Source organism: Hydractinia symbiolongicarpus, chromosome 4 (assembly GCF_029227915.1).
Source record: "Hydractinia symbiolongicarpus strain clone_291-10 chromosome 4, HSymV2.1, whole genome shotgun sequence".
NCBI classification, from domain to species: domain Eukaryota; kingdom Metazoa; phylum Cnidaria; class Hydrozoa; order Anthoathecata; family Hydractiniidae; genus Hydractinia; species Hydractinia symbiolongicarpus.
This window is the reverse complement of record NC_079878.1, coordinates 22,026,629-22,098,717: the sequence shown is the minus strand read 5'-3', so window position 1 is coordinate 22,098,717 and position 72,089 is coordinate 22,026,629. Positions and strand designations below refer to the sequence as shown.

Here is a 72,089-nt window from a genome sequence, read left to right as displayed (position 1 = left end):
ACAACACAAGTCTGATCCCAGTAGTTGATTACCTTTCACTCTTGTTATTTACTATATACTGCTTTCTATTAATGCATTTTACACATCTGCTAAAATTTTTAATACCCTTCCCGCCTAGTATGCATTAAGTTATAGGGGAAAGGTCAGATGCCTATTGCATTTGTAAAAACAATTTGCAACTGCATTGCAGCCAATCGCGATAAATTCATTTGATATGCCAACATTTTTCCAATTAAATTTTGAAGGAAATTCTTAAAGTCCATATTTAACACTGGTTCTGACGTAAGATAAAAGAAAAGAAAATAATTTAAAAAATCGCGTGTGACCACCGCAACGATGAATGCAATGCTCCTTATACCAGACCCGGGGGAGCAGGATTGTCACAGCTGAAGGTTCAGTGACAAAACTTAAACCTTCCTAATAAACTGGGATATTAAGTGAGGTCTTCACACCCAAAGACTAGACAAATATCTACCTCTAGCTATTGTTACCTGTGGATGTAAAATAGGACATAGACCTAAGAATTATCGTAGAAAAGAAAATTTACAAAGAGGTGGCTAGCCACCACAAGGATGAACTCAACCTGTTAGGTCTTTGGGAATAAGCTAGAGGTTGAATGCCTCCAAAAGCACAATTCTCCCTTTTTTCAAGGAATTAATTAAAAAAATGAAAAAATAAAAAGGACACAACAAATTTGAAAAGATGAACAGAACTTTAACCAAGAATAGGTAGATTTCGACCAATATTTCTGAACCTAAGTACCCTGGATGTCTAGCTGGGTCACCTCGAAGAGGTCCGCGGACGGTCATCAGCATAAACTAGACATCCCTATCTTCATAAAGTAAACTTTAACCGCTTTCTGTTCAACTGTGCTATTTTTTGTTATGATTGTTAGATTTCGGGTCGTAAATGTTTTACGAAGTAATGTCCCAGATTTTATACCTGAAGCGGAATGAAAGAAGAAGACTACAGCAAAAAGTTGAGGAGTTTTTAAGGCAGGATGATAGTGAAAGTAGTAATGGTATGTTAGATGATACGTTTCAAATTGAATGTCAAGCACAATTTGATAGTTCCCCTAAAATGTCGATTGAGGAAAGTTCTGCATCTTCTATGGTTTCTTTTAAAGAGGATGTTTTAGAGCCAACTTGATAGGTGTAAAGTTGTGTTGCATGTCTCAATTTGTTTACTTTTACTTTCGATTTATTTATTTTCAACGCATTCGAATTAACGTTTGACAGAAGTGAGAAGTTAGAGTGAGCTCTTAAAAACAACAACAATTTATTCAACTTTTAAATAAAAAAATCAAGGCGTGACGTAGTATCAGAAAATTTTGTTCAATTTTCAACCTTCAAGTTTTTGTCAATTACACGTTTAAGTTTTTACACGCTGTTTATTTTGCTGTGGTAAGCTGGTATGTTTGTATAATTTATTACGTTTGAATCTCAATCTATAAATTTCATTCTAAATTGTAAATATTGTTTAGTTTGAACAACATCATTCGTGTTACAACATTCGCAGCAAATTTGTGTTTAATTGGGTGTAAGGTCCTAGGTACCCGTGAAACCTGACAACAGGAGAATCTTGCTAGCTGGGCTACTAAGTACCAATTAGGTAGAGATTCCCTTAAAGACCTCTCAATTTTACGAAAATCAGGACTTGACATTCCAAAATACAGCCGGACTTTGCTCAAAACCCCTCGATCTGTATAAAATGTAGCTTTTAAAGGTACCAGTAGCTACTGTTATTTAGGAATCAAAATTTCACTAATTTAAGCTGTCACTTTTGCCAGTGATCAAATCAATGCACTTAAAGTACTGGTTAATATTGATGGAATCCCCTTGTGTAAATTCGCTATTCTGGCCAATTCTTGGTTCTTTAAGGGATACCAGTTACGCCTTTTCTATTGCCTTGTTTTATAAGAATACAAAACCTGCAGTTACGCCTTTTCTATTGCCTTGTTTTATAAGAATACAAAACCTGCATCTGTGTACGAATTTCTTTTTGACTTTATCAATGAAGTCAAAAACTTAACACGTGTTGGTGTAAATTTCAACAATGAACATTTTACTTGTGTTCCCAAAGCCATTATCTGTGATGCTCCAGCCAGATCATTTCTGAATGTACAATAGGCCACACTGGTTACTATTCCTGTCAATGATGCTGTGTAAAAGGTGTAAGGCTGGAAAACAGATTGTTTTGAATGGTTTTAATGTAATGAGCTGCGTAGCCACCATGGCTTCTCCAGTTTTAAGTTTAAAGGTACTCTTCAAAAAGACATATCACCCCTATTAGACATTGAGTTTGACTGTGTTAATGATTTTTCCTTAGATTATATGCACTTAGTTTTACTTGGAGTTTTAAAACCTATTCTCACTTTCTTATTGAAAGTCTCTGTCGTATTTTATGTCTACAATCAACTATTATATTAACAGGTTGAGTAGCTACAATGGAAAAATGCATCTAATTTTAATCGCCAACAAGAGCATTTACGGAACTGTGTTATTGGAAAGCTACTGAATATGTCATTAACACAAAGATTTAATAAAATGGACATGTGTCCATTTTATTAAATTTTAATGTTGTTTTAAATTCTTATCTTGTTCCATTTGCCAAACGAATTGTTGTTTTGGTTTGTTTACAATACTGATATTGTTTATGGAAAGTTGTTTAATGTATATAATGACTTAATTCATTTGGCTGATGATGTTGTTCATCATGTGTTCTCTAGAAGTCATTTCTGCTTTTAAATTTGAAAATTACATGCAAGGTTTAGAAAAAATAGTGCGAAATAACAACAACTGAAATGTTCAAGTGGTAAAACGTCTTGCTGAAAAAAAGGTTTCTGAAACATTTAGTCAGTCCAGTTCAGTTTTTAAAGAAAATGATAAAGACATATGTTTTCTTTCAACAGGTGACATTTGTAAGATAAAAGATTCTATTGATTTTGGTAAGTATCAATGTACCACCGTAAAATCTGGCCTGCTTGAACCTTTTTACCAAAATCCTATCGATTCACGAAAGCTTGGAATCTACTACAGTCAAGATTTCAGTCGTGTAAGAAAAGTTTTGAAAAGACTTTGTTGCACACACAAGTTGAAAAGAAACTTTTAATGTTGTCTTTCAAAGATGGCCGTGTATATTTTCCATTACTTCATGACATTCAAGGAAATAAATTTTAAATTTTTGTTTTCCTTCAGAGTTATTAACACTTATTATATATAGTATATCGCATGTAAATGCTGTTTTTATCTAAAAAAACATTTAGGTTGTTTTTAGCATATAACAACTCTGTATAACTCAACAAGTAAATTTGAGATTAATAATATTTTTAACCTTTTCTCATTTATGAATGAATGCAGGTTATCTGATCTTTTTTGGTAGAAATTTCATTTGTGATTAAACATTTAACCATGTAACAAAAGAGGAGAGAAATATGGCGGACGGACGTGTGTGCGTGTTTTTTTTTATTATTGTTAATGGCTGGGGATATTGAAAAATGTCCAGGTCCATGGAAAGAACAGGATTTTACAATTGTGCACCAGAACATTCGAGGTTTGTCAAGTAAATTGGAATTATTAACTTACTTTATTAAAAATCATAACATCAAGATTTTTGGAGTAACAGAAACTTTGTTAAATGATTCTTTACCTACGTCGTTTATTAATATTTCTGGATATACATTTGAACGGAGAGACCGTGTTTCGCCGGGAGGAGGAGTTGGCGCTTACATTAGCAACAGCTTAAATTATGTTAGAAGACTCGATTTGGAAATTTATGATGTCGAATGCATTTGGTTAGAAATATTTTCCGATTACACAAAGTCTTTTATTGTTGGTATACTTTATCGACCACCGTATACCTCAAAAAACACCTAAGTAAAAACTTTAACAATAATTTTCAAAAAACCTTAACAAAAATAAATAACGGAAACAAAGAACTCATAATACTGGGAGACATTAACTGTAATTATCTTATAAAAAATAACAATAAACCGTTGAAAGATTTACTATCATTAAATGGCCTTATACAAACCATCAAGTGACCAACAAGAATTACAGACACCACTGAGTCGCTTATTGATGTTATTTTGAAAACAAAACCCGAGAATCTAATGGAAATTAAAATCGTTTCAACCGCGCTATCATTATGCCATTGGGTGCAAAAGAAAACTTAATAAAATTAAACAACAGTATGAAACAATAAAATGTAGAGATTATTCAAATTACAATTCTGGTGAATTATCTCGCGATTTGAGTAATGAAAACTGGGATTCAGTTTATGCTGAACGAAATCCTAATAACGCCTGGGATACATTGAGAGATACTGTAAGTCGGAATTTCAACTAGCACGCCCCAAATATTACCAAAAAAGTCAAAGGTAAAAAATCACCATGGTTGACACGTGATATAAAATCGGAAATGAATTACCGAGACACATTGAACAGAAAGTTTCGTAAATCAAGAACTTCCACTGACATTGAAAAGTTCAAGAGTCAAAGAAACAAAGTAAATAACCTTGTTAGAAATGCTAGAAACGAACATAGTAGGACATTCCTGCAGGAAACGGCAAACGATCCTAAACGATTTTGGAAAACATTGAAAAGAATTTTTCCCTTAAAAGAAAAAATCTCAACAGTTAAATCTTTTATTATTGACGGCATAAGAAACTCAAATGCAAAATCTATCCCATTACGTTTTTGTTCTTACTTCTCTACCACCGTTTCGAAACTGAAGGCCAAGGCAATGCCACTGAAAAATTTCATCTGGGCAAAACCGAAGGAACGTAATTTGAAAACAAGTACTACCTTTGAGTTCACTGAGGTCACAGTTAATGAAGTTTTCATGCATCTCAAGAAACTAAAACGTAGTAAGGCTTGTGGTTCTGACGATCTTCCACCAGGCATGCTGAAAGACAGCGCAAAACACTTAGCAAAGCCTCTTTGCCATGTCATCAATGCCTCACTAAGATCTGGTATAATACCGTCCGATTTCAAGCTGGGACAAGTGACGCCCATTCACAAATCAGGACGTAAAGATGACATGGACAATTATCGTCCAATTACCGTCTTGCCTGTTTGTTCAAAAATTCTGGAAAAATGTATTCACAACCAGTTATGTAAATTTCTAGAACAGAATAAACTGTTATCTGAAACTCAATTTGGCTTTAGAAAGAAAAGAAACACGGAACTTGCTGCCACACTATTTCTTGACAAAAGAAGGAATATAGACAATGGAGAGTTAACTGGTGCAATCTTCATAGATCTTAGGAAAGCCTTCAATTCGCTAAGTCACGCACAAATCATTGAAAGCCTGAAAAGTCATGGTGTTACAGGACTCGAAAAGGAACTTTTCATTGACTACCTCTTTGGCCGGAATCAAATTGTGAAAATAAATAATGAAAAATCTGAACCTGAGTCAGTAACCTGTGGTGTACCGCAGGGCTCGATTTTAGGTCCCCTTTTATTCTTAATTACCTTTAATGACATTGGCAGCGTCCTTTCAAACTGTAAAATACTGACATACGCTGATGACACTGTCATTTATGTTTCTAGTAAAACAAAAGATAGCATCGAAAAATTGTTGACTGATGATTCAATCGTCTTGCAGACTGGCTTAAAATGAACGATCTTGTTATAAATATGAAAAAAGGGAAAACGGAATGCATGCTGTTTGGCACTACTCAACGTATCAAAAATAAGACCTTGGATACAGATTATCGGCATCAATCACTCTCTTTTACCAACTCCTACAAGTATCTTGGTGTAAAATTGGACCAAACTCTTTCACTATGTGAGCACATCGAGTCGACATACAAGAAAGTTAGAGGGAGATTATACTTGCTTCAGAGAATCAGACCTCAGTTAACCATCGAGATTGCATCAACAATTTACAAGACCATGCTGATACCAGTTTTTACGTATTGTTCAATCATTACATGTTATTCTACCAAGACGTTTCAGCTAAAGTTGGAAAATTTAGAAAAGCGAGCAAATCGCATTATATTCAAGAAGAACGTGCCAAGAAAATCTAAACCAGCATCAATTAAAGATCTGTTAAGGAAACGTCTTTGCCTTCAAGTTTTCAAGTGTGTTCATGGAGACCTGTGTGAAAACTTTGTAAATTATTTCGAAAAAATGACAAACAACACAAGAAATAAAAATCATTTACTACGACTTCCTAAGATTAAGCTGGAATCAAGTAGAAAAAGTTTCTTTTTAATGGTGCAAAAACTTTCAACGAGCTTCGTCTGAAAATACGTGCTTCGACATCAATAGAAGGTTCTGTAAAATTCTTAGTTATTATTTTAAATTTTTATGATTATTTTTTTTTTTTTTGGAGGGGGGCTGCGACACAGGACCCATGGAAGAACAGAAATTTTGTAATTATATATATTTTGTATATTTTACTAATTTTTAAATGGAAAGATCCTGTATAAATATTCGTTATAAATAAATAAATAAATGCTTTAGTTTCTTTATCTTAATTATTGTTATAGTATGCCACTGTTAGTTTCGACTGCAACTAGTTTAATTATAGTTCTTATGATATGATGTTGGGCATTATCCGGTTTATGTTTTCGTATAACTTTGAGCATTGGGTATAAATGTCTGAAAACGTAATTCTTCTTACTGCATGATTTTGAAAAATTTGAATTCTTTCGGGTATTGTTTTGTGACCCTGACTTCAAGTCTGACAACCATATGTTAGGTGCGACGAAAAGAGGGCATGCTAAATATCAATGAAAGAATCTAATGAAGTGTCTTAGTTTAGATAAGGACACAAACAGCTCTACTTAACTTAGTTCTTAATTTGATTATAGCCATGGTTTTTCCAGGTAAGGTGTTTATCTATCTCTAGTCCAAAATATTTAACACAACTACTTGGTAATAGTTTTTTACTATGCAATTAGTAGTGTACTCTTTTTTATGGTTTGTCATCTTTCCACGTCCAATGTCTATGTTCGATGTGTGTTCATTTGTTTAATTTATTAAAGTGAAGATTTGTTCTGCCAAGATTGCGAAAGCGGCCTGTTTATAAAAAGAACGGCCGGATTATGTCCGCATGGTCCACAATTATGGTTTCTTCCCCCTGATTATGTCGTGGTGACCGGTTTATGAACGCTGATATAATGGCAGGCGGACTGTGATTGGCATTTTCTTCCGGCTTTTGTGAATGAAGCATTGACAAATCTTTATGTAAAATCTTCTAGAAGATGTTTGATAAGTTTTTTGCCCTAAATTTGCTTTTCTTAGGTATGGGGTAGTGCTTTTCTTAGGTATGGGGTAGTGCAGCTAGGAATATAAAAGGAATCAGTTAGTCAAAGATATATTTTTTTCTCGATTTAAAGCAGTATTTACAATAAAAATATGAACTAAGAAGGGGTTTCACATTTTTGGTAAACGAGTAACATGTGAGAATATCAACTCAAGTTTTATTAGAAGTCTTTGTAAAGATATATTTTCAATATGCATGATTACGAATGCCTTGATGCCGAAATATTTTATAAGTGTAACAAACAATAATAATATCATATAGATATGACTCGGTTGCAGTTTTTCTTTGGAACATGTATCACTATCTGGGATTGTTGCGAATATGATTACCTTAAGAAACCTCAAAGTAAAATAAGTGATGGTGCATTTGAAACTCTTGACAGACCTTTACAATGTTTATTTGGTATGTAAACATGTACATTACTTAAATTTTGCACAGTCGGACAAAACTTTTCGTGTATGAATAAGATATTTTTCAGTGCTCAACGAAGACTCACAAAACAATGAGAATAAGATAATAAAAAACAAAGCCCACAGTGCAGAAGGTACTGTTCATTAAATTGTTACACTACTTTGTATTTCAGGCCACTGCCTTTTTTGTAAACAAAGCTTTTTTTACGTTAAAAATCTCCAATTAGTTCGACAAATTACCACAAAATCAACGTTTTTTTATGCTTTTAGTCAGGGTTTCAAGTTGATTTGATTCATGACCATCAATCTAATGTACGGGTAAAGACGACAACATTTTTGAAGCATAGCTAAGATGCAGAGCTCATTATAAGCCACAGTTTGGTGGTAGAAGTCAGTATGCTGCCAAAATCTGTTAAAGCATTACTTGACTCTGTACGCGACGACCTTGTGCATGTTGATATTTCAGAACAATATTCACCCTCAGCTATCATGACCGATATTTTATGTTTCACATTGATATGAGCCTGTTCAATGATGCCTTGACTCTGTGGATGGCGAGGACGACCACGAGATGGCGAGGACGACCACGAACCACCTGAATCTTCCCTGGCCAAGCTTTGATAAGATTTTGAATTCTGAACTTTTATCGAAATGGAAGATCTTTGGTGGTCCGAACAATGAAAATAGTTTTTCCAACTCAACAGTGATTGGAGAGCTTTCCTTTTACTCCAGGGCAGCAAGAAAATTAAATCTCGGCCAATGATCAATGGAATAAAGGATGTACTTATAGTCTCCACCAGGTATATGAATCATGTCTACTAAATAGCCTGAAAATAGTAAAGTGAAAGGTGCATAAAAAATATAAAACAAAACTATGTGAATTTTAGGCCTTTGATGTTGTGGCAAAGAAATTTCCGGTTGAAAAATCAAGCATAATTAAGAGTGTTTTGTTATTTTAGTTCAGGTGTTTGCGAACTTACTTAGAAGCGTTTTATGAAGCGATTTGATATAATAGGCTTGATTGGCGTTACAGTTTTCTGTGGCTCTTTTAAGTGTCAAGTTTCGCAAAGATTGATATACTCTTCAAAAATTTTTGGATACCATAAAAGAACTTGCAACCTTAGTGGGAGAAATGTGAATTGAGTGGTTATTTGTACCAATCTTTATATTTTGTTTAGGGCATAATTTTTTATGTAAATATAAATTTACGCTTAATTAATTCTGCTGAGTAGAAAACACTATTCAAAAAGGTAAATACATTTTTAAATGTCTCTTTCACATGGGCGTGTTTTAATTCATTGCAGTGAATTCAGCAATAAGAAAATAACTTACAAAGAGGTGGCAAGCCACCGCAATGATGAACTCAACCTGTTAGGTCTTTGGAAATTAGCTAGATGTATGCCACTCTCAAGTAACCTTTACCTATCGATCGATTACTTGTTATTGTTTTTCTGAAAATAGAAACGGTTATAATAATTATTGCGATTATTTAACATTGAACTAAAAATTTGGAATCAGGATTTTATTCACTTATAGCTTTTTGCGAAGGCACAATCAAAATAGCCACTATTCCCGGCTCTTTGCGCGCGATAAGCTTAACCTTCTGGATAAATAACCTAAAGCGACGTGCTTCTCCCCCTTTGTTACTGTGTCTTTGCTTCTTAAGTACTGGAAAATTTTCTTCTTGAACTCTCTTGTTAATTGTGTCACTTGTTGGTCTTTTTCCAGTGGCTGTGTAACGCACTTCCATGGCTCCACTAACACCCATTTAGTTCCGACGATTGCAAAATTTAAATGGTAGTTTTTTTTAACATCCCTTCGAAATTGTAAGAAACTAGACATCCTGTCTGACCATGCCTAAATGCAATGCCAAAAGAAAAAAAAGTTCCACGCAAATTGCGAATCCCAAAATTTAGTTTCCATAAACTATCGTTTCATTTCAGAACAACAACAACTTTGCCACCAGGGCTATTTGTTTGTCACGAATGATACAAAAGCCGTTCGGCCCTGATTATTTTCGTTCTATATTAGAATGTCATACATAAGTTGGCCTGCCCCAACTACATTAGTTCTAAAGTCTTAAATAACATTATAATACTGTCGTATATAAGTCGGCCTGCCCCAATTATATGGGTTTTTTTAAGTAACAAATGATATTAGACCGTCGTACAAAAACCAGCCTGTCCTGATTATGTTCCTTTATAAGTGCCATATAATATGTTTTAAGCTGTCGTACATAATAAACCAGCCTGTCCTGATTATGTATTTTCTGCCCTGTTCCTAACAGGGCCAAGCTACCATACATAATCAGGGCAGCATTGCAGATTCAGTACAAACTTTCTAGCGCTTTAAATTGCTAGGTGAGGGAAGAACATCGAAGTAGAAGCAAGGCAGAAGGAAAGCAAGTGTGGTGACATGGCAAGAATGGACTTCCAAATAGATCGTTTTTTATGTAATTTTCCCATTTCGTCCACTGACCCTGCACTTGCAATTGCAATGCTCTACCCATGTTGGCTTCCTCATCGATATCTTTAGCTGTGTACGAGAGAAAATAATTTACAAAGAGGTGGCAAGCCACCGCAATGATGAACTCAACCTGTTAGGTCTTTGGAAACAAGCAGAGGTTGTACTCTTCTAGAGAACATGCCTCTAAAAGCACAATTCTCCCTTTTTACAAGGAATTAATTAAAAAAATATAAAAATTAAAATAAAAAGGACACAACACATTTGAAAAGATGAACAGAACTTTAACCAAGGGCAGGTAGGTTTCGACCCATATTTCTGAACCTAAGTACCCTGGATGTCTAGCTGGGTCACCTCGAAGAGGTCCGCGGACGGTCATCAGCAGAAACTAGACATCCCTATCTTCCTAAAATTAACTTTGACCACTTTCTGTTGAACTGTGCTATTCTTTGTTTTTAACTCAGGTAATAAGTGGAGTCGTTACTCTCCAAAGACAAGATCATGTGTGATCAACCCCCCCTGCTAATATATTTTTTTTATTTTTTTTTAACTGGGGTAATAAGTGGAGTCGTCACTCTCCAAAGACAAGACCTAGTATGATCAAACCCCCTTGTTAACTTAATTTTTATTTGATTTTGTTTTATTTTTGACTGGGGTAATAAGTAGAGTCGTCACTCTTCAAAGACAAGACTGAGTGTAGTCAAGCCCCCTTGCTGACTTATTCCGGTTAAAATATTCTTATCTCAGCTCTTCTAAAAAGAAAACATATGACTTCGATTCGCTAAGTCACGCACAAATCACTGAAAGCCCGAAAAGTCATGGTGTTACAGGACTCGAAAAGGAACTTTTCATTGACTACCTCTTTGGTCGGAAGCAAATTGTGAAAATAAATTATGAAACATCTGAACCTGAGTCAGTAACCTGTGCTGTACCGCAGGGCTCGATTTTAGGTCCCCTTTTATTCTTAATTACCTTCAATGACATTGGCAGCGTCCTTTCAAACTGTAAAATACTGACATACGCTGATGACACTGTCATTTTATGTTTCTGGTAAAACAAAAGATAGCATCGAAAAATTGTTGACTGATGACTTCAATCGTCTTGCAGACTGGCTTAAAATGAACGATCTTGTTATAAATATGAAAAAAGGGAAAACGGAATGCATGCTGTTTGGCACTACTCAACGTATCAAAAATAAGACCTTGGATATAGATTATCGGCATCAATCACTCTCTTTCACCAACTGCTACAAGTATCTTGGTGTAAAATTGGACCAAACTCTTTCACTATGTGAGCACATCGAGTCGACATACAAGAAAGTTAGAGGGAGATTATACTTGCTTCAGAGAATCAGACCTCAGTTAACCATCGAGATTGCATCAACAATTTACAAGACCATGCTGATACCAGTTTTCACGTATTGTTCAATCATTACATGTTATTCTACCAAGACGTTTCAGCTAAAGTTGGAAAATTTAGAAAAGCGAGCAAATCGCATTATATTCAAGAAGAACGTGCCAAGAAAATCTAAACCAGCATCAATTAAAGATCTGTTAAGGAAACGTCTTTGCCTTCAAGTTTTCAAGTGTGTTCATGGAGACGTGTGTGAAAACTTTGTAAATTATTTCGAAAAAATGACAAACAACACAAGAAATAAAAATCATTTACTACGACCTCCTAAGATTAAGCTGGAATCAAGTAGAAAAAGTTTCTTTTTAATGGTGCAAAAACTTTCAACGAGCTTCGTCTGAAAATACGTGCTTCGACATCAATAGAAGATTCTGTAAAATTCTTAATTATTATTTTAAATTTTTATTACTATTTTTTTTTTTTTGGGGGGGGGGGGGGGGGCTGCGAAACAGGACCCATGGAAGAACAGAAATTTTTTAATTATATATATTTTGTATATTTTACTAATTTTTGAATGGAAAGATCCTGTATAAATATTCGTTATAAATAAATAAATAAATGCTTTAGTTTCTTTATCTTAATTATTGTTATAGTATGCCACTGTTAGTTTCGACTGCAACAAGTTTAATTATAGTTCTATGATATGATGTTGGGCATTATGGGGTTTATGTTTTCGTATAACTTTGAGCATTGGGTATAAATGTCTGAAAACGTAATTCTTCTTACTGCATGATTTTGAAAAATTTGATTTCTTTCGGGTATTGTTTTGTGACCCTGACTTCAAGTCTGACAACCATATGTTAGGTGCGGTAATAGTTTTTTACCATGCAATTAGTAGTGTACTCTTTTTTATGGTTTGTCATCTTTCCACGTCCAATGTCTATGTTCGATGTGTGTTCATTTGTTTAATTTATTAAAGTGAAGATTTGTTCTGCCAAGATTGCGAAAGCGGCCTGTTTATAAAAAGAACGGCCGGATTATGTCCGCATGGTCCACAATTATGGTTTCTTCCCCCTGATTATGTCGTGGTGACCGGTTTAAGAACGCTGATATAATGGCAGGCGGACTGTGATTGGCATTTCCTTCCGGCTTTTCTGAATGAAGCATTGACAAATCTTTATGTACCTGGGTAAGTTAATTTTGTCGTTTTAAGCACCTGTTATTCCAAATAACTAATTTTGAAGTTGTGAATTTGATTAAAATGAAGGTTTTGAATCTGATCAAAAATCTTCTAGAAGACGTTTGATAAGTTTTTTGCACTAAATTTGCTTTTCTTAGGTATGGGGTAGTGCAGCTAGGAATATAAAAGGAATCAGTTAGTCAAAGATATATTTTTTGCTCGATTTAAAGCAGTATTTATAATAAAAATATGAACTAAGAAGGGGTTTCACATTTTTGGTAAACGAGTAACATGTGAGAATATCAACTCAAGTTTTATTAGAAGTCTTTGTTAAGATATATTTTCAATATGCATGATTACGAATGCCTTGATGCCGAAATATTTTTCAAGTGTAACAAACAATAATAATATCATATAGATATGACTCGGTTGCAGTTTTTCTTTGGAACATGTATCACTATCTGGGATTGTTGCGAATATGATTACCTTAAGAAACCTCAAAGTAAAATAAGTGATGGTGCATTTGAAACTCTTGACAGACCTTTACAATGTTTATTTGGTATGTAAACATGTACATTACTTAAATTTTGCACAGCCGGACAAAACTTTTCGTGTATGAATAAGATATTTTTCAGTGCTCAACGAAGACTCACAAAACAATGAGAATAAGGTAATAAAAAACAAAGCCCACAGTGCAGAAGGTACTGTTCATTAAATTGTTACACTACTTTGTATTTCAGGCCACTGCCTTTTTTGTAAACAAAGCTTTTTTACGTTAAAAATCTCCAATTAGTTCGACAATTACCACAAAATCAACGTTATTTTATGCTTTAAGTCAGGGTTTCAAGTTGATTTGATTCATGACCATCAATCTAATGTACGGGTAAAGACGACAACATTTTTGAAGCATAGCTAAGATGCAGAGCTCATCATAAGCCACAGTTTGGTGGTAGAAGTCGGTATGCTGCCAAAATCTATTAAAGCATTACTTGACTCTGTACGCGACGACCTTGTGCATGTTGATATTTCAGAACAATATTCACCCTCAGCTATCATGACCGATATTTTATGTTTCACATTGATATGAGCCTGTTCAATGATGCCTTGACTCTGTGGATGGCGAGGACGACCACGAAATGGCGAGGACGACCACGAACCACCTGAATCTTCCCTGGCCAAGCTTTGATAAGATTTTGAATTCTGAACTGTTATCGAAATGGAAGATCTTTGGTGGTCCGAACAATGAAAATAGTTTTTCCAACTCAACAGTGATTGGAGCGCCTTCCTTTTACTCCAGGGCAGCAAGAAAATTAAATCTCGGCCAATGATCAATGGAGTAAAGGATGTACTTATAGTCTCCACCAGGTATATGAATCATGTCTACTAAATAACCTGAAAATAGTGAAGTGAAAAGTGCATAATAAATATAAAACAAAACTATGTGAATTTTAGGCATTTGATGTTGTGGCAAAGAAATTTCCGGTTGAAAAATCAAGCATAATTAAGAGTGTTTTGTTATTTTAGTTCAGGTGTTTGCGAACTTACTTAGAAGCGTTTTATGAAGCGATTTGATATAATAGGCTTGATTGGCGTTACAGTTTTCTGTGGCTCTTTTAAGTGTCAGGTTTCGCAAAGATTGATATACTCTTCAAAAATTTTTGGATACCATAAAAGAACTTGCAACCTTAGTGGGAGAAATGTGAATTGAGTGGTTATTTGTACCAATCTTTATATTTTGTTTAGGGCATAATTTTTTATGTAAATATAAATTTACGTTTAATTAATTCTGCTGAGTAGAAAACACTATTCAAAAAGGTAAATACATTTTTAAATGTCTCTTTCACATGGGCGTGTTTTAATTCATTGCAGTAAATTCAGCAATAAGAAAATAATTTACAAAGAGGTGGCAAGCCACCGCAATGATGAACTCAACATGTTAGGTCTTTGGAAATTAGCTAGAGGGATGAGAAAAAATTCATATATGTATGCCACTCTCAAGTAACCTTTACCTATCGATCGATTACTTGTTATTGTTTTTCTGAAAATAGAAACGGTTATAATAATTATTGCGATTATTTAACATTGAACTAAAAATTTGGAATCAGGATTTTATTCACTTATAGCTTTTTGCGAAGGCACAATCAAAATAGCCACTATTCCCGGCTCTTTGTGCGCGATAAGCTTAACCTTCTGGATAAATAACCTAAAGCGACGTGCTTCTCCCCCTTTGTTACTGTGTCTTTGCTTCTTAAGTACTGGAAAATTTTCTTCTTGAACTCTCTTGTTAATTGTGTCACTTGTTGGTCTTTTTCCAGTGGCTGTGTAACTCACTTCCATGGCTCCACTAAAACCCATTTAGTTCCGACGATTGCAAAATTTAAATAGTAGTTTTTTTTAACATCCCTTTGAAATTGTAAGAAACTAGACATCCTGTCTGACCATGCCTAAATGCAATGCCAAAAGAAAAAAAAGTTCCACGCAAATTGCAAATCCCAAAATTTAGTTTCCATAAACTATCGTTTCATTTCAGAACAACAACAACTTTGCCACCAGGGCTATTTGTTTGTCACGAATGATACAAAAGCCGTTCGGCCCTGATTATTTTCGTTCTATATTAGAATGTCATACATAAGTTGGCCTGCCCCAACTACATTAGTTCTAAAGTCTTAAATAACATTATAATACTGTCGTATATAAGTCGGCCTGCCCCAATTATATGGGTTTTTTTAAGTAACAAATAATATTAGACCGTCACACAAAAACCAGCCTGTCCTGATTATGTTCCTTTATAAGTGCCATATAATATGTTTTAAGCTGTCGTACATAATAAACCAGCCTGTCCTGATTATGTATTTTCTGCCCTGTTCCTAACAGGGCCAAGCTACCAAACATAATCAGGGCAGCATTGCAAATTCAGTACAAACTTTCTAGCGCTTTAAATTGCTAGGTGAGGGAAGAACATCGAAGTAGAAGCAAGGCAGAAGGAAAGCAAGTGTGGTGACATGGCAAGAATGGGCTTCCAAATAGATCGTTTTTTACGTAATTTTCCCATTTCGTCCACTGACCCTGCACTTGCAATTGCAATGCTCTACCCATGTTGGCTTCCTCATCGATATCTTTAGCTGTGTATGAGAGAAAATAATTTACAAAGAGGTGGCAAGCCACCGCAATGATGAACTCAACCTGTTAGGTCTTTGGAAACAAGCAGAGGTTGTACTCCTCTAGAGAACATGCCTCTAAAAGCACAATTCTCCCTTTTTACAAGGAATTAATAAAAAAAATATAAAAATTAAAATAAAAAGGACACAACACATTTGAAAAGATGAACAGAACTTTAACCAAGGGCAGGTAGGTTTCGACCCATATTTCTGAACCTAAGTACCCTGGATGGCTAGCTGGGTCACCTCGAAGAGGTCCGCGGACGGTCATCAGCAGAAACTAGACATCCCTATCTTCCTAAAATTAACTTTGACCACTTTCTGTTGAACTGTGCTATTCTTTGTTTTTAACTCAGGTAATAAGTGGAGTCGTTACTCTCCAAAGACAAGACCTAGTATGATCAAACCCCCTTGTTAACTTAATTTTTATTTGATTTTGTTTTATTTTTGACTGGGGTAATAAGTGGAGTCGTCACTCTCCAAAGACAAGACTGAGTGTAGTCAAGCCCCCTTGCTGACTCATTCCGGTTAAAATATTCTTATCTCAGCTCTTCTAAAAAGAAAACATATGACTTCGATTCGCTAAGTCACGCACAAATAATTGAAAGCCCGAAAAGTCATGGTGTTACAGGACTCGAAAAGGAACTTTTCATTGACTACCTCTTTGGTCGGAAGCAAATTGTGAAAATAAATAATGAAACATCTGAACCTGAGTCAGTAACCTGTGGTGTACCGCAGGGCTCGATTTTAGGTCCCCTTTTATTCTTAATTACCTTCAATGACATTGGCAGCGTCCTTTCAAACTGTAAAATACTGACATACGCTGATGACACTGTCATTTTATGTTTCTGGTAAAACAAAAGATAGCATCGAAAAATTGTTGACTGATGACTTCAATCGTCTTGCAGACTGGCTTAAAATGAACGATCTTGTTATAAATATGAAAAAAGGGAAAACGGAATGCATGCTGTTTGGCACTACTCAACGTATCAAAAATAAGACCTTGGATATAGCACTGCATGAAAAGCTAGATTTTCAACAAATTTTGTTTAAGAGAATATGATATAATCTGATCCGAAAAAGCAGATTATATTAAAAATGACATAATCCGAATTCCCTCGTGGATAATACGAAATAATCCTGTTTGATTATTCATATAATATGGTAGTAGCCCCGATAATATAAGATAACATTGTACGTAGATAATCTCGTCGTTTTGACGGACGATTATATGATATTCTCAGAAAGATTTTTTTAGATTACAGGGTGAAAAAATAATTATTTGAGGATATTAAAAAACTATTACAAGCGAAGCCTAAAATAACCTTCACTAACAATTTAAATTCCGACTGTTTACTCGTATCGTTGTGCAGCTTATTTTTGCAGCTTATTAATAAAACTCAAGGAAATAGCAACCTAGTACAAAGATTTTTTTGTTAAAATGACTTTATAACACGAGCGATTATATCGGATTACGCAAACAAAAATTAATTATCTGAGGAAACAATTTTCTTTCCTAATGAAAAATTCTGTTAACGGAATAAGTAAGCAGGGTAAGGTTGTATGAAATATGGCACATGTTTAAAGAAGAAATATTTTTCCCGGTTTTTAAAGAAGATGTACCGGCTAACTAAAATACACTAGTCACAAGCAAAATAAGAACTAATATACAAAATTTCATAAAAATAATAATACATAAGAAAACATATAGAAACGAAAAAAGTAAAAGAGATTTGTTAGACTTGAAGTAACATAAAAAAATAAAAAACTGAGATAAAAGTTGATTTGGTGGAACATTTGCGAAAGTCTCTCTCCGAATATTAAAGTACTTTTCTGACATTTAATTTTGTATTGATGAGTTAAAATCTGAAAATTTTATGAAGATATGGTCTAAGTTCAACTGACTATAAAAAACACACACACAATCAAAACAAACAAAAAATACAAGAAAAAACAAAAACAAACAAATAGAAGATGGAGATTTTTTAGTATTTTTTTTATTAGAACTATTTTTTAAGAACAATAAGGCTTAGAATAGCTGAAAAATAAGAACAAAATATGAACGAATGCAAGGCTGAAATATTACTGATACTTTGCGATTAAATTTTTTAACCATCGACGCCAAAATCTAAAAAGGTGCATAAACAAAACAAAAGTCAATATGCAAAAAATTAGTATGAATAAAATATAATAAAAAAAATTACAAATCCAATGCTCTGTATCTTGGCAAAACTACAATAACGTCTTGTCCTCTCACTCTAGTCTCAACTTTCACAAATTTTCCTTTAATTCGTTGAACTGGAATAAAGGATGCAGGTCCAAAATTCTCAAAATGTTTATTTCTATAAACCTGAACAAGCTTTCCATAGCTGCATCTTAAATCATCCTCCAACTTTAAATACCATTTCGCAAGTGCAAAGTGGTGTTCGTAAGGTTGTTTATCAACATAAATAATATGTTTTAAAAAATTAATGACTTGTCCAGGTCTTGGTTCCTGGAGTCCACTATTAAAATTGCCTAGTTTTCCATCAATATCACACCAATATGCAACAATGTTGGAGGAGCGAGAGCTACGTGATCCATTTGATCCGTATATTTCACCAGCAATATACAATTCAGTTGTTGCCATTGCGGAAGGTGGCACTGTTATCTGATAATCAGGATATAAAAATTTATAGGTTTGGCTAAGGCAATTTAACTCAAGTTGAGAAAATGAATATATCGTGGATTTTCGCACTGTACTTGTAAGATTGAAATCAAACCATCTTCTGTTCTCTACATTAAATAAGCGTGATGACATTTTCAGATATGGCACATAATCAGTTATCATTACTTCGGAAAGGGCACCACGTTGTTTGGTTGACATACTAAGTTTATTGAAAATATTGCAATATGCTGCAGGTTTGCTGATGTTGCTTCGCTTACTTTAGTTTCCACTACGACATTATCAGTACCTCCCAAAAATGGTGCTCTACATTTATGTTGCGAAAAATATTATGAATTAAAGGATTCTTTGCATACATTACAAAATTTTCTGAGACATTTTGAAGACATTTTCCTTCCTTTCACAACGCTTGATGTTTTGATAAATGTCTCTGGCAGATTTTTCCGCCCTATTGAATCGGATTTGCCGGGGTCGGATAGTGTGGCCATTTTCACCTAGCTAAAATATGTATCTTAGAAAGAAGAAATAATAGGGTAGTTCATGAACGGTTAGAAATTAAACAAATGATCTGATTGGTTCTAACGAAACTCGCGCCAGAACATCGCCTGCTTCTATTTTCTTCATTGGCCTTGTCCTTAATTTTTCACAAAATGTCTTCTCTTTTCAACAAAAGCACTCTTACTTCTACGCCAAAAGGTACTCTCGAAACGATTCTGGTTTGGAGTCTCCTGATTTTTCTGATGAATCGACGGTTTCACTAGCAAATTTAGGTGAGCTTTTTACCCATTTTTTTTCTAAGGGTTTTTGTTTGTTGGCTCAATATTTCAAAACTTTATCAGCAGTCACCTTGATTTTTGTGTGTGTTTACTCTAGCTAGCTACTTGATTTAGATCTAAAAGGATTTTTTCATCAGGATTTTTTTGTCTTGAGATAGAGTATATAGCTAGCTATGGCTACATATATAGCTATAACAAAAAAAATTGTCATGTGTTGGTTTTATTGTATGTAATTTAATTCTTCAGAATCGCCAAGTGTAGTGCTCAAAAATACGCTTGAAGAACTGCAATCAGAAGTTGCAAATTTGAAGGACGAGTTAATTGTTTTACGAGAAAAGGAAAATCAACAACATCCAAAGAAAGTTGATATACCCAATGAAGTTAAAGTTAGTATATAAATACAAATATATACAAATATATATATATAATATTACCGTAGACCCAGTATTTTTTCTATTATATATAGAACTTTTAATATTTATGTTTCGACGGGATTCTTGTGCACAAAAAATAACTTAGAAAATCAACAGACAATATAGTTTGAAATGGACTGGTCTATGACTCCACCTGCATTTTTCTGCGTGTTGATTTGGGTAAGGGCCTGGGAATACCACTGTCACAATTAAAGTTCATCAAAATATCCAGTTATTTTTTATATACATTTCAAATTTTTTTAGTATATTGTAAAGTGTGGATATATCGAAGGAGGAAAACTAAATAAAGGAAGTTAGAACTTTGCTCAATACATGACGTAAGTATATAGTTGGCTATGTGTGTACCTTATTGTATACATAAAATATATATTATATAATCTCTGAAAACTTCTTTACAGACCTTTCGACGAATCAAATTTGCCTCTGACAACTTATATAAAGGAATATGTATCTGGGATCAACAATGTTAATGATGTGATATTAAACGGTAAGATGCACATCATTTTGTGATCTTACAAATTCATTTGTTAAGAGTTATTTTTGTTTATTAGTTCTTAAGTTATTACAAAAACTAAAAAAAAACATAAAATGTATTTTAGCTGCTATCAAGCGTTACTTTGTTTCACAAAAAACAATGGCTAAAAAGAAGTTAAAAGATCCCAACTATAAAGAAGCACAAGCACGAAAGCAAAGAAAATTGAACGTATGTATACCTTTAAAAAAGAGTTTATTTGTGATACGTGATTGTATTTTGGTATGATCATCTTGACTTTACCTAGTTTTTATATAATTCTCTTTTTCTGAAATATGAAATTAATTTAATGGTTTTTAATTTAGAAACTGAAACGTCGAAGAAAGACCGTGGCTACTAATAAATTGTTGTCAGAAGAAAAACGGAAAAATTATATAGACCTGATACAATTGGAGTACCTTTCCTCTGAAAGCGAAGCGGAAGACGAGAATGGCCACCAAGTGTTCCAGTTGCACATTCCAAATTGGAGGGCGAATCGGTTGACAAGAGTCTACAGGGCAATAGATGAGTCTGCAAAGAAAGGAATGTCTTCTTCCGCAAGACGACAATATCTGCCGCGTATTGAAGGAAGAGTAAAAATATGTGATGCACCCAAAGTAATTAATCCTGACTTTGGATGGATTGTTAAGAAACAATAACATTTACCCACATTGCGCAGATAAATTATATATAGTTTACAATGTAGCCTTTGTTGTTGCAAAGTTGTCACTCAATATTACTTCTTAATAATCCAAAGTAATCATATTTGATCTGTTCTTTGGCTTTTATTTTTTTAATGTTAGTTATACAAAAGGGTTCTCCTGCATATATTTAGTATTAGAAAAGCGTTGACTTTTATAACTTTATAGCGACTTAGTGAGATGCTCACACTTCTTATCTTAATTTTTTAATTATATAAACTACTTTTTTTAATCAAACGTGTCTTTTTTTATGCATATTTTTTTATTTATATAGACAAAAACTAAAAAAATTTATTACAACACAGTTGTACAAAGCGTTATTTTATACAATTTTATGCAGATATTGGTACATTTATCTTATTTTTTTATTTATATAGACAAAAATTTTAAGAAATATTTTATTACAACATAGTTGTACAAGATGTTATTTTACTTAGTGTTATGCAGATGTTTATACTTTCACAACTATTAAGAAACTTTAGCAGGCTGAAAAGTCTCAGAAACTTGTACATGTAACAGGAAAAATACGTCGTTCATATATATCAAAACCATAGTCCAAAGTTCAATAAAGCCTTGTAAATTAAAGATTTTTTTAGTTGTTAACAAGATGTTCATACTTTTTTATTCTGAATCTTTTATTTCGGATGAGCATTGTTTTTTAAATGTATATATATTTTTTAACCTATGTAAACCATGCTATTTCTTAATAAATGATGAACTTTCAACATCGATTTGTGATATCGTAAAAATTAGTAGGCGCTGAAGGTAGATGATGCAGCGTAAGTGCTCAGATTATTCTTTGTGAAAATCAAAATATGTTTTCGAAAGGACTTTTCAATGAAGTCAGAACAGTAGATGATTTGTTTAGATCAGATATTTTCAGTAAAAGATTCCAGATTTTCCGTTCTGTTTTAATTGATTTTCTGCTATAATCAGGCATTTTCGTGTAGAAATTTAAAATAATCCATTCGTATGCGATGGGTTTTACCTTATAATCAGACAAAAATGAGTGAGATTATTCCACATAATCGATATTTACTCGACTGATTTTCCAAAATAATCGGTATTTTCAGACTAGATCATGGTAAGAATAGTTAACCGATTATGTGTGATTATATCATATATTTTTAAACCGATTATGTACAGAAATACAAAGATAATACCCGATTATTCGAAGTATTCTTGCGAAATCAAGCCTGCAAAATGTGTTATTTTATGCAGTGTAGATTATCGGCATCAATCACTCTCTTTCACCAACTCCTACAAGTATGTTGGTGTAAAATTGGACCAAACTCTTTAACTATGTGAGCACATCGAGTCGACATACAAGAAAGTTAGAGGGAGATTATACTTGCTTCAGAGAATCAGACCTCAGTTAACCATCGAGATTGCATCAACAATTTACAAGACCATGCTGATACCAGTTTTCACGTATTGTTCAATCATTACATGTTATTCTACCAAGACGTTTCAGCTAAAGTTGGAAAATTTAGAAAAGCGAGCAAATCGCATTATATTCAAGAAGAACGTGCCAAGAAAATCTAAACCAGCATCAATTAAAGATCTGTTAAGGAAACGTCTTTGCCTTCAAGTTTTCAAGTGTGTTCATGGAGACGTGTGTGAAAACTTTGTAAATTATTTCGAAAAAATGACAAACAACACAAGAAATAAAAATCATTTACTACGACCTCCTAAGATTAAGCTGGAATCAAGTAGAAAAAGTTTCTTTTTAATGGTGCAAAAACTTTCAACGAGCTTCGTCTGAAAATACGTGCTTCGACATCAATAGAAGATTCTGTAAAATTCTTAATTATTATTTTAAATTTTTATTACTATTTTTTTTTTTTTTTGGGGGGGGGGGGGGGGCTGCGAAACAGGACCCATGGAAGAACAGAAATTTTGTAATTATATATATTTTGTATATTTTACTAATTTTTGAATGGAAAGATCCTGTATAAATATTTGTTATAAATACATAAATAAATAAATGCTTTAGTTTCTTTATCATAATTATTGTTATAGTATGCCACTGTTAGTTTCGACTGCAACAAGTTTAATTATAGTTCTATGATATGATGTTGGGCATTATGGGGTTTATGTTTTCGTATAACTTTGAGCATTGGGTATAAATGTCTGAAAACGTAATTCTTCTTACTGCATGATTTTGAAAAATTTGATTTCTTTCGGGTATTGTTTTGTGACCCTGACTTCAAGTCTGACAACCATATGTTGGGTGCGGTAATAGTTTTTTTACCATGCAATTAGTAGTGTACTCTTTTTTATGGTTTGTCATCTATCCACGTCCAATGTCTATGTTCGATGTGTGTTCATTTGTTTAATTTATTAAAGTGAAGATTTGTTCTGCCAAGATTGCGAAAGCGGCCTGTTTATAAAAAAAACGGCCGGATTATGTCCGCATGGTCCACAATTATGGTTTCTTCCCCCTGATTATGTCGTGGTGACCGGTTTATGAACGCTGATATAATGGCAGTCGGACTGTGATTGGCATTTCCTTCCGGCTTTTCTGAATGAAGCATTGACAAATCTTTATGTACCTGGGTAAGTTAATTTTGTCGTTTTAAGCACCTGTTATTCCAAATAACTAATTTTGAAGTTGTGAATTTGATTAAAATGAAGGTTTTGAATCTGATCAAAAATCTTCTAGAAGACGTTTGATAAGTTTTTTGCACTAAATTTGCTTTTCTTAGGTATGGGGTAGTGCAGCTAGGAATATAAAAGGAATCAGTTAGTCAAAGATATATTTTTTTGCTCGATTTAAAGCAGTATTTATAATAAAAAAATGAACTAAGAAGGGGTTTCACATTTTTGGTAAACGAGTAACATGTGAGAATATCAACTCAAGTTTTATTAGAAGTCTTTGTTAAGATATATTTTCAATATGCATGATTACGAATGCCTTGATGCCGAAATATTTTTTAAGTGTAACAAACAATAATAATATCATATAGATATGACTCGGTTGCAGTTTTTCTTTGGAACATGTATCACTATCTGGGATTGTTGCGAATATGATTACCTTAAGAAACCTCAAAGTAAAATAAGTGATGGTGCATTTGAAACTCTTGACAGACCTTTACAATGTTTATTTGGTATGTAAACATGTACATTACTTAAATTTTGCACAGCCGGACAAAACTTTTCGTGTATGAATAAGATATTTTTCAGTGCTCAACGAAGACTCACAAAACAATGAGAATAAGGTAATAAAAAACAAAGCCCACAGTGCAGAAGGTACTGTTCATTAAATTGTTACACTACTTTGTATTTCAGGCCACTGCCTTTTTTGTAAACAAAGCTTTTTTACGTTAAAAATCTCCAATTAGTTCGACAAATTACCACAAAATCAACGTTATTTTATGCTTTTAGTCAGGGTTTCAAGTTGATTTGATTCATGACCATCAATCTAATGTACGGGTAAAGACGACAACATTTTTGAAGCATAGCTAAGATGCAGAGCTCATCATAAGCCACACACTGCACCAAATTTGATGTTATCTGAAATCCGAGACGGCGATAACTTGATGTTTTTCAGTTTTGACAACTTCAAACACGATGTTTACGTGTTATCCGATAACAAACAAGATGTTGGCATGTTATCTGAAATCCAACAAGGCGTTTGCATGTTAGCTGACGAAAAACTTCTTGTTTGCAAATAGTCGGGATTTAAATAAGATGTTCTGGAGTTGTCCGAATAACAAACCTGATGTGTTGCAAGTTATCTCAAATCGTACATGACGTTTTTCTGTTGAAAACCTACTTTTAAAATTGCGCACTTCTACCGAATTATTTCTAAATAAGTGGCCCAACTTTTGGTGGCAGTATTTGGCTTTTTCACAGCGAAAAAGGTCGCTGCAATCACCTGAGCCGTAAGTCGGCAATATTTTTTGCTCGGTAAAAATATTAGTCACCTTTAGTAAATTTCACCAACCAAAAGTCCCTTTTTAAGGAAATATTAATGGAAATTATTTTTTTCTTTAGGATCAGAACAAACACCATTTAAAATAATAAATTATAACAAACAATAAAATACGCAAAGGAATTTACAAATAATTTTTATATAACATTTCAACTCAAAATATAAACTCTAAAACGCAAATTAAACGAGAACATCCCGCATGAGGATGATCAGTATGCTAGGCATGTACACGAACGCGTACCGCCTATTAGCTAGCTCCATCCACAAACGCGTCAAGCTAGACTAGTGCACACATCATCAACCAACTAAATTTTAGTCACAAAACAAAAACGCAACTGCGCCGCATGAGGATGATCAGTGTGCTAGGCATGTACACGAACGCGTACCGCCTATTAGCTAGCTCCATCCACAAACGCGTCAAGCTAGACTAGTGCACACATCATCAACCAACTAAATTTTAGTCGCAAAACAAAAACGCAACTGCGCCGCATGAGGATGATCAGTGTGCTAGGCATGTACACGAACGCGTACCGCCTATTAGCTAGCTCCATCCACAAACGCGTCAAGCTAGACTAGTGCACACATCATCAACCAACTAAATTTTAGTCGCAAAACGGGTAATCGCGATGTAAAAATACGCCGCGGGACAATATTTCATGTATTAGACTTGTACACAAACGCGCAGCGCAAACTTTTTTTTAAAAAAACATCTAATTTATAACATACATAACGTATATTCAAATAAAAAACAACAACATTGCGAATTTGTAAAATTTACAAAATCCACCAAATTCAATTCACGCCAAAATTAATAATTTTTTGCTCTCCGTCAATTTTAAAAAAGTCTGATTGGTAAGTTTTTTATTTTAGTATTTGACGACGAGTGACTTTCTTTTCAACTAAGTTTATGGTTTAAAAAGAAAAAAGCAACGATTTAAAAAGAAAAAATCAACTTTCATGTTTGTTTTCATCCGCCAAATAAAATTCTGCCAAATTTACTTTCACTAAATGTTCTTCTCAAAACGCCAAAATTAATAATTTTTTGCTCTCCGTCAATTTAAAAAAAGTCTGATTGGTAAGTTTTTTATTTTAGTATTTGACGACGAGTGACTTTCTTTTCAACTAAGTTTATGGTTTAAAAAGAAAAAAGCAACGATTTAAAAAGAAAAAATCAACTTTCATGTTTGTTTTCATCCGCCAAATAAAATTCTGCCAAATTTACTTTCACTAAATTTTCTTCCCGTCAAAGTTTCTTCCCTTACGTTTGTTTCATCCATAAATCATTTATTGACACAGGTGAACACAATACATAATACTTTAACAGCATGTTGAGAAAAGTTATACTTATAGAAACATAGAAAAAACTAAAAACTCACCTAGATAACCACATAACTTTCTACATGCGGGTGTATCACATCCAACACACAGTAATGCTAATCGAAATACTTCTAATTTTCCTGATAACGCAGAGACAATAGTGAATCCTTGATGCCATGCAGTATTTAATTCACTTATTAAAGGTGCTATAAAGGTGTTAGTTGGAGGTTCTTTCTGCATATTTGGGATAATTCCAACAAGAATAACGTTCTCTCTTTTAAATCGCTCAACACGTGGAAGATTTAAAACAACGAGATATATACCACCAATAGAATAACTGGACAAATGTTTGAACGGCTGAAACCAATCTATATTTAACATTACTGCATAGTGCCTAGGTTCTGAAAAATACCATTCTCCTGTGCGTGAAAATTTTTTCCATATTTCACCATCAAAAATGTCACTGTATGTATCTGGATAAGATTTCAAATTTCTCCATTTTTCGCAATCAGTTTCAAATCCTTCCCTGTTTGTTAATACTTCTAAGGACTTCTGAATTGATCTGTAACAATATGATTTAAAAGGCACTAAAATTGTTACCCCTGATGGTGATTTTATGACTCGCATGAGTTTTTCACCACATTTTTTTCTATAATGTTTCAATCGATGATTCGAAAATTTTACATATGCACATGTAGCTGATATTTTCTCTCCACGATAATAGGAAACACACTTATCTGGGTCATAAAGAGAATAGCATTTACGACATACAACATACTTTTTGTAATAAGACTTTTTCATTGACAGAAACTTGTGAAGCATATACAACGAGGGTGGAAATGATGAAGCTGAGTTAACTTCTTCTTTCGATCCTGATACCACCTCTCCATAAACTTTAAAGAAAACTAAAAAAAATTTAATCAATGCTTCAAGAGCATTATCGGTTATATTAAATGTATATTGCCAATAAGCAAGAAACAAACAGCACCACGTGATGAGGATGGATAATTTTGATGTCTCTTCACAAGTAGTTTCATCCCCATCCAAAAAGCTAGCCTCTCGAAATAATTCCTGAAATAAATCTTCATCGACAATTTCATCTTCATTGTTCTCCTCGGTTTTATCTTCGATACAGCTTGTTTCGTTGGTGCATTCAACTTCTTCGGGTTCCTGACTACTATGATCATCATCATTGTTGTCAGTATTTTGTTGATTATCATCAGCTGCAACAGGATGATTACCGTTACAAATATGGCGATTAAAATACCGTATATTAAATGATTGGGCACACTTATGACATTTAACATAGTTGGAAGACATGACGAGATAAGCTTGAACATAAATTTATCATATCACATCACTTTTTCCTACTTGTTTAGCTACCATTTTATTTTCAGACTACATGCTAAAAAAATATGCAGGGCGCAGAGAAGACAGAGAAGAGATTCCTTTGTGGAATTAGTTAGGGCGTGTTTTTTTTCAGAACGGAGAGACATTTTTAGGGAAGGGTGCTGCTTTCCGATATATATATTATATTAATATGGATACGCGAAAGGAATTGTTCAAAATTAAATTGTTCTTTTATTTTAATTATGTTGTTTCTTTATATTGAGGAAGAAAGAAGTTAGAGAAAATCTTAACTACCCCCCTGTTTAACATACAGGTTCCTACGCGGGGAGAAGGCCCAGAAAATTTTGATTGGCTGGCGAATTAGCCTGCCAATCGAAACACAGAGATTTGTCTGGCGCCAAATTTGCTATAGAACAAAGAGAAACAGCACATAATATATTTTTGGTGAAAGAAGACAAGAAGAGCGTGCTTATCACATTATTCAACATCATGGCTTCATTCAACAGGAATAAAAGTGCTTTAGATTCTTCATCTGATAGTGAAAGTGAGAAGTGTTTAGCAAAAACTGCCCAGAAAAAACTTTTTTATCGTTCTTCACTTACTGCCATAAGTTCTGATAGCATTCAAACTAGCGCACGAAGCACTGACGACGACACTACCACTACATGTGACAACTCGTTGAATTCATCGACAACATCAACGCCTCTGATGAATAGCTCCTTAACAACCGAAAAAACTATTGCCAGTACCCCAAGGAGTTCAGAAGATGAAAGATCAACTCCTAGCGGTAGGATTTTGTATTAATACTTGTGTATTATGAAAGGGAGGTGTCATTAAAGGAAATGACTTACAATTTTTCCCCTGCATAAAAATACACATTTAATTTGGCTTTGTCGCTTCCGGATTTCGTAGCTTCATAGCCCTGTCGTACTGTCACATACTATGCTCTCTTGGTAATTTAGATATAAAGACCATTTTGGCAAGTCTGTGTCAGCAAAATAAGGAGATACTGAAAAGGCTGGATAATTTAGAGAAAACACGAGAATCGAAAGAGCGGAAAGAAATTGATGTTCCAAATGATGTCAGGGTAAGATAGAATAAGTTTTCTTCTTCAGTGGATTAGGGATATATATCCGTTAACTGTGAAAAAAGGCTTAAAATACTCATCCCGTAATTATGGTATCTTGATATCGAGTTCTACAAGAATAAAATTGTTTTTTCTATTTCCTAATTCTACAAGAATAATTTTTTTGCTATATTTCCTATATTTTTTCTTGGTAAAATATTTTGAAAATAACCAACCACATTTGATGTTGTTTTTTTTCTAAAGGCAATAATTAAGTTAGGCGGCACACAAAAAAAGGTTCGGTTAGTGTCCGCTCAAGAAGAAAAAGTTACTCAGTCGATAGAAATGTTGCACTTTTTTTAAAAAATACTCTTTTTCTTTAAAAACTACTATTTTTTTTAATTTTAAGTTGGGTCAGTCGGGGACACTAACCGAACATTTTTTTGTTCGACGCCTTATGCAGAACATGGTTAAGATTTGCTAAAGTGCCTTTTTTACAGGAAAGAAATATCAGAACCTCCCTGACCTTGTACCTTTAATATTAAAAGTTGTATTTTATACAAGAGAGGTAAACTGTGCCAGTTTATTTTATTTCAGTATCACATCAAACTTGCCTATAAAGAAGGGCACAAGCAGAATATCCGTGAATGGAATGTGGAGAATGGCACAAGGTACACTGTTTGCAAGGGTTTTATAAAATACAGGAGATTTGGCTTCATCTCCCAAATTATTTCAATAAATTGTATATTTTAGCCCATTTCAAGATGCAAATAAAGACACAACTCTTTACATAAAAAATTTTGTATCCGGTTTGCACCCAAATCTTAAAGATAAAGACAAAATTATAAATAGTGAGTAAATATAATCTGTTTCAGTGCTTTGACTTTGCTGAATTCTTTGTTTTCTGTAACAGCCTTTCTAATTCAATTTATTTAACGTCGGCAAAAAATGCCATTTACCCATAATTAATCTTGTGTTTCACGTCGGTTATTTATATTCTGTTTTGCGTTTGCGCTCCCACACACAACAACTGTTAAATGTAGCCCGTATTATGGGAGCAAAACTTTCGTAAGTTCAAGTTATATCTGAATTAAATAAAACCTCTGTCATTTATTTTTAATTCGTTTTGTAGGTGGCATCAAAACTTACTTTGAAAGCAAAAGGACTCAGGAAAGGAGAAAAAAACATAATGTTGGCAACAACACGGATAACGCTCAAAAGCAACGTCGTATTCATGTAAGTTGTAGACCTTTCCCATAAGTTGTGTATGAATTGCATCTTATATAAAAACGTTGTAAAAGAGCATAATTACTTTGTTTAAATTTAGAAAGCTTGTAGAAGACTGAAAGGACTGGCGAAAGTGGATGAGAAGGTTTTTGCGGAAAAAGAAAAAGACAACCTAAGAAAGGTACTAATTCCAGACACAATGTCATCAGAGGAGGAGGTTCATGATGACAATGGGGAACGTTATTTTAAAAGACGCAAGCCAGAATGGAGGACGAAAAAATTTCAAAAACTTGTAGATATTATTGATGTCACCTATGAGAAAAGCAGTTCCAAACGATCGAAGGAACAAATGGTAAAAAGGGTTAATGGTTCCCCATCAAAAAGAGCTGCACCTGCAAACTTGCCATTTGGTTATGATATGTTTGTTTCCAAGAAATAAACTTGGAGTTGCAGGGTTTTTAATATAACTATATTTTTAAAACATTTTTTAAGGGTGGATTTTTTTAAACTAAGAGGGTATTTTTACCATTTTTAGTAACTAATATTTTTATATGTATATTTAAGGATACTTAGGGGTAGAAAAAAGTGCGGAACTGAAGATAGAAAAGAGTGGGCAGATAAAAAAGTGCAGAACTAATTAGGTGTGAATATTCTTTTATTTTGGAAAACTTATTATTATTGCAAATTGCCATTTTTGGGAGTTTGTCTGCAATTCGATTTTCCAAATTTGTGCTAATAAGTTTATTCTCACACTTTTTATGCCCTGACGTAGAACTTATCGACTTCTTAAAGTTTCATTGGCTTATCATTTTATTTTTATGCTTTAAAAAGTTAATAATTAGGCCATTTCAAACATTTTCTGCAAATAGACTGTCATTTTTCATGTATATATTTAAGAAAACAGACATTTTATTTATTTATTTTTTAAACTAACTTGGTGTGCTACCATTTTTTAATGTATATAACTAATTTAAATGCATTTATTATTTGAGTAAAATTTATTTGACTGAAACATAGATTTCTTGACAAATTTTGACGCCTTATTTTGTCTTCCCATTTTTTATCCTAAGAAATAAGAAACCCGATTTTAAGAATCGCCGCATTTTACCTGTCGTCGTCTTAGGCAATGTTTACTCGAATTATCTGTCGTAAAAACCGCATGTTTGCATATATTCTGAGATGAAAATATCATTTTACGCAAATAATCTGCTTTCAAAACAGCATATTTCCACGAAATCTGGGATGAAAACATTACGTTACGAAATAATCTGCCTTCAAAACAGCATATGTCCACGAAATCTGAGATCAAAACATCCTGTTACGCAATTAATCTGCTTTAAAAACGTCATATATCCACGAAATCTGACGTCAAAACATCATGTTGCACAAGTAATCTGCGTTGAAAATGTCAGGTTTCTAGAAGAAATCTGTTGTCGCGAAATATCATGTTTTTCTGAAGAAATCTTCTTCCAGACTTTGTGTACTAATCTGAATGATAACTTCAGATAACCTCGACATTTGTCCTATAAGGATTTTATCTGAAACATCAAGACAACTTGATGTTTTATCATAAAATCCTGATGAAATCTGCGACAGATAACATCTAATTTGATGCAGTGACAGTTTGGTGGTAGAAGTCGGTATGCTGCAAAAATCTATTAAAGCATTACTTGACTCTGTACGCGACGACCTTGTGCATGTTGATATTTCAGAACAATATTCACCCTCAGCTATCATGACCGATATTTTATGTTTCACATTGATATGAGCCTGTTCAATGATGCCTTGACTCTGTGGATGGCGAGGACGTCCACGAGATGGCGAGGACGACCATGAACCACCTGAATCTTCCCTGGCCAAGCTTTGATAAGATTTTGAATTCTGAACTGTTATCGAAATGGAAGATCTTTGGTGGTCCGAACAATGAAAATAGTTTTTCCAACTCAACAGTGATTGGAGCGCCTTTCTTTTACTCCAGGGCAGCAAGAAAATTAAATCTCGGCCAATGATCAATGGAATAAAGGATGTACTTATAGTCTCCACCAGGTATATGAATCATGTCTACTAAATAACCTGAAAATAGTAAAGTGAAAAGTGCATAATAAATATAAAACAAAACCATGTGAATTTTAGGCATTTGATGTTGTGGCAAAGAAATTTTCGGTTGAAAAATCAAGCATAATTAAGAGTGTTTTGTTATTTTAGTTCAGGTGTTTGCGAACTTACTTAGAAGCGTTTTATGAAGCGATTTGATATAATAGGCTTGATTGGCGTTACAGTTTTCTGTGGCTCTTTTAAGTGTCAAGTTTCGCAAAGATTGATATACTCTTCAAAAATTTTTGGATACCATAAAAGAACTTGCAACCTTAGTGGGAGAAATGTGAATTGAGTGGTTATTTGTACCAATCTTTATATTTTGTTTAGGGCATAATTTTTTATGTAAATATAAATTTACGCTTAATTAATTCTGCTGAGTAGAAAACACTATTCAAAAAGGTAAATACATTTTTAAATGTCTCTTTCACATGGGCGTGTTTTAATTCATTGCAGTGAATTCAGCAATAAGAAAATAACTTACAAAGAGGTGGCAAGCCACCGCAATGATGAACTCAACCTGTTAGGTCTTTGGAAATTAGCTAGATGTATGCCACTCTCAAGTAAACTTTACCTATCGATCGATTACTTGTTATTGTTTTTCTGAAAATAGAAACGGTTATAATAATTATTGCGATTATTTAACATTGAACTAAAAATTTGGAATCAGGATTTTATTCACTTATAGCTTTTTGCGAAGGCACAATCAAAATTTTCTTCTTGAACTCTCTTGTTAATTGTGTTACTTGTTGGTCTTTTTCCAGTGGCTGTGTAACGCACTTCCATGGCTCCACTAACACCCATTTAGTTCCGACGATTGCAAAATTTAAATGGTAGTTTTTTTTAACATCCCTTCGAAATTGTAAGAAACTAGACATCCTGTCTGACCATGCCTAAATGCAATGCCAAAAGAAAAAAAAGTTCCACGCAAATTGCGAATCCCAAAATTTAGTTTCCATAAACTATCGTTTCATTTCAGAACAACAACAACTTTGCCACCAGGGCTATTTGTTTGTCACGAATGATACAAAAGCCGTTCGGCCCTGATTATTTTCGTTCTATATTAGAATGTCATACATAAGTTGGCCTGCCCCAACTACATTAGTTCTAAAGTCTTAAATAACATTATAATACTGTCGTATATAAGTCGGCCTGCCCCAATTATATGGGTTTTTTTAAGTAACAAATGATATTAGACCGTCGTACAAAAACCGGCCTGTCCTGATTATGTTCCTTTATAAGTGCCATATAATATGTTTTAAGCTGTCGTACATAATAAACCAGCCTGTCCTGATTATGTATTTTCTGCCCTGTTCCTAACAGGGCCAAGCTACCATACATAATCAGGGCAGCATTGCAGATTCAGTACAAACTTTCTAGCGCTTTAAATTGCTAGGTGAGGGAAGAACATCGAAGTAGAAGCAAGGCAGAAGGAAAGCAAGTGTGGTGACATGGCAAGAATGGACTTCCAAATAGATCGTTTTTTACGTAATTTTCCCATTTCGTCCACTGACCCTGCACTTGCAATTGCAATGCTCTACCCATGTTGGCTTCCTCATCGATATCTTAGCTGTGTATGAGAGAAAATAATTTACAAAGAGGTGGCAAGCCACCGCTATGATGAACTCAACCTGTTAGGTCTTTGGAAACAAGCAGAGGTTGTACTCCTCTAGAGAACATGCCTCTAAAAGCACAATTCTCCCTTTTTACAAGGAATTAATTAAAAAAATATAAAAATTAAAATAAAAAGGACACAACACATTTGAAAAGATGAACAGAACTTTAACCAAGGGCAGGTAGGTTTCGACCCATATTTCTGAACCTAAGTACCCTGGATGTCTAGCTGGGTCACCTCGAAGAGGTCCGCGGACGGTCATCAGCAGAAACTAGACATCCCTATCTTCCTAAAATTAACTTTGACCACTTTCTGTTGAACTGTGCTATTCTTTGTTTTTAACTCAGGTAATAAGTGGAGTCGTTACTCTCCAAAGACAAGATCATGTGTGATCAAACCCCCCTGCTAATATTTTTTTTTTTTTTTTAACTGGGGTAATAAGTGGAGTCGTCACTCTCCAAAGACAAGACCTAGTATGATCAAACCCCCTTGTTAACTTAATTTTTATTTGATTTTGTTTTATTTTTGACTGGGGTAATAAGTGGAGTCGTCACTCTCCAAAGACAAGACTGAGTGTAGTCAAGCCCCCTTGCTGACTCATTCTGGTTAAAATATTCTTATCTCAGCTCTTCTAAAAAGAAAACATATGACTCGTGACTGTTAATAAGGCGGTCATCACATAAAATTTACTGCTCTATCGCTGCAATGTATCCACCTGTGTACCATTTGGTGGAAGGCTATGGTTGTGTAGTGACCATTATTTAAGTTGCCGCAATGGTTAATAATAGCCCTTAATTGAAAATTTTTACGAAATTTCACTTCTCCATCTACATTAATTTACGATAAGCATAGCACTGTTTTGAAATCAGAATCTTGAAAGGTTTGTTGATCCCTAGGCCTGTTTTTCCATACTGGGGGAGTTCCCACGACTGACTTTATTTTCACCTCTCCCTCTGCTGTTCTTTAAAAGTAGGTACACTGTTAGACACAAGAGGATCTTTGGAATCGCGTAAAAGTAAATGACCACTTATTTTAGAGTATGTAAGCAATGACGTCAAGCTCTTAATTGGCATTGGACAAGGGGAGCAGGAGCTGTATAGGCGAATGTTTGACGTGCCATTGTACAACCATTTTCTAATGGTAGTTGATACCTTCTGCGCCAGCCTTTGTAACTCGAGACATTGGAATATCATAAATAAGAATTGGCCATTGGATTCGAGGAATTAGAAGGTTTTGCAAAATCTATAGTTTTGGTTTCCTTTGATACACGAACCGTTTTATGATTGTAAGACCGGTTATTAGCTTATTAACTAGCTCGTCGATTGCTTGGGCATCTGAAATCGTATGATCAATAATGCAACCGAAGAAACGAACTGGCAATGAATGGATTGACGGGATGCATGAAGAGAGACGAGATGTGAGACATAGAAAAAGGTGTGGGGTTTACAGATCTACCTTTTATAACGATTATGCACCTTGACTTATGAGGGCAAAAACTCATGCCAGCCCATTGTAAAGCAGTGACGCAGCTGGAAAGGAGGCTTTGAGCTACACGGACAGAGGATGACATAAGGTTGATATCGTCCATAAAATATCTGACTGGGACTTTCTTCTACAACCCTTCTGAACCGATGTGTTAATGAATTTGTTATTATGTATAATGTGTGATTCTAATCGCCTTGATACAAGGCTAAATAAAAACTTGCCTTCGACATTCAATAATGCGATAGGACGAAAGTCTTTAATATTAGACTCCATAGGAGTTTTAGATTTGGAAATATAAACTTCACGAGCACAACGCCATTAAATAGGGACAACAAAAAGTTTGAAACAAGACTCAAAAATATTAAACAACGTTGTAAGATTCAGTAAAAAAACACATTGTCAAATTAGATGATGATGTGACAAAACATCTAGCTGTAATGATATTGTCTAATGCCAGCTGGCTTTACTATAGTTAAGAGGTTACAACCCTCTAAAGATTCTTCAAAAAAGAAAAATCCCCCTTTTTTGCAAGGATTTCCTAAAAACATTGACCGTAAAGAGGCAGAAAAATACAACAGCGACAGAACACAACACAAAACAATAAATCTTAAAGCAATTCAAAATAAATTGAATAGGTACAAATGAGATAAATAAAACTTATCATAACGTGAATATCCTTAAATGGATAAATAAGAAAATAATTTACAAAGAGGTGGCTAGCCACTGCAATAACGAACTCAACCTGAAAATTATTCTAAACGAAACGTGTTTAAGTTAAAGTAAACAACAATCTGAGCCCAAAGACAAGATATGATGTCAAGCCACCTTGCTGTGCTTCTTACAGTGTGACATTCAAATAAGCTAACTTCTGGAAAAGAAAAGTATGTATGACGAGGAATTATTCAAGTGGAATGTGTCTACTTGAGAACTACAGCGATCGTTGCATTTAAACCAGGTGTTTTGTTATTCCTTAATGAAGGCCCAGTAAATGGTAGCAACCAAGTTATACTTGTTGTTAAAAGGCACATCGTCAGTTGGGTGAGAAGTTACCTTTAAGACATGTTTTTTTAGGCAAGCAATTGACTAACCTGCTGTCTTTAAAAAAGACCCATTTAATGATGTGTATCTTAACAATTGTACAACAAGGAAGTCACCGCAATTAGAAATCAGAGTTTTAATTATAGCCTCCTGATGTAATGAGCACAGGGGGCGGAACCACTTGTTGTCACCTAGAAATTCCTGAGATTGTAAAAATTTGTTAAAAGAGTCTGCTATTGACTTACACGTTGGTAAAATTAAAATTGAATCCATTTGTTCCCTGGAAGTGGAGAAACAACAGGAGTTGCATGACGTTGTTGTGGTCACAGATTCAGACATTAGATTTTCAACCAAATTGTCAAAAACAACTTGAAGGATCTCGGGCATATCTTGTTAATGATTGTGACAAAACGCGTTATTGTTCAGAGCATGCACTCTGTTTTGCAGTGCTCATAAGAAATTGAAAGATCAATTGGTGAACGAGAGCGATTGAGTAGTGACATATTTAGGACTACAGACTTTACTAGAGGAGATGACAAAGGGGACTCTGATGGTAATTGAGACCAAAGTCTTGGAAAAACAGTTAATGCTTGCAAAATAGATTTTCCGTAGCATGTGTTGCCCTTGTTTATCAAACCAGCGTGAACGATGCTCACCTTTTGTTTAGGTTAAGGTGATGGTGTTCCGGGGTTTTTGGCATGTCAAAGATGGGTGAAGATTGACTTTTATTGGATTTGGTAACAGACGAGGTTTTTTCAAAAGGTATACCATCCTTTGGTTGTGGCACTGTTGGCGGACTGCAGTGCGTAAGATCATGTGACCACTGTGGTGAGTCTCGTGCAATCCAAATGCAAAAGGATGCTTTCTTGCTGATATCACCAAGCTTGCTGATATCACCAAGCTTGCTGATTTGCTAGCGAAAGCGAGGCTTTTTAGACACCAAGTAAGAGACCTTGAAGTGTACCCTCTACCACCCACTTCTACTGCAAAAAGATGCGGAAACCATCAGTTGCTACGTATTACCTTGACCGAAGGGAAGGATTTGGAAAGCTTGCTGAAATGCCAGGATCCCATGTTTTCTTCACAAGGACAAGTTAGTTCAATACTGATCATGTGCTTCGAACAATTTGAATATATTACAATGTCTGGCCTGAGGGATGTGATTGCAATACGGCCAAGGAACACGAATCCTTCATTCAGATCTACTAAAATCAGTCACTAGCATGGCGGAATAGACCAGTTGGTTTTGATCTTTTAGCGGAGGAATAGCTACATGCTTTTACAAATGACACTTTAAGGTGCTTTTTCGTTTCTGGGACAACTTCAGCATCGTGTCGGAAAGTGAACCTTCCTGAGCAACCTCAGAAGCGCTTATAACAAGCGCTTATAACAAGCGCTGTTGTACATACTTGTTTGGAGGATAAACCACAACTAGATTCAGTACAAACATTCCAGCGCTTTAAATTGCTGGGTGAGGGCAGAACATCGCAAGTAGAAGCAAGGCAGAAGGAAAGCAAGCGTGAGGACATGGCAAGAATGGACTTCAAAGATGGATCGTTTTTTATGTAATTATCCCATCTTGTCCACTGACCCTGCACTTGCAACTACAATGCTCTACACATGTTGGCTTCCTCATTTATATCTTTAGCTGTGTGCGATATTAATTTACGATACGCTTGAACCAAGCTGACTTTTAATTTCAAATTTATTAAAATATCAAAACAAAACATACTCTTGGACTTACATATTGAGTTTACGTTATCTTTAAGTTGCAAGGGAGAAGGGGTTTTATTAAGGTGCCTGCCCCTACCGTCCTTCCCCCTGCCTTGGAAGCACTTACTGTGCCTTTGCCTACCCTTCCTATGCCTTTTCTGGTGCCTGCCTACTATTCCATTGCCTGTGCCTCCCTTGCCTTGCTTTGCTAATTTCTCTTCCTGTTTCCTTCCCTGCCTTTGCAATGCCATTACCTTGCCGTGCTTATGCCTTTGCCTTCGCAACCTCTGCAATACTTTCTGTATTGATAGCTATTTCACAGTGTTTCCTTCATAATACCTTTTTTATTTTTTTCATTTCAAACTGAACGCGTAGACAGGTGTGTCTTACAGTTTAACTGATTAAAGAAAACTTCAATTTAAATTGATTCCTATAAACTGATCGTGTATTTTAGCCTTAAGAAGAAAAGTGTTTTTATTGAGAATGGAAGTGAGCCAATAGTTAGCAGAAGGAAGTTCTTTTCGTAGTTATGCTACACGATTTTGTCTATTAGAAAAAAACTTGGTCGAAATATAGTCATACTTGGGCGGCCATTGAAAAAGGTTTACAATACGCTGCACTGAAGTATCTTGTCTACAGGGACGGTGGTTGTCAAAACCGGGATTAGGCTCCCAGAAGAAGGTGCTGAATACACTTTCTTGCTTCTTACAAGCATGAGTACTGTCCAACTTAGACCTAAAACTATTCTTTAAGGAAATCGTAAAGAGAAAAAACAATCCTGCTATCACAAACAATGCGAGACAAGGCAGAGCTAACAACATAAACGGACTGGTTACAGATCAAACACAAATAGAAAAATGTATATGTCAAAAATATATTAATATAAAAAAGAATTAAATAAGACCCTCCTGTGCGCCAGAACTTTCTCTAAGAATCCTTATCAGGCTGGAAAAAATATTTTAGATCCTAAATGTTCAATAAAACTTAAAACACCGTTTACAGTTGGCAGCGAAAAAATTCCATCCATTCATTCTAATCCAATTAGGTTTTTAGGCAGAACAATGAACTCATCCTTGTCTGATTCTGCTGCAATACAAGAATTTCTAAATGATGCCGAAAACAAACTTATGGCTATAGACAGGTCCTTTCATAAAGGGGTCCATAAGGTTTGGTTTTTACACCATCTGTTAATTCCCAGAATCCGCTATCTACTATCACAAAATTAGAGCAAAGATTTTCTGTTTTCATTATGAAATGGTTAAAACTACATCATTCAATTTCCAACATTCCCTTATATTCCTCAACATCGCCCTGTCCTCTTCCCCTGAAAAGTCTTGTTCTCAAATCTGCCAAAATCAGTGGACATCTGTTACTAAATTATTTTCTTATTGCTACTGTCCGAAAGGATAACGAATGACAATCTGGAAAGACAGATTGACACTGGGAAAGACTAGACCTTTACTTTTTATTTATTTGCTTATTTTGTTTTGTGTGTGTCTATGTATGTGTGTTATTCTTCTGTTATTTTTCTGTTGCATGTGACATCACACTCCTCATTGTCAGTCACCAGTTATAAGTGAAGTATTCAGCAATAGACAGATAGTACTGTCACGCAAGGGGTCAATAGGTAGAGTCGTGGAATGGCATGAAAAACATGCCTGCTGAGCCCGCGTAAAAGTTGGCAGGCCTAACCCAATTGTTATCTGTCGCTCCCACCAAGCTTAGGCTGGCCCGTGGGATTTTTTATGGTCTACAACAAAGTTAAATTTTTTAAACAATGATACCCCCAACGATATAGACCTTGACCGTATTAGGACTACCCCTCCGGATATCAATTTCGTTATTACTAACTCCTCTGTCCTTCCTGCTACCTGTGATTCTTCGTTACTCCCTTCCACTAAGCATTGGACATTTAAACCGTGTAAAGTTGTTTTGCAAGATGTGCTAGCTGTTGATTCCACTGAAAAGTCTCGGCTGCTGAAAGCTAACCCGGATAACTCCCACAGTGTTCTTTCTCAGCAATCAACAGAACCTGACCATCTTAGCACTATATAATGGAAACAACCTATTGCTTGGCCGAAGTCAATTGACACAAAATTGTGGAATTCCCTTGATGATGCAGTTTTCCACAATCTTCTAGGCTCTTACCCATTGTCAAAAAAAGTGGAGCTGTTGGAATCAACAATTTACTACCATCCGTCTCACCTGTTTGGTGTAAGGTCACTTCCCCAGCACAACCTATCAGGTTTGAACAGGAGAGCTTTACGCAGCATCAGTTTGGTGAACATGAAGAACAGTCTACTCCGAACTCTTAAGAACACATCTGACCCAGTTGAGAAAAGCAACATGCAAAACCTTTTAGATGATATAATGGCCAAGTTAAGGTTACTTCGGAGAGGTAAGCAGAATAGGAAAAGACGTTGGAAAATCTCGAATGCACGCCAGGCTTTCTCTAAGAATCCTTATCAGGTTGGAAAAAGTTTTTTAGATCCCAAATGTTCAATAAAACTTGAAGTTGCCCAGGACGAAATGGATTCACACAAACATTCAACCTTGAACGATCCCTCACGCCATATACCTCTTTCAGATCTCCCTGGATTGCCTTCACCACCAAATCTAGTCTCAGCTTTCGATTCTTCCAAGCTAAAGTTCAAGGATTTCCAAGCTGTCCTACATTCTCGTAGAAATGTTTCTTCTCCTGGGCTGAACCAAATTCCGTACACAGTATATGAGAATTGTCCTCATATTGTATTGTTTCTGTTTAACATTTTTCAAGCTTGTCTAAAGAAGTCTTTTATTCCTGTGCAATGGAGAATTGCATCAGAAGTTTGTATACCTAAAAACAACACACCTTGTCCATCTAACATAAAGGATTTTCGCCCCATAGCTCTTCTGAATGTTGAAGGAAAGCTCTTTTTTAGTTTGATTTCCAAGCGGTTAGAATCGCATATTATAAAGAAAAACAACTTCATTAATACTTCCATTCAGAAAGGTTGTATGGAAAAAGTTCCCGGTTGCTGGGAACACATGTCTATTGTTTGGGCCACACTTAAGAATGCGAAGGCACAATATTCTTCACTTTCAGCTATATGGCTTGATATTGCTAATGCGTTCCCTTCAGTTCCGCACAAGCTGATTTTTATGGCTCTCAGACGCTATGGTGTACCAGAATCATGGATAAGGCTCATACAGCTATACTACGACAGCCTGTGGAGTAAGTCTTTTTCGGCTTCTGCTCCTTCCAGTTGGCATCAACACTGTAGGGGAATTTTTATCGGCTGTACACTTTCCATTATACTATTTCTTGCAGCTATAAACGTTATTATTGAGTATGTGTGTGTTACCCCCAGCCTTATTGATACTGAAGGTAATAAAAACAAAATCCCAGACCAACCCCCAATAAAAGCTTTTATAGATGATATGTTTTTATTGTCCACGTCAATTCCAAGTACTCAAAATTTATTAAACAGGTGTACAACAGCTCTTGATTGTGTAGGTATGTCGTTTAGGACTTCTAAATCACGCAGCATTGTTATTGATAAGGGAAAAGTCGTCCAAAGTTCACCGTTTACAGTTGGCAGCGAAAAAATTCCATCCATTCATTCTAATCCAATTAGGTTTTTAGGCAGAACACCGCTTTCCTAGAAAGCAATTATAAGAAGCTTAGCAAGGGGGCTTGGCAATTGCCTTGTCTTTGGGTGTAACGACCCCACTTATAACCCCAGTTCTCTAGGGAGGCTAAGTTGGCTCACTTAGTCTACAGGGTTAACGATCCTACTATACCTGATGTTATGAAGAAGCTATATAAGGGGTTATCATTTCTATCTTTCTTGTTTCCGTGACTTTACATCCACGTTCATTACTCCACTGTCTTCAGGCTGGTCCTGACTTACGGCTGGTCCGAAGCAAATGGCTGGTCCAAAGCGACAACTACCCGTGTAAGGCTGAGTGTTGGGATCCCGTAACACATGTGGAAAGCTACTGCCAGGTTCACAAGTCCTGGCGCTCGGGTGGTCTACTCATTTTTATAGTTTTATATTTATTTATTTATTTTTATAGTAAATTCTTTGTTGTATTGTTGTCTTATGTCTGTCTTCTGTTTTCATGTTGTCAGTTTTTGTGTACCGACCGTTAGTTGTACGTATTGTATTGTGTAGAGAGGGTTGTTTGGTTCAATTACCTTGAATCTACAGATTATCCTTGCAAAAAGGGAGATCTTGCATTGCGTTTTGATCTTTAGAGGGTGTAACCTCTACAATTTTAACTTCAAGGGTCGTTAGACCAGTTCCATCATCACAGCTTGCTGTCTTGTTATCTCGAAATCATCCTTGTCTGATTCTGCTGCAATACAAGAATTTCTAAATGATGCCGAAGACAAACTTATGGCTATAGACAGGTCCTTTCATAAAGAGGTCCATAAGGTTTGGTTTTTACACCATCTGTTAATTCTCAGAATCCGCTGGCCATTATTAATTTATAAAGTTTGTCTATCTACTATCACAAAATTAGAGCAAAGATTTTCTGTTTTCATTATGAAATGGTTAAAACTACACCATTCAATTTCCAACATTTCCTTATATTCCTCGACATCGCCTTGTCCTCTTCCCCTGAAAAGTCTTGCATCTGTTTTCAAATCTGCCAAAATCAGTGGACATCTGTTACTAAGAGATTCTGTCAACCCTTGTGTGTCTAAGTGCGTACCAGATTTGAAAGCTGGAAATTGGAAAGTTAGTGAGGCAGTTCTTTCGGCGGATAGTCAGCTAAATTTCAAAAGGATTTTAGGTTTGCATCAGACCGGTCGAGCTGGCTTAGGGCTCTTAGACCACAAAAATATACCACCAAAATGCACTTATGCTTACCGAACAGGCCAGTCGCGCACAAAAATGTACTAATACAGTAGAAGTGTCCACCGGACAAAATCTACAATATCGGTAGTAAATAGATATCCAAGTTCTACGCATGTGGTAGAACGTATAAAAGTACCGGAACAGTAGTATTTAATATGCCTCGTTTCTTGTATGAGAATTCTTTTGTGAGCGGCTTCGCCCGGCGTTTGACGCCGGGCTAGGTATTAATAATTTCTATAATTAAAATTATCGATATTTTTTCGGGAAATTGTTCCTGCCTTTCCTCTTAATTTTTCCAGATTGTGTGTTTCTTGATTTTTTAGCCATCGCCGCAGAGCCTGGATTTAAAGTCATTCAATTGATATTATCAAAGTCACAAAAAAAAAAGATATGGCTATGATCATATTATACATCATAACGAGACAGCTGTGAAACAATTACACTTTGAATTTACTACGTTTAAGATTTGTATATTTTTTCTTAGAATATATTTACATTTTTATGTTTGGTTAATTTTGGCGTTTAAACCGGACATTTTAAACTGTTACCAGATCCATAGCCTATGAACTATGCCGGATCGCTATATGAAAACAAAACGATCATTTTTTTCATATTGGAAAATTATTATCTGGTCAGAAATTATTCTAAGCTGGCTAGATAGCCAAGAAAGGTGACAAAAGTGTGGGTAAAATATTCCTTAGCACATCAACAAGATAAGAACTAAGGAAATACTGAAAAGAACACCGGAGACATTTTTTGATCGCTAAAAATACTTTTGACATATTACAAGGGGTCGCGGCGCAATATTTAAAGTAAGGGGCCGAACAATTTACCCACCATACTTGGGCAACGAAAATTTTTGATATTAAAGCTCTCTAAACATTTCTTTTCAACGAATTAAAGTGATAGAAGTGGCCTGTTGAAATAAACAAACTAAACTAAAAATCTTTACTTCTATCTAATAAAAGAATGGGGCATGCCCTTTCTCCCCATCTCATGAGCATGACATTTCCGATACATATGGAAAGGTTGCACGGGTGTGGGTGTGGTACTATCGACCGCATAAATCAAAAATCAAAAAAACTTTATGTTACTGTCTTCTTAGATATGTCTTGGCTTTTTCACAAAGAGCTAATTACTAAAACTGAAATTTAACAGTTATTAAAAATCGGGTATCCGGTGTGTCCGTGTCTGCCGTGTGTTAGGTCCCCTATTTGTCCTGGTCCCTGGCACCGTCGGACAAGTAAAGTGGTTGAAATTTGCCTGGCTCTATAGCTGGCTAGATAGTTTGTTTTAGAATTAGAATTTGCTTTTCAGTACGTAAAGGTTATGCTACGATTGTAATGCTTAAAATAATATTCCATTGGTCATCGTAGTAAACGCTACGTTCGTTTAACGGGTGTGTCAGGTGGATTATATTTTTATAGCTTCCCACCCATCCCCCTTTTATTTGACATTTGCTAGCTATAATTAATCTAGCTAAAGCTAGAATTGCTCTTTAAGCAAAGCCACCCTTAAACAGACAAGGTATATGTAAAATATTTAACATGAAATCCCTGGTATGACAAACCCCATTCCAGTGTAAATCAGCCAGAGTGCTGGTCCATAAAACAGCTCTACTACCAGCTTTAGATAACAGTAGCTAAGCCTGCCAGCTAGCTAGAGGTATTAAGGAAAAGATATAAAGAAATATATACATGCTTTTTTATAAGAGCAAGAGCAAGTCAGTTTTTGGCAAAAATTAAGACAGCTCCAGGATCAAATCATTGTTTCAAGAACAAACGAAGTCTTAATTTTTTTGTTTTGGTCTCGCCTACTATAACTGCGAAATATTATTCATATTGGGTTGATTGTTCTCAAATACAATTATAGAGCTCCATTATTGACAAAAAAACACCCAATTTCGTATAAACACAAAGATTTGCGAAATTTGTATGAAAAAACTTGAAAGATAAGAACAGCCTCGGGTCAGATTTTAGTGGTTTTCATAAAAATAAAGTGCACTGTTTTGAGGGTGTATTTTCACTGCATGTAATTATATAAACTTTATGTATATAAGTATACTTCAGCTACATATATATACAAAAAACAATGGATAAAGATTCAAAAAAATTTGGTCAAAAAGGTTTTATTGCTCAAAAGGTGTGTTTGCTATCTTTGTGTTTTTCAAAATCCATGTCAGTTCATCTTTACGTTTGTGCCAATCATAGGAATTATATAAACAAATTTCCTGTGTAGCTTTTCATTTGTGCGCAAATCACACTTATCCTTTGCCTTGTTTTAGCAATGTCAGGGATGTAAAGAAATGGTGGCGGTTGCATGTAGGACTTGTCCGGCCTGCTCACAACCTTGTGTTAAAAAAAGAAAGGTTGTGGAAAATCGGTCGTGTAATTTGACAAGGTCAAAAAGAAAGATGGAAGATATAGTAAGATATTTTGATGATGTTAACATTCATTCCTTTTGCCATATTCCTTCTTGGCCTTTGTCTCAATTTTTAAAATTGCAAAGTAGTGGTTTTTTTGTGACCAGGTTTATCCTTTGTATTTTTTTTACATTTATTAGTCTAACAATATGAACCAGCACCTGGGATATGATGTGGCTGTGGTGTATGTGCGAAGAACACCTACAAACCGCCAATACATAGATATTGCGGCCACAGAAGGCCCTATGCGCCAATTCTTGTTTCAGCAAGATGGAGGGTTGGCTGCTCAAGGTCATGCTCTTGTGAAATTTTTCAAGAGCATGCCAAGGGGTATGGAGTTTATTGTATGGTTTATGGTGTAAACATATATTTGTCTTTCTTACATCGTTTTGAATTATATATATTTGGTTTATTGTAAACAGGCAATCGACATGGTGGACTTAACCCACAGCCTATTGAGGAAGCCCATGAGGGTAAATTATGTATAATATGTAATTAAAATAAGTTGTCTTTATTTATGGGCTTATATACATAGTATTTTCATAAATTTTTTAGATATGGCAGTTGAGGACAATGAAGGTATTGCTTTTGATAAATTGATGATGAAAATTTGTGAAATAATATAAAAGAAGTCCTATTATATCAAATATTTTTTTTTTACACATAGCTGTCCAGGAAAATGAGAACAGAGGTATTGTTATATTAGTTTTTATTTAATTATTACCTTAATTGCACTGTCACAGAGAAAGCTATAATTGACCTGTGATAACATTTTTGAATATCTGCCATTCACAATATTCTTACCTGATTTGTTAGTGTCTCAGTTTTTTAGTCTACACTAAAATAAATTCTATTACATTATTCCATAGATACAAGTAGTGACAAAGAAAATGAAGGTGTTTTTTTTTTGTAGTTATAGTTCTGAAATCCACTTCTAATTTTTGAGAAGTTTCCTCAAATAATTATTTTTTAGCATTTGCAGCTGTTTTTTAAAAACTTATGACTGTGTTGTAGGTCCAAGCACAAGCAATGATAGCAGGTACAATCAAGAACAAGAAAATGGAGGTGCACTCACAAATTGTTTATTCTATAATTTTAAAACTAAGAGCACGATTGTTTTTGTCAAAAGTGAATTTTTATAGTACTTGCACAAGCCAGGCTATCTGCGAATAATATTAAGATAGTGAAATTATGTTGTAGGTCCTGACAATGAAGAGGAAAATAGAGGTAGCAAATTATTTTTAAACCCTACTAGACCTATTTATGCAGCTATAAACTATATCTTCTTTAGCATGTTTTGATTGACAACCACCCCTTTTATCTATCAAATTGTAGATTCAGATGGAAATGCTTTCGATTTCATGAAGATATGATTGAATATTTTCATTGTATATATTTTTTTATTAGTTATAGCTATGGTTATAGTTACAGCATATAGCTAGCTGTATTTATTATTTATTATAAAAAAGAAAGTGTTTAGTGGAAATATATTAGATATATATATATATAAATATATAGCATATTACTAGATATATATTTATATTTATTATAAAAAAGATATGTTATTTTCATCTTCGTATTTATTACACGATTTTTTTGTAAATTATCCGTACATTGAGGATCAGACCTTAGGTTGGTAAAAAGCCTGTTTGGCCCTAAAGATGCTAAGCTGGTTGTTTAACATCTATTTTTTTTACTGAAACAATGCCATCATAAATCCTACTTTGACTCTTTGAATCATATTCGTCAATAGTGACCTTAGCACATAAAGATTTCACGGAAACACACTATAAACACTATATATGTTGCGTCCAAGAAGGCTTTTGTCACATCCCAATTGGCAAGGTTGCTAACTTAGAGAAAGTGTTTTGAAATGTATGTAAGACCCAATTTAAGGCCCTAAACCCTTAACCACCGGCCTTAAAACCACTTGTATTATTATCAAGATTATTATCGTTTTCTAGCAGACTTTATTGTCAGTTCGTTTCTCTGTTAGTTTTGCAGTTAATTCTGATTATTCTATTTATAGAATTTTCCAAATATATTTCTATTGCTTTGATGCCTAATTATCTGCGTCATCTCTGCTAATTTATGCTCAGCGTGTTCATTGGTTTTGTTCACACGCCCAACAATGAATCTACATTCCAGACCTAGTTTAGAATTCGCGTTTACCCATATAAATTGACTTTGTTTCGAAAAATATTTTTTAGGCCTAAATTAAGTAAAGTCGAGTATTCGCGTGAAATGTTCAATCGATACACAGAGTATTTTCCTGTATGAATCAAGTAAATTACGAAAAACATTTTTCAGATCTAACCTAACTGAAGTCGACTATTGGCGTGAAATCTTCAATACACGAGTATTTTCCCGTATAAATGAAGTTCCTTACGAAAAATATTTTTCAGGCCTTAACTAAGTGAAGTCGAGTGGTCGCGTAAATTGTTCAATCCATACACAGAGTATTTTCCCGTATAAATGAAGTTCGTTACAAAAAATATTTTTCAGGCCTAACCTAAGTGAAGTCGAGTATTCGCGTAAATTGTTCAATCGATACACGAGTATTTTCCCGTATAAATGAAGTTCCTTACGAAAAATATTTTTCAGATCTAACCAAGTAAATTTGAGTATTCGCGTAAATTGTTCAATCCATACACAGATTATTTCCCTGTATGAATCGATTTTATTTTGAAAAATATTTTTCAGGCCTAACCTAAGTGAAGTCGAGTATTCGCGTGAAATGTGCAATCCATACACAGACTAATTCCCTGTATGAATCGATTTTTTTCGAAAAATATTTGTCAGGCCTAACCTAAGTGAAGTCGAGTACTCGCGTGAAATGTTCAATCCATACACAGATTATTTCCCTGCATGAATCGAGTTCGTTACAAAAAATATTTTTCTGACCTAAATTAAGTGAAGTCGAGTATTCGCGTGAAATGTTCAATCCATACACAGATTATTTCCCCGTATGAATCGAGTTTATTTCGAAAAATATTTTTCAGGCCTACCTAAGTGAAGTCGAGTATTCGCGTGAAATGTTCAATCCATATACAGAGTATTTCCCTGTATGAATCGAGTTCGTCAGAAAAATATTTTTTAGGCCCAAATTAAGTAAAGTCGAGTATTCGCGTAATATGTTCAATTTATACACAGAATATTTCCCTGTATGAATCGAGTTCGTGAGAAAAATATTTTTTAGGCCCAAATTAAGTAAAGTCGAGTATTCGCGTAACATGCTCAATTTATACACAGAGTATTTCCCTGTATGAATCGAGTTCGTCAGAAAAATATTTTTTAGGCCCAAATTAAGTAAAGTCGAGTATTCGCGTAATATGTTCAATTTATACACAGAGTATTTCCCTGTATGAATCGAGTTCGTGAGAAAAATATTTTTTAGGCCCAAATTAAGTAAAGTCGAGTATTCGCGTAATATGTTCAATTTATACACAGAGTATATCCCTGTATGAATCGAGTTCGTCAGAAAAATATTTTTTAGGCCCAAATTAAGTAAAGTCGAGTATTCGCGTAATATGTTCAATTTATACACAGAGTATTTCCCTGTATGAATCTAGTTCGTCAGAAAAATATTTTTTAGGCCCAAATTAAGTATAGTCGAGTATTCGCGTGAAATGTTCAATCCATACACAGAGTATTTTCCCGTATGAATCGATTTTATTTTGAAAACTAGTTTTCAAGTCTTATCTAAGTGAAGTCGAGTATTCGCGTGAAATGTTCATTCCATACACAGAGTATTTTCCCGTATGAATCGATTTTATTTCGAAAAGTATTTTTCAGGTCTAACCTAAGTGAAGTCGAGTATTCGCGTGAAATGTTCAATCCATACACAGAGGATTTACCCCTATGAATTGACTTTGTTACGAAAAATATTTTTCAGACGTAACTTAGTATTCGAGTATTGTTCAAAAATGTTCAATTTATACATTAGCCGTTGTGTGATTCTTTGCCACGAACTTTTTTCCAACCAGTTATGTTAGGAGTCTATTAATTTTAGCTTATTTAGAATTTTCAGGTTTAAAGGCTATTTCTGCTACTAGTGTTTGGCATACATTTTGGGCTAACATTTTTCGCAAAAGAAAACAAATTTCCTGAAGGAGCAGAACCTACCTAGGGTATAAGTTACATGCGACGCTAGTGCAAAAAAGACGTGTGTTTAAAGCGGGCAAAAGTACCTGTTAAACGCAGGACCTATTTTAAAGAATCAGGGATGATTAAATGCAAAACAATGGTTTATTACGAATTTTTATTTAACATTACTATTCTGACGGTTCAGTCGAGGATCTACATAATGTTACCCTTAAAAAAGAATACGTTTTTACATTCATTTTCGGATTTGACTGGTTTTTTGTCGATCTATTAGACCATTTTCATTGTGGAAATCCGCCTTCAGATACAAAAAAATTATTGTACGTAAAAATGCGAAAATGTAAAATGTAACCAAGGTTGTCTTGAAAAATATTAAGCTTAATCTTGCTCTAAAGCTTTAAAAAATTGCTCATCAGTAATAATCTCTACATCATCTTCACTATCATACGCATCGGAGAAATGAATTTCGTCTTCACTGTCACTGCCGTCATTGCCGAAAATATTCGTCACTTGAACCGATGTGTCACGCGGTACTGCAGAAAAAAGATACTTCGCATAGTCAAGCTGTTTGGTAAACTTTGATTTCGACCGATTGTACAATGCCTTGATCCCACGATTGTCGTATTGTTCCTGAAAATATGAGGGTGAGTTTTTACTTTTGAATAACTTTGTTTTTAATGAGTTGGAATAAAAAACCTACATGTATCGTGTCCGTTCTATGTTGGTTATCTTCATAAGTTGACTCATCTGACATAAATTATGACAAAAAAACAGATAAAGATAAACGAAGTCGCATTCTTAAAGGTTTATGCTTAATGCAAATAATGTCATCTAACCATAAACTTTCAAATTTTCTTTCATAGCTTTTTCCAACGCAGTGAAGTAATCTACATAATTTTGCATTTCGCGTAGTAACAACTGTCCTTCCTCTAAACAACGTTGCCATTCTTGGAACTGGTCAACTATTATTTTCTTTTCCCAAATTGTACCTGTATTAATCAAACGTGGCAATATAGCTGTCATTGACAGAAAAAATAAATCAGATATGTTACCCATGCGTGGCTACCAGATAGATTGCCACATTGCTAATATTACGGACGAAATAATATGACGAGTAAAGATTTTAAACATCTGGCATGGGAGTTGCACCCAAACATGGGTAACATACATAGTTTTTTTCTGAAGAGAAAACATACTAACTTACCACCAACTGGTAACGGATTGTTGTTTAGATTTATGTGTTCCTCTCCTATCATGTTAGCCAGTGAGTTGTATTCTTCACATTGAATAGAAGCTTTTTTCAAGATGGTGTCTATCGTTCTTCTCATTCTAATTCTTTGCTTACTAGTATCTATTCGCAAAACAGGACAAGAAAAAAATAGTAACATTTAAAATATTAAAAAAATTAAAGAATAAAACTGTTAAAGAGGTAGTAATGGCCACTTGTCAGCTTGCTCAATGACAGTCTTTTAATTGTTGCTTGAAAATTATGGTTTAATATTTTTTCCTTTATGACGTCCATTACTTTTCTAATTATCTTCCCTTGAATTTCATCACCTTCAGGATCAAATAATGGATTTCTTTCTCTTAGTTTTGCCATCAAAATCTTTAACTTCGATTGGACTATTGTTTGTGAGCTACCACATTTCAGCAAATAGTGAAGAGGGACATCATGAGCGTCTGAATGATTATCTGAGTCCAACTGTTTTAAGCGTAGAAAATACAGTGCACAGGTTTCTGTTAGAGACAGGACCCTAACGTTTTCCTCTGGAGCTATATACAAAATTCAAAATAATGATGTAAAAATCAAGGCCTGTGGTTTTTATATTTTTGTCTATAAAATTGAGTATTTATTGTGTGTAAAAAAATACAAGTATCAGACTGGTGGACTATACCTGTGAAAAAAGTTACAATCTCTGATGTTAATTCTGTCATGGTGATCACAGATGTATTGATGCCAGCACCGTTACAACTATTCTCCCAGACTAACTTTGATGATTCAGTATCTTTCAAGTTCTAGTGAAAATATTGGAATACACAATCATATCATATTTACATTATATAAGCCTAATCAGAATAAAGGAAAAATTGAATAAGACAGATCAAAGTCCTATGGATATGATGCAAATTACCTTTTGATAACGTTTTACTAAAGCTTTAGCTAATCCAGCAATTTTTCTACAGTTCCAATCACTAGCAAATTCCGTGATCACATCTTCTCGATCTACCCAAAAAATTATACACTGAAATGTGACTGACTATTGATGGAAACAAACAATACACCACATATAATAATAAAACTACAAAAGACCAATCAATGTTGATTTTCTGTTTTATGTTTACAGACCCACATGCTTTATCATTAAGCTCGAAATCGTTGCTTTTTACAAACTGGTGTTTTTAAGAAAGATCCTAAATCACTAGCTGATTAAAAATGAGTAAAAAAAACAATTTATACATAAAAAAACGTGTTAAGAAGTGTCAATGCGTATGGCCAAAACATACAGTAAATCAATTTCCCTTGGTCTAAAATAACATTGTTTACTTTGGGGAAGCATGTACTTAGTTGTGTTTCCAACACGTGACAGGTAGCTATTCACTTGTTCAGCTTCTTCACCTGATGACTTTGCTGATCCCTTTTGCCATCTTCCACTCCATTGCACCTGGAGAACATGATTTAAAATCATTTTATTGACATGGCATTGTAATGCAGAGAACAAACTGTAAATCAAAAAAAGTCGGTGCCATATATGTGTATGCATCTTACCTGACAAGACATCTGGTGTATTTTTCCATGCATCACTGACAATGCGGGTTTCATTTGATCAGAAATAAACGGATCGTGTGAATTGAGCCATGGCCAATATTTACAGACAACGTCATACCAAAAGAATTCAACATTTTGGGAAAGCATAAAAGTTGTTTGTAAAAAATGGGCATAACCAAATATTTCACCACGAAACATGTTTACTGCTTTTAATGCAATACCATGTCTACATACACAATACTCAAGTCCAGTCTCATCTAAAGCTGCCTTTCTCCGTGATATATCTTGAGCTGCTTTGAGAATACTAGGTCCACATGTTACCTTTTGCAACTTCTTGTTAGTGAAATAAATAAATAAAGCATAATAAAATTATTGCATAAACATATAAATCAGATAAAATCATTGCATGAACACAAAGTTGGACATTTCCAACCACAAAAATAACAAACTACTGTTTACCTTGGATTTTTGTTTCGAATAGTCAAGAGATTCTAAATGATTGATGAAATGAAAAGATCTTTGTAGTAAGAGTCACCATTTCTTCTAATATAATATAGAAAAACAAAACAAAATAAAGAAAAAATCTTAAAATTCTTTCATAAAAAATAATTTTTTGAGGAAACTAATACACCAATACAAGCAAGCACTGTAAAAATTTGACTCACTTTCCAGATGTTTTATATCGGTATAACTTACTATTGCCATCAACGTGGCAAGAGTGTTGTTTACCATTGCAGGCAGGACATGAAAAAATTGGTATTTTCATTAACTTTTCAAGCTCATGTTGTCCATATTTCCATTCCCTGTATGTTCTGGTGAACAAGGTACAACTTATCACATCCGTCTAAAAGTATATATCCCAATACAATCCCAATCGCCACTGAAATTGCTGAACATCAGGGCTTCAAAATTTCAAAATCTTGGTACATGTCTGTTACGTGTACCTTGTAAGTTTAATTAGGTGCACAAGCGTGTTCCTTATATTTTGTTTACCTTAAAACCTTGTAGGAACACATGTGTACGCCATATGTGCACCTCACCAGGCACCTCCATATCAGTTGTAATAATTTTTGTTTGTAATGAAACAAATATAATAGGAATATAAATTCTGATTAAAGAATCTGCACTTGGTAAACGTCCTCATTTATGCACATTTCAATGAGAATTTATATCTATTTTATCAACAATGAGAATACAAGAGAATAAAATACATCATTAGGAAAAAACAATATAAAACATTTACCCGAGAATTTAAACGTGAAATATCCTCTAACGACTTTACATAACTGCTGACAGACGAACCTGGCATCCGTTTCGAAAATCTATCCCACATTACGAAACAGCTTTCATGAAAGATGTAATTAATTTGCTTTAATGATCCTGGCCAATAACCAGATTCCACCAAATTAGTCAAGGAAAAGGGATCATAGCTATTGCCACAGGAACATTTAATGACAAACTTGTTAAGATCAAACCTTCCTAAAAGGACCAAATATGTTTTATCTAATAAAAGGTAGTGGCAGTAACACACACAACAAAGTATACATATAATAATACCAACCATTAGTTCTGATGACTGCTACCAATTCCGTAGACACAGAAATATCAGTTCTACCATTGCCACAATTACATTTAGGAAAGTTGAGTGGAACAATTTTTCCTAAAAGTAACCTATGTGATTTAGAAAAATTACACACACATGTACACCATGCTCAAGAAATATTAAAATACAAATTTAAATACGAAAATTCAACAAATCAGTTTATCATGACAAAATAAAAAGGTGGTCTAAAACTAAAAATACCTATATTCATGATTTCACCATCAAGGAAAGTCTGCGTTGGTGCTAATGCAATAAGACATTCGTTAAATATTGTTCTATCATGAAAAGGGTGAGTTACATGAAGTTTCCTATCACATTCAAAACATAGATTTTGGTAGGTAAACAACCATAACATTCTATGGAAGATGGATTTATTCCACAATGTAAGCATAGGTCAGAAGTAAAATATTCTCTTTTTATTAAGGAATTTATTAGCTCCTGGCGAACATCAACCCAAGAAGATTCAGCAGATGATGTTCTTTTAAACCAATTCAAAGTCTGGGGTTCACTGTCCCCATCATTGTTTAACACATAAAGATCTGAAACAGTGATTATATGACTTTACTCAATTGAATAGGTACGATATGTGCACCTTTAAAAACTGTAAACACACCTGAAAGACCATCATCAGGAATACTTTCTGAATCAAGTTGAAGGTCAGTTGATGTTACATCACAACTAATTTGATCTGCAAAATATTTTTTAACAATGTTTATTTGTTCAAGTTTGTACTAGTTTAATAAATGCAATTCAAAATTTATGCAAAGGAAATTTATGTAAATTTTTTTTTGTTATCATCATTCATCATCATTCTCGGCTTAACGTCCGTTTTCCATGCTAGCATGGGTTGGACGGGGTATATTAATGACCCTCTTCCAATCTGATCTAGACTGTGTTAGATCTAAACTCAAAATTGTATAGTATATACAAAAAAAATAAGGTAAAAAAAGATTAATACACACTTGTAGAAGTTTTTTGTGTCTTTGTACAAGGCTTTTTTGAACAACGTTTTCTAGCACGTTTCTTTCCACTTTTCATGTTGTACACAGTAGTTGTTTTTTTCTCCGTCGCTTTCTTTTCTTCCCTGCATTCTTTTAATAAGGAAGTAATTGGATCTTCTACATCACGTGATGAATCTTACATATATATATAAAATATATTTACAATTATTATCATTTATATGTTTTTTCCTTTAAAGGAAAGAGTTCAGAACCTTACAGTAAAAAAATTCAAATGATAAAACCATATATATTCAGAACCTGATATGAGTAGTGGTAAGAAATTGTATATACCTTGTAAGCACTCTTCCAATATGTGAGCCATTACCAGTTTTATCTCTGAATTGATCCAGCACAATCTACTTAAATTAAACAATGTGAAATTATAACATTCCTAGAATAAGGTGTGCATTTTGCACACCTTATTCTAGGAAATTAATGACTCAGAAAATTGGAGCATATTTTTAAAACTTGTATTATTTTTTTTAAAAAAAATGTAGCTATATAACATTACAAATTAATTCATGTTTTGTACAAAGATGATATATATTATTATTAATAAAATGAACGTTAAAACTCCCTGAAACTTTTTAAAATCTTTGTGGTTTTTCTACTTTGCCCTAGGTATACATAGATAGATAGATAGATGTGCATATTTTACATGGCTAGCCTCACAAATATCGAGGGATATACCCTGTCTATTATTTCCAGGAGGGGCCATGGCTTATGGAGAGTCCTAGAGTATTTAATGCTCATTTTTGAGCTACGCAGACCCAATTAGGGCCCGCGCTCTACTAGACAACTCCCGGCAACATCCAACGGCCCACACAGTGTGCCATCTCCCCAATTTCCCTCACATGGCTTGGGTTAACCCGGGGCTATGGTAACATTCACTCGGCCCATGTTGAATCGCCGTCAAGAGGAATCGAACCCCGGTCTCCCGCACAGAGTACGGGAGCTATAACCACTAATCTACGGCTCCACTAGTACGAGAGCTATAACCACTAATCTACGGCTCCACATGATGCACAAAAGCTTTTGCTAGCCAGCAAGTACATCATATTAGAGCATGTAACTTTTGAATTCTGAGCTGCTTATAGCTAGCTGTAAACTGACGAAAGTAGTTTTAAGTTTGGTTTCTTAGAGCGACATTTAACCTAGCTATAAAATATAAATCTCATAGAAAAGCTTTTAGCTAGTAGCTATCTATGACGTGCTAACTATAGACAAAGTGTTCCTTCTCTTATATCGTAGCTCTAGCTAGGGAGGGTAGCTAGCTTTGAGCCAGTAGCCTAGTCCTAGCCTAATTCAGTCTTTTCATCGGCAATAACAACAAAACCACAATCAAATTATATCCAACTAAACTTCCTTTCCAATACTTAGCTAAATTAACTGTTAAAAACAAAGCTAGCTAGCTTTTGATTTTATCCATTGGCAACTGATTTATTCACATTCACTACACTGTGACTGCTACCATTTTTTCCCTCACACACAGTAATTGTACAAATACAGTAGAATTCAACATCTACTGTACTAGTAGAAACGGGATTTGGTATTTATACCAATTCAGTAGAATTTACTATATGGTCACTTCTACCATATATGTACAATTTGCAGAGAGAATGTGTTGTACCGAAAGCTTGTTTCCAATATCATTGAAGAAAATGATGAAGATATTTACCATGCCAGAGCTGTACAGTTGCATTTGCAAGGCAATTAGACAAAATGGTGCTCTTATGTGAAAAATGATTTGTCTTAGAGAACAATTCTTTCACTGCCACAATGTCTAACTTCCTTTTTTTATAGGGGCAACCTACGACACCCTTTCCTCTCAAACCAATCTTGTGAGATGGGGAATTGAGAAAGACAAAAGTTGCATTCTGTGCAAAAAGCCATCCTCAAATGTCTCTCACATATTGAGTGCCTGTAGGACTTCCCTTACGCAGGGTAGATACACATACCGTCATGACTCGGTTTTAATAGTTTTGGTTAAGGCATTAAAAGAGTTTTTGGTATCATATGAACCTCTTAAGCTTTCAAAGTGCAACAAATATAATTTCATTTCGGTCGGTCAATCACCATCTAAGAAGAGGCATACAAAGTGTCCAGGCCTTCTTCACCTTGCTTCCGATTGGAAAATACTTTCAGATTTAGATTCCGTTTTAGTTGTTCCACCATACATTGCAATAACACAACTACGCCCAGACGTGTTATTAATATCCAGTTCTTCCAAAACTGTAATTATGTTAGAACTGACTTGTCCATGTGAAGAGAGCACGGAATATTGGCACAAACGAAAGCTTAGCAATTATTCTTCACTTTGTTATGCTATGAAAAACAATGGATAGATCGTGCATCTCTTTGCCATTGAGGTGGGTGCAAGGGGTTTCTGTTCAGAATCAGTAAGGACCTGTTTTCGTCGCCTTGGTTTCCCTAACAAGCCTTTACGTTCCCTATTAAAATCCCTAACTTTTACCTCCATGAGTGCTTCTTTTTACATCTGGATGTCTCGAAATTCTACTACTTGGATTGAGCCTGAAAAGGCCCCAATCATTCCTGAAGTTTCTTCTGTTACAAATATGGAATGTAAGAAATCAAAAACCCCTGAGAAATCTTCCGCAAATCACACAAAATCTTGTAAAATCAAAAAACCCGAAAAAGTTGCTACAAGGTCTTCCAAAACAACAGTCGCATTGCTATCTAACCCTGATTTTAGGAAAAGCGGTCTAAAAAACTTAGGAAACACATGTTATGCAAACTCCATCTTACAATGTTTTTATAACCTTCCAAAAGTTAAAGAAGCCATTTCTGTCAGCAAAACAACCTCAAAGTTAGGCGAAGCATTTGTAGGTGTTCTTCAAAGTTTGTCTGTTTCTAGAAGTCTAGTTGATCCCTCCCATTTTTTGCGTGCTATTAAACATCATATCTCAGCTGCGAAGGGAAGTGCATTTAATATCTTTGCTCAGCACGACGTCCCCGAGGTTTTGAATATCTCCTACCTGATCTGTCATTAGACTTTCCATGTCTTGGAAGTTATTTTAGCATTGGCATCAAGACATCAACCACTTGCAATTCATATCATATTACCAGCTCCTTAGAAGTTATAACACCATGTATCTGCACCCTATGTTACAATCTTCCTAAGATAATTTCTTTGAAAGCGAGGAGTTGTCACACACCAATGCATACTTCTGCCATGTTTGCAACACTCATCAAACTGCTCTAGTTGATAAAGAGGTAGTGTCGTGCGGTTTCCATCTCATTTTACAGCTAAAACGTTTTGCCAGTGCCAACGGCCTTATGTCAAAAATTGCCTCTCGTATTACTGCTTACCCAAGTACCCTTTCCATACCCTTTACCGGAGATGGAGAAGTGAAATTTCGTAAAAATTTTCAATTAAGGGTTATTATCAACCATTGCGGCAACTTAAATAATGGTCACTACACAACCACAGCCTTCGACCAAATGGTTCACAGGTGGATACATTGCAACGATAGAGCAGTAATTTTCCGTGATGACCACCTTATGAACAGTCACGAGTCATATGTTTTCTTTTTAGAAGAGCTGAGATAATTTTAACCAGAATGAGTCAGCAAGGGGGCTTGACTACACTCAGTCTTGTCTTTGGAGAGTGACGACTCCACTTATTACCCCAGTTAAAAAAAATATTAGCAGGGGGGTTTGATCACACATGATCTTGTCTTTTAATTAATTCCTTGTAAAAAGGGAGAATTGTGCTTTTAGAGGCATTTTCTCTAGAGGAGTACAACCTCTAACTTATTTCCAAAGACCTAACACGTTGAGTTCATCATTGCGGTGGCCTGCCACCTCTTTGTAAATTATTTTCTCAAATATGGTTGGACATGAAAAATCTTGTGCTGAAGATGCAAAGTAGGAATTCATTGAATTTATTAAAAATGCAGTACGCCATAGCATGAGTGATGTTTTGCACTTTGACAAGCCAAGTGATTCTACTCGCCTTGATGAATTTTATTGGATGGATCGAACCGGACTGAATCGACCTGTACCAAATTCCGATCCGGTCCGGTGCCAAAATTATTTCCAATCAATTTTATGAGCGGCAAAAGTTTGTAAGCAAATATTGTGGCTATAAACGTAGGAGTATTGTTACCCCTTTTGCTTGATAAAGGAAGAATTCGGCAAGAAAGAGAAACAACAAATACAAGATAGGTAAAAAAAGAAGCTAGAATAGCTACTTACTGTGTACATTGAATTCACTGCTAAGTTCCTACCAAGAAGCCTTGTTTTTATTTAAATCCTTGTAAGATCGAAGACTGGTATTCCACAAAGCAGGGAAAAAAGGCATTACGTCTTCCTAATTATATTTCTTATTGACATAACATCGTATTCAGGCTCTTCTAGAGGTTGTTCCTCCAAAAAAATTATCTCTTATTATATGCAGCTGTTCGTCTGCCCTTGCCATGATTCTTGTTCTTGCGTACTTCGAACTTCACAGCTGTGGCTGCAATTTTGAAAAGTTACTGATCATTCACTGGCTGAAAAAACAAATCCGGGCTGATCCACTCGACGGATCAGAATCAAAATCTGTCAATAGTGCCCATGGGAAGACCGAAATTTGATCCGATCCGGTCTGATCTGATCCTGCGAACTGGAAATCCGGCTTAATCTTGTTAACGCTTGACAAATTAATACTTAATATTTTACTTAATATTTTTTCACAAGCCACGGACTTGTATGTTCTCAATAACAACAGATCTTTCAAAAAATATATTTTAACAAAATATGCATACGTCAGCGAAAGTTTTTGCCTAAGACAAGATAAGTTATGGGTCTAGAGCAGTTTTCCCCCTCCTTTCCCTCACAGACACCAGGTGTATTTCTGCTGACTGAGGAGGAGAGGATAGGATTGTTTTTTGGTGTACAGAGAAAACCTGTGGAAAGCTAAAATATATTAAACTAGCCGGGAAACCCGGCGTCGAAACGCCGGGTTAAGCGATCAGGAAGTATGTAGAATAAAAAAAACTTACCTTACATAAAACAGGCCTTTAATGTCTCAGGTAGTAACTCATTTTTGATGTTATCTACAAAAAAAAAAGGAACAGATCAACACTTATGCAAATACAAAATTGATAGGTTCAGGCTTGCTGGTCCCCCGAACATTTATGATGTTCGTATTAGCTGCTTCCCACAGGGGTATCAGTTTAGCCAAAAGGTTATCCAAAGAATAAAGTATTGGATAATCTTTAACCTCATTGTAGCCAGCTTTGAACCAAAATATTAAGAATTTAACATTACAACTGTACAATTTTAGAGAGAACGGTAATCATGAAGCAATTTAATGGTTAAATGAAGCTATGTGCAAACATATACAAAGGTACTCATGTAAAGGGGGCAAAATGAAGAATACAATGGCTGGCTAATAGTAAATAAATAAAAAACTCTCTATATTATGAAAAAAGCGAACTAAAATAACTATAACCGTACTATAACTGTACTATAATAACAACTTAACGGTATAAAAAAAAAATACGCTAATAGGCAGCAAACAGAGTTTCTTAATTTTTGACAAAAGTTTTTTTAAGTATCAATTTTTAAATAAATTATAAATATTAAAAATATCGATACTAACTATGCATCAGGACTATATACAAACACTATTACTTTATCTGCAAAATATTGATGATAGTGGCATATTAATGACTAAAACTAAATACTAAGAAAATTGACTTTAATGCGAAACTAAGAAAAAGCAGGCAAAACTGGGAAAATTATGGAACTATAAATGGAACTATAAATGGAACTATAAAATAATCAAAGACAAATAAAATTGAAACGCGAGTAATATCGACCACTGACACACAGGGGAGTGAAATATTTGAAAATCAATTAAAGGATTTAAAGTATATATCAAAGTGGGTACCGATTAACGGTATTCCACCTTGATGGAACACACCCCCTGTTGTATCAGGATCGATTTCGCCCCTTCTTCGTGAGTAGGTTGCCCAGGCCGCTCCCGCCAGCGGAAGCCCTCGCGGTCCCTGCCCCCGACGCGACGCCACACAAGGTATGACGCCCTTGACCTGGGCCCTGGGTTTCTTCTACGATACCGTAGGTATGCTTTGTAAGAAAGATCCTAAAATACGGAAAAGAATATACTATATAAAACTCAACATAAATATAAAAATATAAGACTCAATTTTTTCAATGCAACAATGTGATGAGAATATGTAAGAGAATTAGAACTTATAGACGATGGTAATAAAAGTGGACCTTACATTACTAAGGTTTTCTTGACTTGATGCAGCTGTTGTTGTCGTTGTTGCTGTTGTTGTTGTTGTTGCAAATGTTGCTGTTGTTGTTGCAAATGTTGCTGTTGTAACTGCTGTTGCTAGTGATTCTGTTACTGATGTTGTACTTGCTGTTGTTGTTGTTGTTGATTCGCCTGCAGACGATACTCCTGCTGAAGCAGCAGTGTTTTCACTTAAAAACTTTTCAAATCGTGACATTTTTAGTTTGCCTAAAAATAAATTACTATTTAAATAAAGTTGCATAAATATAAGGAAGATGTAATTTGCACAACTGAATATACATGTACAGTTACATAAATATTGATTGCCTTAAGTAAAGGGAGACAATATACAAAAAAAATACCCATAAAGGGGGATTTTCACGAAGCGAATTGAACGACGAATTGTATCTGAGCATGCGCAGTTTTGATTTTGCATCGAAATATTCGGTTCGCTGAAAAGTAGAAACAGTTCCTACTTTTTCGCGGCTAAAGGTTTCGCTGCTAGTTTTTGACCAATCAGAACGCGGTTAACTAATGTAAACAATGAATTTGGCCCCTAATTTATTTTGTTGTGAAAATTAAAAAGCGAATTCGCCATTCAATTCGCTTCGTGAAAATCCCCCTTAAGGCAACCCTGGCTTTCAGTTTGCGAACTTTAACTGGACTTTAAAAAAGTGAATTTAGTAGAATAAAGTTCTTTAAGTTAGAAAGGGCTACAAAGTTTTAATTTTATTCACCCTTAAATTAAATTATGTTTATATAATTGTGAGCTCGAAAAATTTGTTTATTTATAAATCCAGCTAAAATTGACGTAACGGGGTGCACCTCGAGAAGGTAAGCCATTGGATTTCGCACCCCACCTATGAGAGAAGAAAAACATACATTTGCACAATAAAATATGACGCAAACTCTCACAGGCAGTGGACAACAATATTTTACAGTGTAGGAGATAGAGGTTCTTTTAAAAGGATATACAATTTAGTTTAGCAACACCGCGTGCGACAACTGTGTGCCACAAAGATCAAGTAGACGCGGCACTTGTTCAGGCGTAAACACACACTTTAATCATTGAAGTTGAGATACTATCTCCGATTAAAGCTAGAGACAGAACATGCTAACACTGTCAACACACCTATTAAGGCATGAGAACACCTGAAACCCATCATATAATGGTCACGTAGGCAATACACAACTTTGATAAGCACCAAATCAAAATTGTAAGTTGCTTATTAAAATTATGTGATTAATGAAGAAAAAGTATATCCTAAGAATGCAAAAAGTTTTTCCAGAAGTATAAAAAACTTGCCTCCTAGCTAGCTAAAAATGCAAAGAAACAAAGAAAGGACTGAAAAGAATATTCTAAGAATACAAAAAGTCTTCTTCAGAAGTATAAAAAAGCAAGAAACGATGCAAATTATAGTAAAGAAACTTTCCTTGACACCTTGCTCAGTCTTCTTGCTAATCTTCAGTCCGTTCATTTCTGTCCGCTGGAGCGCGAGATGTTTGCAACGCTGGAAACGGACAGCAACCCGGGGCAAAGTTTATAGGAACAATAGAGTCTGTGTAATAAGGCTCGTTGATTGGTTGGTCGTGGAAACTGTGAAACACGCCAAGAGCGGGAAAATAAAATAAAATCTTCCCCACAGTGCGGAAACAGTGCGTATCTTCTTCTTTCGTGCGTAATTTACAAAATTTCGTGTTTCCGTTACGGGACGCATCTTTCGCGGACAGACAGACAAAATACGGCTATTATTAAAGAGAAGTGAAGAAGCTTTAGAACCATGTTTGTACCACGAAGGTATACCTAAAAATTAGAATTCTAGGAAAATTCCTCCAAATCAATAAGATTGATGCAGCGTGTGCTAAACTATAAGGGGTGTATGTATTGTAAAACTCACTTTTCTTTTCTCTCGTAATTTATGCCAGTGCATAACTGAACAAAGTTGTACTTCTCAAACAATACACATGGTTCTAGATGTGTCGTCACTCTGTTTTCATCTATGCTTCCGCCTTTATTGATTAGTTTTTTTCATGCATTAAAATTAATTTTAAATCATGTTTCAGAAACAGTGATTTTCGCTTTATGACACACAGCGGTGTTTTTTTAAGAGATATATGACGCAACTTGTCATAGACCTGTCTTAGTTACGCCTTTAGAGTTGGTACGGCTGCGCATTTTTGTTTAACTTCTGAAAAACTCACATCATTATTGACAAGAAACGCCTCTTTCAGCTCTTTAATCTCCTGTTCTGACCAGACTTTCTTTTGCTTTCTTGTCTAGCTGCTCTATTTGACATGTCAGCTTGGAAAAGTTCTTTTACTGCTGTTGGCCCGATCAAAGAAGACTTTTCATATTTTTCAGGAAGCAGTGTTCCTCTGCTGTCCTCATGGTATGTGTGATCAATGTGGCAGCATCTTTTAAGTTACAGCTTTCCGATTCTCTTAATGCTGTGCTAAGAGACTTACGAATTATATTAGCTGAAAGATATTTTGGATGACATTTATCCTAAAGTTACCAACTCTGTCCCATTGAAGATGAAGGCGTTTACTAATGTCCCTGGGTGACACTTTCTTTCATGACCAACTTAAAAATACATATTCGCATTTCGGTAAATTATGTGGTCTGGCAAATTTCACGTATGTTGTCAAGAAATCAAATTCGTCCTCATTAGGGACGATTTTAGCTGGGTCATAGGTGGCAACTGTTTTATGGTCCCAAAAATAGATTACAAATTTTCCATCAACATTTGCTGTATTATTTTCATTCATTGTGCGGTTTGCCGCGACCCCAGATCTCTGTGCAATTGATAAATGAATCACTGCATATAAATAATCTCTTACGGCGCAATACTCCATCTGAGTTAGGCCATATCCTATGTCTTCTTTCAAAAGTTTTAGTATGGCTTCAACCTTTTTGGCTCCCTGGTTACTGTTACGGTATGTTCCTACTTGCTCTTGATCAAGAAGCATTTCTACATTGTCCGTCATTCGCGCGAATCTCTCCAATTTCTCTTGCACTTTAAAATTTTTCCGCCTCTGCTGTAATTTTGAAATAAACGTTGTAATGTCTTAATGACTGCTGTTCAAATGGTGTCTGTTATTTAGAGAGTCTTCTTTAAGGATTTGACCGGGACCGCTGCAATCACTTTTTTACTTTAATGCAACGCGTCTGTTTTTTGGAAGTCTAGAGAAAATGCGTCAAGGCCAAGTAAAGTCACGAATCTTTAGCATTAAGGTATTATCTCTCATTTTAAATAATGGCTCTTCCGGAATCACGGATTTATTCGCAGCCGTTTTCTATTTAAGTAAGATAATGGCATGCTTTCAAGTACTAAATTTTATTAAGAAACTAATTAATTATACTTAGTACATCACATCTAATATTGACAGTAAAATTACCGTTGGATTTTCCGTGCCACATACATCCTTCAATACATGATTTATAGTTTCAGAAACCACGTCAGCTACTTCTTTCTCCTACATGTAAACAGAGGATGTTGGAATATTGAATTGCATAACAAAACAAAACAGTAACCACTATGTTAAAACCTCTAATGAAACCGTACTGATATTACAACTCATTTCACACATTTTTATATAAAAAAAATGATATTTAACATGTGTTTAAATCATTATTTATTAAATCCATACCTCTTCACCCTAAAAATGTGGAAATAAACCACTGACTTTAGTCTCTTCTTCGGTTTGTAATCTCCGATTATTGGGTTGTGAAATCTACAATGTTATAAGCTTATATACTTAACATGCAGCATAGAAAACTAAAAATTGAAAGATAAATAAAATAATAAATAAAATAATTTCGTTTTGCATTTTTTCATTTGAAAAGTTGGAGTTAACGAAACTTAAGAACTTACTGGTTTAATAATTTCCACATTGAAATCAACCCCTAAATTAGTGTGAGTAGTTAATTAGCAAACACTGCAACATAGAGAGTATGTCTTATTTTAAGTATTTATGTTACGTTATTTTAAATTAGGAATTTATAAGGGTCATGTCTTGATAGTTTCAAAACGAAATTAAGAAAGAAGGTCCTGTAGAAAAAGAAAAGTAATATTTGGAGTGAAGAAGCAATCTCTAAGTAGAGATAGATCTAACACATTAACTTGACTAAATTTTCATACAAAAGTAATTTGCACAGACACATATAAAAGAAACGATTTGTTTTATAACATACAATGTCTGAAAAAATTGTTTCGGTGTCATCTGAAACTGTGCAAATTGCTTTCTTCTCTTCAGGCTAAATTTACATAAAAATTTTATATATAATTTTGGAAAAAATATATCAAAATATTATGTTGTTAAAGGAAAAACTTGTAAAACAAAGAATATGGAAATGGAAAATCAGGTTCTTAATGTCTTTGTCTTTTGTAACTGAAATGTTAAATTATTCTAACTGTTTTAATAAATAAGTATCAAACGTTCCAAAAACATTTTTATTTTTAACATTAGCAATTTATTACTATATTAGTACGTATACCTTCATCATTAATGTGGCACCAACATACAATTAACCGCGTCAGAAACAGCATCATTTAAGATGTCTTTCTCCTAGAAGATTTAACAAGAAAATGTTGTTTTAAATAATGGTATGTTTAACCAAAATAAATAAATACATGCACCAGAAATAAATTAGACGTTCAGTAGGTTGGAAAAAATACTTACCAATCCTACCACTTCCTTTTGAACCTTCAACAACTTTGGCAAAACTTCCACATAGCACTATGAAAGATTTAAGAAGTGAAAGGTTTTACAAAAATAATAAGACTTAACTCGAAGTTAATGACATGTAACATTTAACCCTTTCATTACCGGACAAAAACCCTCCAATTTCCCGGAGCAAAGAAAATGAATTTTACCTCATGTTCTTTAAAGTGCCATAACTTCTAAACCAATGGTTGAAACTTCACCAAATTTGGATCCTTTTCTTGTTATATATTTTTCCACTAGAAAATAAAAAAATATTTTCAAAATTTTATTTTCGGTGCGTACGAGAAACAATAATGGCGGAGGCGGAAAATAAAAAAATGCGGAAATTTTGAATTAGAAGGTCCGTGAAAAATATTTTTTCACTTTTTTTTCAAATAATTTCTACAAATCTTGTAAATATACTTTATAACTAATAACTTGATGAAGTTTCAGAAAAAAAAAATGAACGGTCCTGAATTTACGCAATTTTAGAAAAAAGCCTGAAAACGGTAAAAAACGCATGTGCAAACAGTAACTCGTAATATGACAGCAAAACACAGAAAAAAAGAGTTGAATCATGGTTGATTCAAAGCAGAATTAGATATACTTCAATATTCTGATGCCAGCTATACTTGTTTTATGGTCTAGCAAATAAAAATTCAGTAACGTTTTCGAAGTTTCTTTCACTTTTTTCTTTGCCGTTGCATCGTATTTTCAACGGCGAGATTTCAAAACATTTGAAAATAACAAATAAACTTTCTCATATGCAACTACAAGCTCCTCAAATAGCAAAAACAAAAGCAAAACAAAAGGCAAACTAATAAATCAAGTGTCAAGTGTTCGAAAAATGATTAGACACGTTGTGCGTATCAATCGATCATCTATACAATTTAGTCGTCATTCGTGCCATAATCAATAGACATATGGTAAAGTTCGAAACACTTGTCTGAATGTAAACCAGGTTCACTTAGGCAGCTTCTACAAATATAAACGGTTTTGAGAGGCTTTCATTTGTTTGTACGTATACCTCTTGCATAACAAACTCGACAATTCTTTGACGGTCGTTGATCAGCGGCACCTTCAGCTGCTTGCTTTACCGAAGGAAAATGTCGACCAGTGAGACGGTAAACATCATCATTCTGGTGTTGTATTTGCGGCAATGCTGGACGTGAAACAACAAGATGTTTGACGACTTCGATAACATATTCCTGTAGTGTCTGTAACAGGCCCCTCATCATCATATTCCCAATCACTGCCAAGTTCTGAATCTGTTTCAAGTATATTTTCATCTCCACTATCATTATCATTAGTCACAAAGTCCACTATTTCATCTATATCTCGATAAAAATTTTTCCTTGACGCCATCTTGAATGGAAAAATCAAATTTTCATAACTCTAGAAGTAATACTTCAAATCACATCGGGTTTCGACCCCGTGAAAGATAATTTCTTCTAGATTGTTCTTACGCGTGGTTTTAGGTGTACGGCCTTGAGCCTTTAGCTACAAATTCGATTTTTTCCATCCCCCGCCGGGCGGGTATCAGGGAAAAAATAGGGGGTTTTATCCCCCGCACAGCGGGTATCAGGTAATGAAAGGGTTAAACAGCCTTTCAGCGTTGGTTTAAAAACGGCTTTCTTTATTTTTTTATAAAACATGATTTTTTAAAAACATATTCGCTGAGAAAGTTTGCTAAAAGTTTTTAAAAACAGTTCTTACATCAATACATTAAATAAGCTTCGCGAGAACACTAGAGCCTTTCTTTCAACTTGTTAAAAAATTGACTTGTGTTAACTTTTTCAACTGGTTAAAAGCAGTCTAAACAGAAATTTGCTTTAACTAGTTGAACCTTTAAAACAGCTTTTGACAAACTTAACACTGCATTAACCAAAAAAGCCATGCCTCTCCATCTGACGAATCCTCAACTAAGTTGCTTCCACACTCCAAGTTCTATAAGAGTTAAAACTTTTTTTTTTACTTTTGCAAATCATACTGAAATATAAATTAGTAAAGTAAATATGATGATATACATGTTACAAACAACTTTCGCACAAGAATTCATTTCTCTACTAGACAACATAGAAAATATCACAGAAATATTTTAACGTACTGCTTTTTCTTGAACTGCCTCCATATTGAAACCTAAAAGCAAGATTTATGCACTGGTTATTTATTGTACACAATGATTTTCTGACCCATGATATGGTACTATCTATTGACCTTCGGAGGCAAAAAATGTTGTGTCACAAATGTGTAAAAACTAGACTTGTATCAGCTTTGGCAACTTTTCCTTACTTTGCATGGATGATCCATAGAAGTGGCACCCACAGAGAAAAGCCATAACTGAGAATTTATATGCCAGACTTGTGGACCAACTTAAAACCGGGTTGGGTTACTAAATGTTGTTTATAAGAGTTTGATGGTCAAGATGACTAAGTTTTTGGAGCAACTATTAATTGATTTCTAAAAAATTATACAACTTACAAGTTTTGTCATGCGGGCTTAAAATCACAAGATCCTTAAAATAAAAAAATACCAACACTCATGATCTAATTAACCATATTTAATACTTTTGAGAAAGTATATAATGAGTATGATACTTCAGAACTTGTTATGATTTTAAGTATAATGATTTCTTGCAAAAAAATCCTAGTTGTTCTCAAGTCCTTTGAAACTTTCACATTCTTTGTTACTCTTGTGCTCACATTTAATATAAAAAATCTAAATTTTAAATAAAAAAGAAAGGGACAAAATGTCTAGAACATTTTAGAAATTAAGAAAAAAGGTAAACATCACATTGCAATAAATACAGGTTTAAACTATATTTGCTATTAACAGTAAACAATAAGTTTTAAAAATATAAAAAATAACACCAATTGGTTTCATAAAGAGACTACAATTTTTTTATTACAAAATTTAATTAACTTGCTGACACTTGTTTAATATAGAGAATTTCCTTGTTAAGCTCACTCCAAAAGAGAGAGAACAGTGAGCAAGTCTAGATTCACAGTAGACTGTATGTGACAGGGAAAGCTTGAATAACACAAACCTGTTAGAGAAAGACATTCCTTCCTTTTTTGGCGAGTGTATCACGAGTCAGTGATAATGGAGTTGTTCATACCTTCAAATGCTCTTCTACTTGTTCATCCCTTTGTTTACTTGAATCGAAAGCAATTGTAATGTTTTGAAAAGTGGTTTGTTTTTCTGATGCAGGTATAATTTTTATCTGAAAAAGGAGAATTACATTTTTTTATGGTTACATATTTCCATGCAACTTAAATGCAACTGGATTTCAGATTTATAAAAAACATGAATACGCACCATTTTATCCGTTTTTTTAGCCGCTTCAATACTGATATTTACAGGAAATATATCATCCTGTAAAAGAAAAAAACATTTTTCATAACAAATCTATAAATAAACCCAAAGATACAAATAACATTTCTCAGGCTTTCCCAAAAATATTTTGAAAAAAAAAATAGTTATCAAATTCATTGTTTCATAATTTTTTTATATATATATAAACTGAAAGTAATAATATGGAGTTACTTACTTTAAAAAAAGGTTTCTGTGTGTCTTTCTAAAAAGAATGAATGGAGACAACATTTAGAACAATTTCGAATGGTCAAGTATATGGTAATCCTTTTTGACATACATACAGTATGTATTTGTAAATCTCTAAATCACAAGATAATTTTTGGACTCTAATAAAATTGGATAAGTAAAAAACTAGATATTCTTAAAAAGATATTTCCAGGTTTATTCTCAAAACTTTAAATATTTTTAGATGTGTTTTAAATACAAATGTTTTTCACTAACTTTTTTCCCGCCACCAAATGTCCTTGTCATTATAATCATATCTCAGCTCTTGACCTTTTGTCATGTGATCTAAACAGACCAATGTCATGTAATGCAAACAGACAAAGATGTGGTTTTCCATCTATCGTTAGTTGTTTCATGCTGGCATTGCAGTATCTTCGAGGGGAATCATTGATGAACTTGCATATTTAATGACTCAAAGTCGCATCAATACTGTAAACAGAAAGTATTTATCCATAGTAAATAAGTTACAAAAACAAAAAAATATCTGATTTATATACACATTTTCGTGCATTACTTTATACAATAGGCTTAAAATATTATTTGCACAATAATTTTAAGTGATAAAATTTATATTTTCACATTTTACCAAGCCCAGTTAAACTAAATGTGTAAACAAATTGTATGTTGAAGCATACATAAAAACATGTCATTAATACTGTAAATTTAATTAATTAACTAAAGCAATTTACTTATATTTTCATTTTAACAAAAATATGCTTAATAATATAAAAATATGTCTGTAACAGCTAAAGTATGTCTGTTTGTCAACTATGTAGACTTTTTACGGAACCACGTCAATGCATTTAGACTGACATCAAATTATTAAATAACTCAGGAAGCAGTAGAAACGGGTGAAAAAATGTAACCCCCTGTATGAGTAAATAGAAACAACCTGGAACCAAAATAGGACCAATTTCTTGAAACTGGGTCAAACAACTTTTTCATCAAACGGGTCGAAGACGTCATCAACAGACTGGTAAACTCCAATATCTTTTCAACGGTTTGTTAAAAGTACACGATCTTAAACATTTTCTTGACCCTTATTTCAAGCTTTACACAAAAGAGGCAACATCAAAATTCAAATGACAGGTTTTTTCAATTGTTCCACCGCCTTAGAGCCTTATTTACTAGTAGAAAAATGGTAAAATATTTAAAATGAACAGCAAATACAAACCATTGATCTTTCTTATGTAAGTAAAAAATGAAGTTGCCAACTTTTTCCTGAGCATAATTTATTTCTCGGAGTTCTGCATCATGGTCACTGATAAGGTCCCCTGTAAAAACAAAATAGTCATTTCGTTTATAACAAACACAAGTTATATTAGGATAAAATATAAATTAATTGAATTTTCATTTTTCTGTAACAGCTAAAGTATGTCTGTTTGTCAACTATGTAGACTTTTTACGGAACCACGTCAATGCATTTAGACTGACATCAAATTTATTAAATAACTTAGGAAGCAGTAGAAACGGGTGAAAAAATGTAACCCCCTGTATGAGTAAATAGAAACCACCTGGAACCAAAATAGGACCAATTTCTTGAAACTGGGTCAAACAACTTTTTCATCAAACGGGTCGAAGACGTCATCAAAAGACTGGTAAACTCCAATATCTTTTCAACGGTTTGTTAAAAGTACATGATCTTAAACATTTTCTTGACCCTTATTTCAAGCTTTACACAAAAGAGGCAACATCAAAATTCAAATGACAGGTTTTTTCAATTGTTCCACCGCCTTAGGGCCTTATTTACTAGTAGAAAAATGGTAAAATATTTAAAATGAACAGCAAATACAAACCATTGATCTTTCTTATGTAAGTAAAAAATGAAGTTGCCAACTTTTTCCTGAGCATAATTTATTTCTCGGAGTTCTGCATCATGGTCACTGATAAGGTCCCCTGTAAAAACAAAATAGTCATTTCGTTTATAACAAACACAAGTTATATTAGGATAAAATATAAATTAATTGAATTTTCAAAAGCTGGTAGCTTAAAAATACCCATATTGCATGCATTTATGAACATGGTTCTATGTGCTATATTTACCTGCATATTCACATAAAAACTCTCCTTATGCATCTTGTTACAAACCTAACCTAAAAATATTCCACATGTCAGAATTTATACAAATGGTAGAATGCATTTTAAAAATAAGATTTTCTTTATTGTATGTCATGCAATCGTGCAGTATTCTAGCTAAGTCTTTATTAGACTATAAAAATTGCATTTTTTTGTGCACAAATACAGATATGTTTATTCCTATTGTTGTCCCCATGACAGCAAGATATATAAAATATATGCTGCCACAAACTGTTAATACTTTTTGGGGGAGTTTTGTGTATTTTTTTAAAACTAGTGTGCTCAGCATACAATGTAATTTTGTTTGCAAAATTCTCAATGTACAAATGCACTATTTCTATTATGTTTTCATTAATTTTATTTGCAACTAATCTTTATCGTTTTTTGGAGCATGGTCTAAAAAAATTTGTTTCCTCAAATAATTTTTTTTGTGGTGCATTCATTTCCTTAATTATTTTTTGGATTGCAAGGTGGATTTGAGCAACATATACTTTACATATATTATTTTCGTCAAATAAAATGCGTTTGTATCTTTAATCATCTTAAGTTTATACTATAGAAATAGGAAGAGAAAAAAGAGCAATTTCTGGAGATACATTAATATGTTTTCGTAAATTTAAAAAGGTTTTTCGCATTGATCAATGCTGGTAGATTTCCTCAATTCCACTTAAGCAGAAATATGATATAATAGGTTTTTTATGAAAAAACTTTCACAAATAGCTTTAGTTGCAACTGTTGTCAGCAAATAAAACATCACCTATAAAATTATTCTGTAATTTACCAAACTTTGATGTTAAAACAATTGCATTGCACTTTTAAGTTTCAGGGTAAATGACTTGGAAACCGGTAGAAATAACTGATGTTATCTCCTACGTGGGCAACTAAGGACTATCTAGGACCAAATTAGGATCAATTTCCTAAAGCACCACT

The 72,089-nt window shown here is 34.3% G+C and overlaps 5 protein-coding genes across 8 annotated transcripts; 2 read left to right on the top strand and 3 right to left on the bottom strand.

Annotated features, from left to right (window-relative positions):
- The first annotated feature begins 19,180 nt into the window (after positions 1 to 19,180).
- Positions 19,181 to 21,683, top strand: LOC130641850 (uncharacterized). Of its 2 annotated transcripts, XM_057448849.1 has the most exons (6): positions 19,181 to 19,270; positions 19,523 to 19,662; positions 19,954 to 20,027; positions 20,109 to 20,197; positions 20,310 to 20,413; positions 20,548 to 21,683. In XM_057448849.1, the coding sequence occupies exons 3-6, from the start codon at positions 20,023 to 20,025 to the stop codon at positions 20,878 to 20,880; spliced, it is 531 nt and encodes a 176-aa protein (XP_057304832.1). In that variant the 5' UTR covers positions 19,181 to 19,270; positions 19,523 to 19,662; positions 19,954 to 20,022; the 3' UTR covers positions 20,881 to 21,683. The 2 variants fall into 2 exon arrangements, with proteins under 2 accessions (XP_057304832.1, XP_057304833.1); XM_057448850.1 differs by lacking the exons at positions 19,181 to 19,270; positions 19,523 to 19,662 and having other exon boundaries at positions 19,936 to 20,027.
- Positions 21,684 to 25,661: 3,978 nt separating this feature from the next.
- Positions 25,662 to 64,638, bottom strand: LOC130641848 (uncharacterized). The gene is made up of 2 exons (XM_057448845.1): positions 64,176 to 64,638; positions 25,662 to 31,892 (listed from the first exon to the last, which is right to left on the bottom strand). The coding sequence occupies exon 2, from the start codon at positions 27,494 to 27,496 to the stop codon at positions 26,204 to 26,206; it is 1,293 nt and encodes a 430-aa protein (XP_057304828.1). The 5' UTR covers positions 27,497 to 31,892; positions 64,176 to 64,638; the 3' UTR covers positions 25,662 to 26,203.
- Positions 44,403 to 47,917, top strand: LOC130641849 (uncharacterized). 3 transcript variants are annotated; one of them, XM_057448848.1, is made up of 10 exons: positions 44,403 to 44,753; positions 44,896 to 45,036; positions 45,174 to 45,363; positions 45,456 to 45,506; positions 45,589 to 45,612; positions 45,701 to 45,724; positions 45,903 to 45,929; positions 46,048 to 46,098; positions 46,234 to 46,260; positions 46,369 to 47,917. In XM_057448848.1, exons 1-10 carry the CDS (start codon positions 44,703 to 44,705, stop codon positions 46,404 to 46,406), a joined length of 624 nt encoding a protein of 207 aa, XP_057304831.1. In that variant the 5' UTR covers positions 44,403 to 44,702; the 3' UTR covers positions 46,407 to 47,917. The 3 variants fall into 3 exon arrangements, with proteins under 3 accessions (XP_057304831.1, XP_057304829.1, XP_057304830.1); XM_057448846.1 differs by having other exon boundaries at positions 44,414 to 44,753; positions 46,234 to 47,917; XM_057448847.1 differs by lacking the exon at positions 45,903 to 45,929 and having other exon boundaries at positions 44,415 to 44,753; positions 46,234 to 47,917.
- On the bottom strand, positions 49,378 to 53,753 carry LOC130642331 (uncharacterized). The gene is made up of 14 exons (XM_057449420.1): positions 53,709 to 53,753; positions 53,466 to 53,564; positions 53,148 to 53,383; positions 52,570 to 52,748; positions 52,364 to 52,421; positions 51,905 to 52,237; positions 51,683 to 51,800; positions 51,270 to 51,361; positions 51,033 to 51,153; positions 50,581 to 50,910; positions 50,342 to 50,488; positions 49,974 to 50,126; positions 49,838 to 49,884; positions 49,378 to 49,767 (listed from the first exon to the last, which is right to left on the bottom strand). The coding sequence occupies exons 1-14, from the start codon at positions 53,716 to 53,718 to the stop codon at positions 49,516 to 49,518; spliced, it is 2,175 nt and encodes a 724-aa protein (XP_057305403.1). The 5' UTR covers positions 53,719 to 53,753; the 3' UTR covers positions 49,378 to 49,515.
- Positions 53,708 to 55,755, bottom strand: LOC130641852 (uncharacterized). Its single transcript, XM_057448851.1, has 4 exons — positions 54,800 to 55,755; positions 54,470 to 54,643; positions 54,121 to 54,195; positions 53,708 to 54,046 (listed from the first exon to the last, which is right to left on the bottom strand). Exons 1-4 carry the CDS (start codon positions 54,828 to 54,830, stop codon positions 53,802 to 53,804), a joined length of 525 nt encoding a protein of 174 aa, XP_057304834.1. The 5' UTR covers positions 54,831 to 55,755; the 3' UTR covers positions 53,708 to 53,801.
- Positions 64,639 to 72,089: the final 7,451 nt, after the last annotated feature.

Bases quoted from the DNA above. Each gene is read 5' to 3' on its own strand.
- LOC130641850 (XM_057448849.1), top strand. The intron at 20,198-20,309 runs GTAAGATGCACA...AATGTATTTTAG, and splicing joins TAATGATGTGATATTAAACG to CTGCTATCAAGCGTTACTTT. The intron at 20,414-20,547 runs GTATGTATACCT...TTTTTAATTTAG, and splicing joins GAAAGCAAAGAAAATTGAAC to AAACTGAAACGTCGAAGAAA.
- LOC130641849 (XM_057448846.1), top strand. From the start codon at position 44,703: ATGGATAAAGATTCAAAAAAATTTGGTCAAAAAGGTTTTATTGCTCAA. The intron at 44,754-44,895 runs GTGTGTTTGCTA...GCCTTGTTTTAG, and splicing joins AAGGTTTTATTGCTCAAAAG to CAATGTCAGGGATGTAAAGA. The intron at 45,725-45,902 runs GTATTGTTATAT...ATTATTCCATAG, and splicing joins CCAGGAAAATGAGAACAGAG to ATACAAGTAGTGACAAAGAA.
- LOC130641852 (XM_057448851.1), bottom strand. From the start codon at position 54,830: ATGGCTCACATATTGGAAGAGTGCTTACAAG. The intron at 54,644-54,799 runs GTATATACAATT...TATATATGTAAG, and splicing joins ATTGGAAGAGTGCTTACAAG to ATTCATCACGTGATGTAGAA. The intron at 54,047-54,120 runs GTGTGTTTACAG...TCACTGTTTCAG, and splicing joins TCCTGATGATGGTCTTTCAG to ATCTTTATGTGTTAAACAAT.
- LOC130642331 (XM_057449420.1), bottom strand. The intron at 50,911-51,032 runs GTATAGTCCACC...TTTTGTATATAG, and splicing joins GATTGTAACTTTTTTCACAG to CTCCAGAGGAAAACGTTAGG. The intron at 50,127-50,341 runs GTAAGTTAGTAT...TGATTAATACAG, and splicing joins CAATCCGTTACCAGTTGGTG to GTACAATTTGGGAAAAGAAA.
- LOC130641848 (XM_057448845.1), bottom strand. From the start codon at position 27,496: ATGTCTTCCAACTATGTTAAATGTCATAAGTGTGCCCAATCATTTAAT.